Raw genomic sequence first — 72,089 nt, 5'->3', positions numbered from 1 at the left:
GGACGTACCCTCTTCTTTTCCACTTGCAGGTCCTGTCTTAACTCCATCCTTTATGGTACTTATATCCTTTGTCTTATGTCTATTTACCTCCTCTCCTACATCCTCGTCTGTTGTTACCTTTAAACCCTCGTGATACCTATGCCCTTGCCACATGCCTACTTTGAACCTACCCTTTAAAGCCACCTCTTTTTCATCGTTGTTTGAGGATAATGCCTCACCTACTTCATCATTGATTGCTTCCCCTTCTTTGATGACTCGCAAGTTTTGTCTAAAATACATCCTTGGTTGTGTTTGTCTGTTATCACCTTAACCCTTGTCATCCCTTGATCTTTACCATGATGCTTATCTTGCACCTGCATTTTAAAGCCTCCTCTCCCATTTCATTTCAAGAGTGTTGTCTTACCCATCCCGCTCTTGTTCGTTCCCTTTTTCCTCTGTCGCATTGCAAGTCTAGTCCTAACTCTATCTTTTGGTGTGCTTTTGCCTTTCATCTTCATTACCTTAGTAATCTCTAGATCATTCCATGATACTTATCTTATGCCTACCTTTTGAAATATCATCCTTCCCATTTCGATTTGAGAATGGTGTTTTACCTATCCTGACCTTGGTTGCATTCCCTCCTTGTCAGTTTTAATCCTTGCTTTAGCTTCATCCCTTATTATGCTCATGCCCCTATCCTGCATGTCTTGTCTTTCCCCTTGGCTTTCGATGGTCTTAGAGCAGTTTCCCCTTAGTAAGGAAAGACCAACATTTAATTAAAAGTTACGTATAGCAACGAAATGTTTGTTGTTGTATGCTTGTGTTGTTTGTCTTTGTGTGATGACTGATTTGCTTCTTTGTGATGAGTGTTGATGTGTTGTGGCCCTTGGTCCGCAATGACATCAGTTCACTAGCTGAGTGCCATATAGATAAGTGATTGGGTTCTCCCCCCTGCTCTCCCTAATCTGTCTATACTTACCTTTTCTCTCTATTCTTTCCTCTTGCACCTATTGAGTTTGTAACCTCCAACCTCTCTCAATCAGTCAAGATCAGAGTCGGCAACATCTTCACCAAGTGCATATCAACGCTTCTGTTAAGGGGGTTAGCCGCTAACCCCCAATGAAGACAATGCGATCAACATCAACCAACAAGATCAGAGTGGCGCAACGAAAGCGTGTGTGGGTCCTAACCCACAGGTCCAAGAGACCCTCAAGAATTGCATCAGTTGGTCTCAAACATCTGAAGGTCAAAGCAACCAGTCCACAAGTTAAGCTTGTAGAGTCAAAGTCAACTCCAGAAAGTCGTGGACAGCCTATGAACCAACATTGTCGTTCTTGCTAGCCTCTTCTTGAATCTCGGGGGCGAGATTCTGTTAAGGGGGTTAGATTTGTAACACCCTGAATTTGGGGGTATAAAATTTCTTTTATAATATCCACCAAATTCAGGTGTTACCTTCTTTTTCCTCCTTCTTTTCGCTCCTTTATTCATTTCTTCCCAAATAATAGGGTGTTACTTCAAATATAGGTGTCAATAAAACCCTAGAGAAGTTTTGGTTGTTGCATCCATGCCGAAGCATGTATTATTTTGTTTGTGGAGTGATTTCATGGATCATTCATTCAATTAGGAGTTTAAATTTAAGTAGTAGGAAGAAGAGAAAATAGGAAGAAATTAAAAAGGAAAACCTCTCCCTCTCTCCTTTCAGCCCAGCCGCGGCCTGCTTCCCCCCTCCTCTTTCCCCCCTGCGCGGCCCACCCCGTCTTGGGCCGGCTGGCGCGCGGCCTGCCCCACCCCCTCCCCTTCACGCTCCCTCAGGCCGGCTGGATGGCGCGGCCCAGCTCGCCCGCGTGGCCCACCAGATGCGCCCCTCCCCCGGTCCACCCCGTGGCGCTGCCCTAGCGCGCTTGCGCGCTCGCTCGGCCGCCAGCGCAGGCACGCGAACGGTTTGCCGTCGCCGCCGCTGCCTGGTGGGGCCCGCGCGCGCGTCTACCCCGCTCATCCCGGTCGCCCCCTGTTCATCTCCCTTCTCCCTCCCACGTCGCCCAGCACCTTCTCTCTCCTCCCCATCGCTCTCGCCGCTCGAGATCGCCGTCCTCGCGCCTCCACGCCGTTCGTCCGCGCCGCCTCGTCCTCCGCGTTGAGCCTCCCCATCTCCCTCCCCTTCCCCGTCGCCCCCCTTCTTCTTCCCCAGCCCCTGCTCGCCACGTCCGTGGCCCGGTGCGCTCGCCCCCGGTCCCGGCCTCCCCTCCCCGCACGGTAGCCCGCCCTGGCGCGCGCGGCCTAGCCCCTCCCCCCCGGCTCGGCGCGCTCGCCCAACCCTGGCGCGGCTGCCCGCGACGCGACGTTCCCTGCCCGGCGCGCTCCCCCGCCCCTGCCCCTGTCCGGCGCGTGGCCCGCGGCCACGGCGCTCGCCGTCCCGGCGCGCGGCCCCGTCCCCGCCCCGCCCGGCGAGCTCCCCTGCCAGCGACCCTGGCGCCCCGGCCTCGGCGGCCTCCGCGGCACGCCCGCCCCGACCTCGCCCCATTCCGGCCGCGGCGTGCCCGCCCCGCGCGGCGCGGCGCCCTTCGCGCGCCCTCGGCCTCAGCCCGGCCTCGGCGTCTTGCCCCGCCCCTGCGCAGCGCGGCCCCGGCCCGGCGTGACTTCGGCTCGCGCGGCCGTGGTGCCCGTGCGTAGCGCGACGCGTGCGCAGCTCGGCCCCGGCGTGTGCGTGACCCGTTCGCGACGCGTCAGTGCGGTCTTGCGCGCGCGTGCTCGCGTGGTGCGCGCGGTGCTTTGGCACGGCTCGCCGTGCCCTCGGCGCGCTCGTCTACCCCTAGATGTGCCCGTCTACCCCCCCCCCCCCCCCCCCCCCCCGTGTATCTTATGCGCGCTAAGTGAAAGTCGCCTAGAGGGGGGGTGAATAGGGTGAATCTGAAATTTATAAACTTAATCACAACTACAAGCCGGGTTAGCGTTAGAAATATAAACGAGTCCGCGAGAGAGGGTAAAAACAAATCGCAAGCGAATAAAGAGTGAGACGCGATGATTTGTTTTCCCGAGGTTCGGTTCTTGCAAACCTACTCCCCGTTGAGGTGGTCACAAAGACCGGGTCTCTTTCAACCCTTTCCCTCTCTCAAACGGTCACTTAGACCGAGTGAGCTTCTCTTCTCAATCAAACGGGACACAAAGTCCCCGCAAGGACCACCACACAATTGGTGTCTCTTGCCTCGGTTACAATTGAGTTGATCACAAGAAGAATGAGAAAGAAGGAAGCAATCCAAGCGCAAGAGCTCAAATGAACACAACAAATCTCTCTCTCTAATCACTAAAGCTTTGTGTGGAGTTGGGAGAGGATTTGATCTCTTTGGTGTGTCTTGTATTGAATGCTAGAGCTCTTGTAAGGTGTAGAAGTGTAGAAACTTGGATGACTTGAATGTGGGGGTGGTTGGGGTATTTATAGCCCCAACCACCAAACTTGACCGTTGGTGGAGGCTGCTGTCGAATGGCGCACCGGACAGTCCGGTGCGCCACAAGACATTGTCCGGTGCGCCAGCCACGTCAGCCGACCGTTGGGTTCTGACCGTTGGAGCTCTGATATGTGGGCCCGCCTGGCTGTCCGGTGGTGCACCGGACAAGTCCTGTAGACTGTCCGGTGCGCCACCCGCGCGTGCTCTGTCCTCTGCGCGCGCAGACGCGCATTTAATGCGTTGCAGTCGACCGTTGCGCGCGAAGTAGCTGTTGCTCCGCTGGCACACCGGACAGTCCGGTGAATTATAGCGGAGCGGATTCCCGAAGCTGGCGAGTTCAGAGTCGCTTCTCCCTAGGGCACCGGACACTGTCCGGTGGTACACCGGACAGTCCGGTGAATTATAGTGGAGCGCCTCTGAGAATTCCCGAAGACAGCGAGTTCAACTTGGAGTTTCCTGGTGCACCGGACACTGTCCGGTGGCACACCGGACAGTCCGGTGCGCCAAACCAGGGCTGCCTTTGATTGTCTTTTGCTCTCTTTGTTTGAACCCTTTCTTGGTCTTTTTATTGGTTTATTGTGAACCTTTGGCACCTGTAAAACTTATAGACTAGAGCAAACTAGTTAGTCCAATTATTTGTGTTGGGCAATTCAACCACCAAAATCTATTTAGGAAAAGGTGTAAGCCTATTTCCCTTTCAATCTCCCCCTTTTTGGTGATTGATGCCAACACAAACCAAAGCAAATAGAGAAGTGCATAATTGAACTAGTTTGCATAATTGCAAGTGCAAAGGTTACTTAGAATTGAACCAATATATATTCTCATAAGATATGCATGGATTGTTCTCTTCATATTAAAATTTTGGACCACGCTTGCACCACATGTTTTGTTTTTGCAAATCTTTTGTAAATCCTTTTCAAAGTCCTTTTGCAAATAGTCAAAGGTAAATGAATAAAATTTTGAGAAGCATTTTCAAGATTTGAAATTTTCTCCCCCTGTTTCAAATGCTTTTCCTTTGACTAAACAAAACTCCCCCTCAATAAAATCCTCCTCTTAGTGTTCAAGAGGGTTTTAGATATTAATTTTGAAGAGGGTATACCAAATTGAAATTATATCACAAATAAGATACCAATTTGAAAATCTCTTTTAAAAAACTTCTTTAAATACAAATTGAAATTTTTTGAATTGGTGGTGGTGTGGTCCTTTTGCTTTGGGCTAATCCTTTCTCCCCCTTTGGCATGAATCGCCAAAAACGGAGTCATTAGAGCCCTTTTCAAACTACTTTCTCCTCCTTTGATCAAAATATAGAAGTGAAGATTATACCAAAGTGGAGAGCGGTGCGGAGCGACGGCGAAGGATGAATAAACGATGGAGTGGAGTGGAAGCCTTGTCTTCGCCGAAGACTCCATTTCCCCTTTCAATCTATGACTTAGCATGAAATACACTTGAAACTCACATTAGTCATAGCAAAGAAAGAGAGATGATCAAAGGTATATGAATGAGCTATGTATGCAAAATATCAATAAAAATTCCTAGAATCGAGAATATTTAGCTCATGCCTAAGTTTGGTAAAGGTTTCTTCACTTAATGGTTTGGTAAAGATATCGGCTAACTGTTCTTTGGTGCTAACATATGCAATCTCGATATCCCCCTTTTGTTGGTGATCCCTTAGAAAATGATATCGAATGGCTATGTGTTTAGTGCGGCTATGCTCAAAGGGATTATCCGCCATGAGGATTGCACTCTCATTATCACATAGAAGAGGAACTTTGGTTAATTTGTAACCATAGTCCCTGAGGGTTTGCCTCATCCAAAGTAGTTGCGTGCAACAATGGCCTGCGGCAATATACTCGGCTTCAGCGGTAGAAAGAGCGACCGAATTTTGCTTCTTTGAAGCCCAAGACACCAAGGATCTTCCCAAGAACTGACAAGTCCCCGATGCGCTCTTTCTATTAATCTTACACCCTGCCCAATCGGCATCCGAATAACCAATTAAATCAAATGTGGATCCCCTAGGGTACCAAAGGCCAAACTTAGGAGTATAAACTAAATATCTCAAGATTCGTTTCACGGCCCTAAGGTGAGCTTCCTTAGGATCGGCTTGGAATCTTGCACACATGCATACGGAAAGCATAATATCCGGTCGTGAAGCACATAAATAGAGTAAAGAACCTATCATCGACCGGTATACCTTTTGATCTACGGATTTACCTCCCATGTCAAGGTCGAGATGCCCATTTGTTCCCATGGGTGTCTTGATGGGCTTGGCATCCTTCATCTCAAACTTGGTTAGAATGTCTTGAATATACTTCGTTTGACTAATGAAGGTGCCCTCTTGGAGTTGCTTCACTTGAAATCCTAAGAAGTACTTCAACTCCCCCATCATTGACATCTCGAATTTTTGTGTCATGATCCTACTAAACTCTTCACATGTAGATTCGTTAGTAGACCCAAATATGATATCATCAACATAAATTTGGCATACAAACAAATCATTTGCAAGTGTTTTAGTAAAGAGTGTAGGATCGGCCTTTCCGACTTTGAAGCCATTAGCAATAAGGAAATCTCTTAGGCATTCATACCATGCTCTTGGGGCTTGCTTGAGCCCATAAAGCGCATTAGAGAGCCTATAGACATGGTTAGGATACTCACTATCTTCAAAGCCGGGAGGTTGCTCAACATAGACCTCTTCCTTGATTGGTCCATTGAGGAAGGCACTTTTCACGTCCATTTGATAAAGCTTGAAGCCATGGTAAGTAGCATAGGCTAATAATATACGAATTGACTCAAGCCTAGCTACGGGTGCATAGGTTTCACCGAAATCCAAACCTTCGACTTGTGAATACCCCTTGGCCACAAGTCGGGCTTTGTTCCTTGTCACCACACCATGCTCATCTTGCTTGTTGCGGAAGACCCATTTGGTTCCTACAACATTTTGGTTAGGACGTGGAACTAAATGCCATACCTCATTCCTCGTGAAGTTGTTGAGCTCCTCTTGCATCGCCATCACCCAATCCGAATCTTGAAGTGCTTCCTCTACCCTATGTGGCTCAATAGAGGAAACAAAAGAGTAATGCTCACAAAAATGTGCAACACGAGATCTAGTGGTTACCCCCTTATGAATGTCGCCGAGGATGGTGTTGACGGGGTGATCTCGTTGTATTGCTTGGTGGACTCTTGGGTGTGGCGGCCTTGAGTCTTCATCCTCCTTGTCTTGATCATTTGTATTTCCCCCTTGATCATTGTCGTCGTCTTGTGGTGGCTCATTTTCTTGATCTTCTCCTTCATCATCTTGAGCCTCATCCTCATTTTGAGTTGGTGGAGATACTTGCATTGAGGAGGATGGTTGACCTTGTGCATGTGGAGGCTCTTCGGATTCCTTAGGACACACATCCCCAATGGACATGTTCCTTAGCGCGACGCACGGAGCCTCTTCATCATCTAATTCATCAAGATCAACTTGCTCTACTTGAGAGCCGTTAGTCTCATCAAATACAATGTCACAAGAAACTTCAACTAGTCCAGAGGACTTGTTAAAGACTCTATATGCCCTTGTGTTTGAATCATAACCAAGTAAAAAGCCTTCTACAGCTTTAGGAGCAAATTTAGATTTTCTACCTCTTTTAACAAGAATAAAGCATTTTCTACCAAAGACTCTAAAATATGAAACATTGGGCTTTTTACCGGTGAGGAGTTCATATGATGTCTTCTTGAGGATTCGGTGTAGATATAACCGGTTGATGGCGTAGCAAGCGGTGTTGACCGCCTCGGCCCAAAACTGATCCAAAGTCTTGTACTCATCAAGCATGGTTCTTGCCATGTCCAATAGAGTTCTATTCTTCCTCTCCACTACGCCATTTTGTTGTGGTGTGTAGGGAGAAGAGAACTCATGCTTGATGCCCTCATCCTCAAGGAAGCCTTCGATTTGAGAGTTCTTGAACTCCGTCCCGTTGTCGCTTCTAATTTTCTTGATCCTCAAGCCGAACTCATTTTGAGCCCGTCTCAAGAATCCTTTTAAGGTCTCTTGGGTATGTGATTTTTCCTGCAAAAAGAACATCCAAGTGAAGCGAGAATAATCATCCACAATAACTAGACAGTACTTACTCCCGCTGATGCTTATGTAAGCTATCGGGCCGAATAAATCCATGTGGAGTAACTCCAGTGGCCTGTCAGTTGTCATGATGTTCTTATGTGGATGATGAACACCAACTTGCTTCCCTGCTTGGCATGCGCTACAAATCCTGTCTTTCTCAAAATGAACATTTGTTAGTCCTAAAATGTGTTCTCCCTTTAGAAGCTTGTGAAGATTCTTCATCCCAACATGTGCTAGTCGGCGATGCCAGAGCCAGCCCATGTTAGTCTTAGCAATTAAGCAAGTGTCGAGTTCAGCTCTATTGAAATCAACTAAGTATAGCTGACCCTCTAACACTCCCTTAAATGCTACTGAATCATCACTTTTTCTAAAGACAGTGACACCTACATCAGTAAATAGACAGTTGTAGCCCATTTTGCATAATTGAGATACGAAAAGCAAATTGTAATCTAATGAATCAACAAGAAAAACATTGGAAATGGAATGGTCAGGAGATATAGCAATTTTACCCAAACCTTTGACCAAACCTTGATTTCCATCCCCGAATGTGATAGCTCATTGGGGATCTTGGTTTTTCTCATAGGAGGAGAACATTTTCTTCTCCCCTGTCATATGGTTTGTGCACCCGCTGTCGATGATCCAGCTTGAGCCCCCGGATGCATAAACCTACAAAACAATTTTAGTTCTTGACTTTAGGTACCCAAATGGTCTTGGGTCCTTTGACATTAGATACCAGAACTTTGGGTACCCAAACACAAGTCTTGGAGCCCTTGTGTTTTCCGCCAACATACTTGGCAACTATTTTGCCGGATTTGCTAGTTAAAACATAAGATGCATCAAGGGTCTTAAATGAAATGTTATGTTCATTTGATGCACTAGGAGTTTTTTTAGGCAATTTTGCACGGGTTGATTGCTTAGAACTAGATGTCTCACCCTTATACATAAAAGCATGGTTAGGGCCAGAGTGAGACTTCCTAGAGTGAATTCTCCTAATTTTTCTCTCGGGATAACCGGCAGGGTACAAAATGTAACCCTCGTTATCCTGAGGCATGGGAGCCTTGCCCTTAACAAAATTCGACAATCTTTTAGGAGGGGCATTAAGTTTGACATTGTCCTTTTTTTAGAAGCCAATGCCATCCTTGATGCCAGGGCGTCTCCCACTATAGAGCATGCTAAGAGCAAATTTAAATTTTTCATTTTCTAACTCATGCTCGGCAATTTTAGCATCTAATTTTGCTATGTGATCATTTTGTTGCTTAATTATAGTTATGTGATCATGAATAGCATCAATGTTAATATCTCTACATCTAGTGCAAATAGTGACATGCTCAACGGTAGATGTAGAGGGTTTGCAAGAATTGAGTTCAACAATCTTAGCATGCAAAATATCATTTTCATCTCTAAGATTGGTCATGGAAGCATTGCAAACATCTAATTCCTTAGCCTTAGCAATCAATTTTTCATTTTCAACTCTAAGGCTAGCAAGAGAGGCATTTAATTTTTCAATCTTAGCAAGAGAAATAGCATGATCATTTCTAAGATTGTCAATTGAATCATCACAAATATTTGAATCAACCTTAGCAATTAATTTAGCATTCTCATTTCTAAGGTTGGAAATCAATTCATGGCAAATGCTTAGCTCACTAGATAGTTTTTCACATTTTTCTACTTCTAGAGCATAAGCATTTTTAACCTTTACATGCTTCTTATTTTCCTTAATAAGGAAGTCTTCTTGGGAGTCCAAGAGTTCATCCTTCTCATGAATAGCACTAATAAGTTCATTTAATCTTTCCTTTTGTTGCATGTTAAGGTTGGCAAAAAGGGTAAGCAAGTTATCCTCATTATCACTAGAATTATCATCATCACTAGAAGTTGCGTATTTAGTGGAGGATTTAGATTTAACCTTCTTCCTTTTGCCGTCCTTTGCCATAAGGCACTTGTGGCCGACGTTGGGGAAGAGGAGTCCTTTGTTGACGGCGATGTTAGCGATGTCCTCGTCGGAGGAGGAGTCGGTGGAGCTCTCGTCGGAGTCCCATTCCGGCAAACATGGGCATCGCCGCCCTTCTTCTTGTAGTATCTCTTCTTCTCCTTTCTTCTCCCCTTCTTGTCGTTGTCCCTATCACTATCACTAGATAATGGACATTTAGCTATAAAGTGACCAGGCTTACCACATTTGTAGCAAACCTTCTTGGAACGGGATTTGTAATCCTTCCCCTTCCGTTGTTTGAGGATTTGGTGAAAGCTTTTGATGATTAAAGCCATCTCCTCATTGTCGAGCTTGGAGGCGTCGATGGGGATTCTACTTGGAGTAGAATCTTCTTTCTTCTCCTCCGTTGCCTTGAATGCGACGGGTTGTGCTTCGGGCGTGGAGGAGTCGCCTTGCTCGATGATCTTCTTTGAGCCTTTGATCATTAGCTCACAGCTCACAAACTTCCCTATAACCTCCTCGGGAGACATTAGCTTGTATCTAGGATCACCTCAAATTAATTGAACTTGCGTAGGGTTAAGAAAAACGAGGGATCTTAGAATAACCTTGACCATTTCATGGTCATCCCATTTGGCGCTCCCGAGGCTGCGCACTTGGTTCACCAAGGTCTTCAAGCGATTGTACATGGCTTGTGGATCCTCCCCTTGGTGAAGCCGGAATCGACCGAGCTCCCCCTCGATCATCTCCCGCTTGGTGATCTTGGTCACCTCATCTCCTTCGTGCACGGTCTTGAGCACGTCCCAAACCTCTTTGGCGCTCTTTAATCCTTGCACTTTGTTATACTCCTCCCGACTAAGAGAGGCGAGGAGTATGGTAGTGGCTTGTGAGTTGAAGTGTTGTATTTGGGCCACTTCGTCCGAGTCATAGTCCTCATCCCCTACGGATGGCACCTGTACACCAAACTCAACAACGTTCCAAATACTAGTGTGGAGTTAGGTTAGGTGATGCCTCATTTTGTCACTCCACATGTTATAATCTTCACCGTCAAAAACCGGTGGTTTGCCTAATGGAACGGAAAGTAATGTAGTACGTTTGGAAATGCGAGGATAATGTAGGGGAATCTTACTAAACTTCTTGCGCTCGTGGCGCTTAGAAGTTATGGACGGCGTGTCGGAGCCGGAGGTGGATGGCGATGAAGTGTCGGTCTCGTAGTAGACTATCTTCCTCATCTTCTTCTTCTTTTTACCACTCTGATGCGTCTTGTGTGAAGAGGATTCTACCTTCCCCTTCCCTTTCCCCTTGTTGCAGGACTCTTCCGATGAAGTCTTCCCATGGCTTGTAACGGGCTTGTCGCCAGTCACCATCTCCTCCTTGGCGTGATCTCCCGACATCACTTCGAGCGGTTAAGCTCTAATGAAGCACCGTGCTCCGATACCAATTGAAAGTCGCCTAGAGGGGGGTGAATAGGGCGAATCTGAAATTTATAAACTTAATCACAACTACAAGCCGGGTTAGCGTTAGAAATATAAATGAGTCCGCGAGAGAGGGTAAAAACAAATCACAAGCGAATAAAGAGTGAGATGCGATGATTTGTTTTCCCGAGGTTCGGTTCTTGCAAACCTACTCCCCGTTGAGGTGGTCACAAAGACCGGGTCTCTTTCAACCCTTTCCCTCTCTCAAACGGTCATTTAGACCGAGTGAGCTTCTCTTCTCAATCAAACGGGACACAAAGTCCCCGCAAGGACCACCACACAATTGGTGTCTCTTGCCTCGGTTACAATTGAGTTGATCACAAGAAGAATGAGATAGAAGGAAGCAATCCAAGCGCAAGAGCTCAAATGAACACAACAAATCTCTCTCTCTAATCACTAAAGCTTTGTGTGGAGTTGGGAGAGGATTTGATCTCTTTGGTGTGTCTTGTATTGAATGCTAGAGCTCTTGTAAGGTGTAGAAGTGTAGAAACTTGGATGACTTGAATGTGGGAGTGGTTGGGGTATTTATAGCCCCAACCACCAAACTTGACCGTTGGTGGAGGCTGCTGTCGAATGGCGCACCGGACAGCCCGGTGCGCCATCGGACACTGTCCGGTGCGCCAGCCACGTCAGCCGGCCGTTGGGTTCTGACCGTTGGAGCTCTGACATGTGGGCCTTCCTGGCTGTCCGGTGGTGCACCGGACAAGTCCTGTAGACTGTCCGGTGCGCCACCCGCGCGTGCTCTGTCCTCTGCGCGCGCAGACGCGCATTTCATGCGTTGCAGTCGACCGTTGCGCGCGAAGTAGCCGTTGCTCCGCTGGCACACCGGACAGTCCGGTGTTACACCGGACAGTCCGGTGAATTATAGCGGAGCGGATTCCCGAAGCTGGCGAGTTCAGAGTCGCTTCTCCCTGGGGCACCGGACACTGTCCGGTGGTACACCGGACAGTCCGGTGAATTATAGTGGAGCGCCTCTGAGAATTCCCGAAGGCAGCGAGTTCAGCTTGGAGTTTCCTGGTGCACCGGACACTGTTCGGTGGCACACCGGACAGTCCGGTGCGCCAAACCAGGGCTGCCTTCGAGTGTCTTTTGCTCTCTTTGTTTGAACCCTTTCTTGGTCTTTTTATTGGTTTATTGTGAACCTTTGGCACCTGTAAAACTTATAGACTAGAGCAAACTAGTTAGTCCAATTATTTGTGTTGGGCAATTCAACCACCAAAATCTATTTAGGAAAAGGTGTAAGCCTATTTCCCTTTCACTAAGCACGTTATTCATATCAATAAATGGAAACTCAATTTAGAAATTGGTTACGTTAGTTATTTCATGTAGTTAATCATTGACCTTGTTTAATGTGGATCAATTGAAATTGGTTATAATTCTATTAGTGCATGTGACTAATACTCGTTAGTGTAACTAGGTGGAACTAGATCACGTAATGATTAGTTATGCATCTATCCGTAATACGCTTCGACTATAGCTTTAACCATTGCGAGACCCTCCCGCTTCTCTTTCTAGCCATGGCTAATGCAATATCGTATGTCATATCTTATGCATATTTGACTTATCTGCTCTCTTGTATGGTGTACTATTTAGTTCCTAATTCGAATGGATGGATGTATGTATGTTTGCGCTCGCATAGAGAACGATCTGGTTGAAGAGCCCGAAGAACTCACAGGAGAAGCCCCTGAGCAGCAGTCGGTTGGTGGAGGCAAGTGTCCCTTGACCCATCTTTGTCCTATACATTCTTTAATTCACCTCCCGCATTTCACATTTATGCTTAAGGATTGACTAGCTTTTGTTATCCATGTCCTTGTTTACCTATTTAGGTTGGATTATTATGGTTTAGCTTTATGCTATTGCTCAACTCTAATCAATGAACATGATGAGAATTATCAATGATATGCTGTTTCTCTCCTTTATTATGATGTGGTGCTTGTGGTATTCAAGGGGGCTCGGGCGGTTTCTCGAGTGCCTCTTCGTAAGGACCTGTTCGTTGGATGACCGCCCGGGAAAACAGTGCAACCATGAGGGTGGAATGGGATGCCCTTAGCTGAATAATTAGAGGAACCGGGGTGTAGTTTGCTTAGTCGTCGTGCCGTCAATGGGGCTCTGTGTATGCGGCTCGCTCTGCCAAGTTTGGTTCGCCCCTTGTGGAGGAGTGCGGTACATTTAGGAAACCTAACGGGCGGCTACAGCCCCGGTGAATCTTTGTAAAGGCTACGTAGTGAAACCCTGCTGGGTCACCTTTATAGTGATCAATGGAGAGTCATGATCTCCGGGCGGAAAGGGAATCACGGCTTGTGGGTAAAGTGCGCAACCTCTGCAGAGTGTTATGAAACTGATATATCAGTCGTGCTCGCGGTTATGAGCGGCCAAGGGAGCTCTATTGATTAGAGACACATTGATCAGAGATGCTTTGGTTACAGATGATGATGAGGATAATGATGGTTTTTATGATGATGATTATGCTTATGGTAAGTGGTATTCTTTCCATTTGGAAAGTTTACTTTGGGTTAATAACTTGGGTTAATGCTAAAACCTGGCTTTCTACTAGTAATAATAACCTGATCAACTAAAAGCAACTGCTTGACTTAACCCCACATAAAGCTAGTCCACTTCAGCCAAACGGGACATTTGTTGAGTACGTTGATGTGTACTCACCCTTGCTTTCACAAAACACCAGGTTGCCTTTGGTGCAATCTATGATCAGGTAAAGAAGAAGGTGTCGAGGCGGATCTCCAGGAGTTCGAGGATTAGGCTAGCGACCTCCCCCAGTCAGCTGCCTGTGGTGGGTTGTTTACGTTGGCTACGTTTCGATTCTGTGTACTTTGATTTATATTATGTAAATGGCTCTAGTCTGTAATATTATTACTTACTCTTTATTGTAATTCGAAGCATTGTGCTATGATGAGTCATTTATGTAATCGCTGTGTACGTGAATTTCTGATCCTGGCACGTACATGGTTCGCATTCGGTTTGCCTTCTAAAACCGGGTGTGACAGAAATGGCCCAAGGGCACATTTCCCTTTCAATAGGTACGAGAAGTGGCACCTGAAGGGTGGGCTCCCATGTGCAACGTCGTGGGATCCGCCGCATCGGTATCCCCCTTGCCTTAGACACCGCAAGGAGACGACACGTTTATCAGGACTCGCACCGCTCCGGGCAGCGCGCTGGGGAACGAGAAAAGGTGCCAGCAACGGTTAGAGCGGTTATCACACAGTCACGCCGCCCGCATGCGATAAGGTGAGCAGGGCATTCCACGTCCCATCGAGCCGCCCACGCTGGACGAAGCCATGATGGTTCTATTTTTACCGCATCGCCATGACTGCCTCGTACCAGGTAAGAACCGAAATTCACTTCACCTCAAATTCAATCCACCTCCCCACGCAGAGCAAGGGGTGGGCCGAGCAAGCTCCCAGCTAGTCGCAAGTCAAATGACCAGCCCATAAGCCATTTGCTCAGTCCCACATCTGAAGCGCCCCAATCCTCTAGGACTCAAATGTGATACAATTACTAGTCCCAGGAGGCTAGTAAACACGTTTATACAACAGATGATTCCAGATCTGCTTAAATGAGACAAACCTATAAAGGTGGCAAATAACTTTAAGAGTCGGTCCACAACTTGGGATATAACATCAGAGTGGGGCTGAAGCAGCCCGATATACGCAGTGAAGCAAATCAGTGGTCCAACAGCCACAGGCAAGGTTGGGAACAGTCGTAACTCTTACCCGATCTCCTTTTTCTGAAAAACAACAAATAAGCAAGGGTGAGTACAAACGTACTCAACAACCCACCTTCACCCGCGGAATGGGGAAATCAGATATAATGCATGGAATATGTGGAGCTCAAGATATTTTGCAGAAACAGCAATATTTTATGCAGGGTTGTTTTGTAAAACATTTTGTATTTTGCAAAGCGCATCCTCTCCCAAAGGAGCAGGAAGTTTTTCAATATTAGAACAAAATCCCCTAGACTAAACCATCCAGGTATCTCAACAGTTTCCCACTGGTTTCATTTTCAAAAACAGCTACTGGACTTCCCGTCCACCATAGCTCACGGCTCAACCGCCGGACCTTTCAAAAACCATTTTTCTCAAACGCACCTTTTTTTAAAAACAAAACAGTAATTGCCATACCATACCAGACTCATCCATACCAGTGGACACGGACTATTCGAATAGGTTTGAAACTCTGCGCAAAGGGGTACACTTTACCCACTAGTCCGGTTTCTGCGATCTCACCGTCATGAGACCCGAATGTCGAATCTCTTTCTTTCCTCGCACGTCCTAACCTTAACGGTTATACCGAAAGGAGTCAGGCCAACACCATGCCCAAACCGGACAAAACATTCCCCCTCCTTATCCTCCCGGTGCTCCCCAGCCTTCATAACCCTGGGGTTGGACCGTACGAGTTCAGATTGAGTGACTGCCCACACAGTCTCGAGTGGTTGTACTTATCATGAGTACAGGTAGTGAAAGATGACAAACCGGTCATTATATGAGGGGACAATCCTTCTGCTCACGCCTAAACCAGCTGAGCCATCACCTTAGGCCCTCCCCTAAACCAGGGAGTCCCTGATCATCCCTACTCAAAGGTGATAAGGGTGAAAACCCTTCATCAAACACATTTTGAAAAGCATTTTCTTTTGAAAACTCACACCTTTTCTTAAATCATTTGTAACAAATATATCAAGTATTGATTGCGGCAAGCGGCTGGGTGGCCATAATAACTTGTCTCAAAATCATATCATGCATAAGATAACAGGCTGAGGGTTGTGGTTATAAAAGCATAGGTAATTTATGCATCAAAGGGATCCAGTGAGCTTGCCACGCTTATCCGGTGAAGGGGGGAGGGGAGCTCGCGGAACTGGCTTCTAGCTCCACTGCCTGGCGTAGACTTGCAGATCTGGCCTCCACAAGACGGCACGAACGTTTCGATAACTATGCAACATGAACAAGCAAACAACAAACCAGCAAGTATACCAACAAATATTTAGTATAGTGGTCAGAATAGCGATATATGGATGGGCAGAGTCTTGAGTAGAATCTGTGTCATGGGGTGTTGAGGTACTACTAGTGGTGGAGCGGTGGTGCTTACCAGGAGGGTGGACTGGAGGCGAAGCGACACTGTGCGTGTAGCCGGCAGAGCGGAGTAACTAAGTGGGTGGGGTATTTGCCTTGGCTGAGGGTGTTGAGTGTGTGGAGTGGGAGAGGGTAGCTGGGTGTATTTATAGCTGGGTGTATGTGGTGTAGCTCAGTGAAGTTCACTATTGGTGAGAATAGTGACGAAAGAATCGTCTGACTTAGTATGGACAGGAGAGTTATAGGCAGAATATGGGACAAGAGTATTTTGGGAGTTTTCTGGAATATGAACCATGCTTAAGGGATGACATGGTTGGATAGGTAATAGTTTGATAAGAATTTAGAAACAAGAATGACTGGAATCTGAGTTTGGATGGAGGAGTTTTGGATTTTATAATCATAGGAAGAAAAAGAAAAGGAATATTCTTGGAATATTCTAGAATTTGAATATTTAGAGATATTTGGTAAATCAAAAATACAAATGTATTTTTGAGCGGGGTGCGAGGAATTATTTTTGGGCTTTTCTTGGGCAGAGGTTTATGTTGGTGGAAACTGTTCCTACCTAGTGTGTCACATCAGACAACAGTAAGGCGGGACCCAAATAGCTGGAATGATGTGGTATTCTGGTCTGAGTGGGCTGTGGTATCTTGGGCCAGGTTTTATAGGATTGAAGACATATTCATACAAACATGGTTCGCCTTTCTTTTTGGAAGTCTGGCTTGAAAGAATCCCAAAGTTAAGCGTGCTCAACTTGGAGAAATCTGGGATGGGTGACCAGATGGGAAGTTCCCTACTGGAAGGAAAATCACAGTCACCGGAGTTCGTATGACTGGAATATGGGTATGGCTGGTCTTAGGTGGACTGGACAGCATGACGGATGAGTAGTTGAAATTTGGGGTGATCAGATGATCGATGAATAGTAACGATGAATAGTAATGGTGAAGAGTAACGATGAATAGTAATGGTGAATAGTGATGGTGAATAGTCGTATGAACGAACAATGAACGATGAATAGGGACGATGAACGAACGATGAACCATGAATAGGAACTATGAACGAACGATGAACGATCGAATGATCGAACGAACGAACGATCGGAATTTCGGTAGCATAACGGCAGGAAAAAGATTATTTGGACGAACGAACGGACGAACCATCGAACGATCGGACAAACGGACGAACGAACCATGAACGATCGGACGAACGATCGAACGATCGGACGAACGAACGAACAAACTAAGAACAGGTGGACGAACGATCGAAGAACGACCGAACGATCCTTGTGCTAGTGTGTGCTTGTGTGGGAGGTGGAGTGGGTGTGTGGTGGGAAGTGGAGAGAGTTGCCATGAAATGGCTTGGGGTGGGATGAGAGGAGGCCCTTGCCCCTCTATTTATAGCCATGGTGGGGGATTAGGGGGAGGGATGAGGGGATTAGTGGGAGGATGAGAGGATTAGTGGGAGATTAGCATGGATTTGTCTTATATGAGTGTAATTAGCTTGTAGAGCTCACCGTATGACACCGGAGGCATACGTATACGTATGAGCATGAGAAAAGTTTTGAAGAAAATGTTTGTAGGGACTTGAAAATTGATTCTGAAGGTATTTCTGAGGAGGAAAATATCTGGAGAATTATCGGTGGAATATTTGGGCAGTATTTCTGGAAAGAACTTGAGGGGGATCATTGGAGAAACATTTGTGGGATATTTTGAGGAGGATTTTGGAGAGAATATAGACCACTATAATTTTATTTGTTGATATCAACTCGCAAACAAACATTTTGAAATGAAATTTGAAATTCATTTTGAATTTAGAGCGAGTTTGAGAAAATTCCAAGATTCGAATTTTTGGGATGCTACAAATCTACCCCACTTAAAATGAATCTCGTCCTCGAGATTCGGCTTAGAAGGGTTATGGGTATATCTTTACTTCAGCTACATATCTTCACTTTGCAACTCTTCGAGGAGATGGAACTTCAACAAGATCTGGCCTTGAGGAGCATCTGGTTGCCGATTGCAAACGCTGATTCTGGCTACTCAAGATCATCTTCAGGCTTCTAGCTTTCGCTTGGCAGCTAGCTTATTGAAGAAGCAACGATGCCAACACGCAAACCTTCCTATTGCAAACTCCCACATGGATTCCTTCTTTGATTGGTCTTCTAGTGCTTCATCAACGGAACTTGGGTGACCACTTCTCATCCAGAAACTCATATGCTTGGATGATCGGGTCCTCCACAAGCTTGCTACAGGCCTCTTCTTCTCCATAGCAGGAACCTTGCTGGAACACTACCCCACTTAAAAAGAATGAGGGTAGATCTCTTGAAACTTGGGGATTTGAACTTTTTGAAGTACCTCATAACAAGGGTGTTACGGGGCCTTCTTCTGCCGTTGCTGCTTGAGCAGGCTGCGGAGAGATGGCTGGCACAGGGTTGATTTTGGGAGAACCTTCTTCTTATCTTCTCTTCACTATCTTCTTTTCACTGACCTTTCTTTCTCTTTGCTCTTCCCACTGGAGGATTCTATCGATGAGTATTACCATCATACAGAGGAGGAAACCAAAGACTATGAACCATGTACAACAGTCTTCAACCCAAGAATCACCAAGCATTGTGATCTTAGGGGCGAAGGAGTGGAAAATGGAGTTGCTTGCTATTTGGCAGAGGGGATTTTTATCTGGTGTGTGCTTTGCTTTGAGCGAGATGGGGATTGAGGGAGCTGGTGGGGTGGGGGCGTTTATAGGCGAGCAACATGTGAGGTGGTGCTCGGGTGCAGAGTGGTGGTGATGGTGCAGGTGACATGTGGCAGCAGGTGCGACAAGGGGGAAGGGGGCATGTTGCCGGCGACGATGGCGGTAGTGGGTACGCTGCAAAGGGGGTGGCGTCGGTAGTGCTAGTGCGCATGGGCACGCGTGCGGGGGCACGGGTGAGTGGTGGGGTCAATGACCCTAATGTTTGTGGTCTCTAGTTCCAAGAATCTTTGCCTCTCTGTATGGTAATAACTCCTTCTGTCCTCTTTTTCTGTTTACTTTGACTCAGGGGTAGTGCTTTGATTCTCACGGTCGGTCCTTTTGACTGAGCGGCTGGACTGGTTCCTCTGTAGCTTATTCCATGCTTCAAGGGTAAGCTTCCTGGTATCTTCTTGGGTAAGGTGCTTTTCTCTTGAGATGGGTTAAGATGAGAATGGAAGCATAAGGTGAGGATTAGCTCTAATTTGTGATCTATGTTTTAGAGAAAACCTTTCTTAAAAAGAAAGAAAACACACAAGCTCAACAATGATAAGCACAAACAAATCAAATGTTTTGAATAAGGGAAGGATAGAGTTTTTCCAAAGCACGGACTACTTCAGATTCGGGGGCTAAGCATAACTACTATTGCTTGGCTCCTGAATTGAGAACTATGCAACTTATGAGCACTAACGTTAAGGCATCACATATGCACTCAAAAGGGAAGAAAACATCAAATGAAATTCATTTTGAAATGCCCTAGGGGGCCACACAATTAGAGTTTTGCAAAACACGAGTCTACGCGATTACCTCTCATACATGCAGGGCTCTAGCCAAAGTGAAGAAAAACTTCACTACCCAATGCATGCAGAGGACTGGGCATAACTAACTTCAGACCAGACAGCTTCTCTTCTGGCAAGGCTGGCACACAACTTCAATCTGAGACATCTCCTGGATGGGTCAAGAGGGAGCTGATGTTGATGACTTCTTCTAGCGGCGACTGAGGTGGCAAGACTGGGACAAACTCTTCTTCAAGCGGGACTGGCTCTTCTAGCTCCTCAGAGGGTGGCGGTGCTGGCGAGGTGCTTGCAGCTTCTTCTTTGATCTCATGGGATGGTGCTGGGATCTTCTTCATGGTGAGGGGCTCAAACAACTCTAGCGGGGGATCTTGGGAGGATTCAGGGTGCTCTTGCTTATTCATAGCCAGAGGGAAGACTGGAATTCCTTCCAAGACTATGGCTCCTTCTGGGAGTTCCCAAGCCTTCTTCTCTCCTCTGATAGAGACCGGGTGACCTTCAAGAATCTAGGGGTCTTCAGCTCTGATGGGTTGAACATGGTTGGATGAAGCGGGCTCTTGGATCCGCAGGGCTCTACGTTGGTTATGGGTTACCAAGTAGGTCTCCATCAACTTCTGGACGTGCTCATCCTTGGCTTGCTTCAGGGCTTCAACAGCAATGGCTTCACGACTTTCCAAGGCAGTTACACGGGCTTGAGCTGAGGTGAGATCCACATGGAGCTTACGGTTGAGCTTCTCTGCATCTTCTGCTCGGGCAATCATCTGACGGTGGTGCTAAGCCAAGAAATCATACTGCGCATACAGGGTGAGCAGGTATGCAGTGAGGTACACGACTGAGGGGTCGTCCTCAAGCAGCTGCTGACCTTCCAATGCACGCATCCTGGCCATCCAAACGGGACGGTCTCTCTAAAAGGGTGGAAAGAATCTAAGCGGTGTGTCGGCCACTTCTTCTTCATACAGTTGACACATGGTCCTTAATGCCTTGCAAGCGACGACTTGGCAGGTGTCTTTGAATCTGTGCCCAGCAGTAGTGACACTCCATTCCACATGGTGCGGACTGGATCCAATGTATACAGTCACGACACACTTCTCTGTGCCATGCTCGACGAATTCACGACCATCATATTCTGGCTGGCTCCTGATTCCAAGGCGAACGGTGCATGCTCTCAGCAACTTGGCGAAACCATCTTCATTCTGGCAAAAGCTGGTTTGGCAATGAACCTCCATCTGACTTCTGAGAGAAGGAAAGGGGGAAAACATTTTTGAAATGAAGGGATAAGAGCAAGAATTTTTTTTAAGAAAATAGTTTTGACTCAAAAACTTTTGATCAGGCTAAGGGTTACGTCCTGCGGCCAACCTAATAGCTCTGATACCACCTGAAGCGCCCCAATCCTCTGGGACTCAAATGTGATACAATTACTAGTCCCAGGAGGCTAGTAAACACATTTATACAACAAATGATTCCAGATCTGCTTAAACGAGACAAACCTATAAAGGTGGCAAACAACTTTAAGAGTTGGTCCACAACTCGGGATATAACATCAGAGTGGGGCTGAAGCAGCCCGATATACGCAGTGAAGCAAATCAGCGGTCCAACAGCCACAGGCAAGGTTGGGAACAGTCGTAACTCTTACCCCATCTCCTTTTTCTGAAAAACAACAAATAAGCAAGGGTGAGTACAAACGTACTCAGCAGCCCACCTTCACCCGCGGAATGGGGAAATCAGATATAATGCATGGAATATGTGGAGCTCAAGATATTTTGCAGAAACCGCAATATTTTATGCAGGGTTGTTTTGTAAAACATTTTGTATTTTGCAAAGCGCATCCTCTCCCAAAGGAGCAGGAAGTTTTTCAATATTAGAACAAAATCCCCTGGACTAAACCATCCAAGTATCTCAACAGTTTCCCACTGGTTTTCATTTTCAAAAACAGCTACTGGACTTCCCGTCCACCATAGCTCACGGCTCAACCGCCGGACCTTTCAAAAACAATTTTTCTCAAACGCACCTTTTTTTGAAAACAAAACAGTAATTGCCATACCATACCAGACTCGTTCATACCAGTGGACACGGACTATTCGAATAGGTTTGAAACTCTGCGCAGAGGGGTACACTTTACCCACTAGTCTGGTTTCTGCGATCTCACCGTCATGAGACCCGAATGCCGAATCTCTTTCTTTCCTCGCATGTCCTAACCTTAACGGTTATACCGGAAGGAGTCAGGCCACCACCATGCCCAAACCGGACAAAACATTCCCCCTCCTTATCCTCCCGGTGCTCCCCAGCCTTCATAACCCTGGGGTTGGACCGTACGAGTTCAGATTGAGTGACTGCCCACACAGTCTCGAGTGGTTGTACTTATCATGAGTACAGGTAGTGAAAGATGACAAATCGGTCCTTATATGAGGGGACAATCCTTCTGCTTATGCCTAAACCAGCTGAGCCATCACCTTAGGCCCTCCCCTAAACCAGGGAGTCCCTGATCATCCCTACTCAAAGGTGATAAGGGTGAAAACCCTTCATCAAACACATTTTGAAAAGCATTTTCTTTTGAAAACTCACACCTTTTCTTAAATCATTTGTAACAAATATATCAAGTATTGATTGCGGCAAGCGGCTGGGTGGCCATAATAACCTGTCTAAAATCATATCATGCATAAGATAACAGGCTGAGGGTTGTGGTTATAAAAGCATAGGTAATTTATGCATCAAAGGGATCCAGTGAGCTTGTCGTGCTTATCCGGCGAAGGGGGGAGGGGAGCTCGTGGAACTGGCTTCTAGCTCCACTGCCTGGCGTAGACTTGCAGATCTGGTCTCCACGAGACGGCACGAACGCTTCGATAACTATGCAACATGAACAAGCAAACAACAAACCAGCAAGTATACCAACAAATATTTAGTATAGTGGTCAGAATAGCGATATATGGATGGGCAGAGTCTTGAGTAGAATCTGTGTCATGGGGTGTTGAGGTACTACTAGTGGTGGAGCGGTGGTGCTTACCAGGAGGGTGGACTGGAGGCGAAGCGACACTGTGCGTGTAGCCGGCAGAGCGGAGTAACTAAGTGGGTGGGGTATTTTCCTTGGCTGAGGGTGTTGAGTGTGTGGAGTGGGAGAGGGTAGCTGGGTGTATTTATAGCTGGGTGTATGTGGTGTAGCTCAGTGAAGTTCACTATTGGTGAGAATAGTGACGAAAGAATCGTCTGACTTAGTATGGACAGGAGAGTTATAGGCAGAATATGGGACAAGAGTATTTTGGGAGTTTTCTGGAATATGAACCATGCTTAAGGGATGACATGGTTGGATAGGTAATAGTTTGATAAGAATTTAGAAACAAGAATGACTGGAATCTGAGTTTGGATGGAGGAGTTTTGGATTTTATAATCATAGGAAGAAAAAGAAAAGGAATATTCTTGGAATATTCTAGAATTTGAATATTTAGAGATATTTGGTAAATCAAAAATACAAATGTATTTTTGAGCGGGGTGCGAGGAATTATTTTTGGGCTTTTCTTGGGTAGAGGTTTATGTTGGTGAAAACTGTTCCTACCTAGTGTGTCACATCAGACAACAGTAAGGCGGGACCCAAATAGCTGGAATGCTGTGGTATTCTGGTCTGAGTGGGCTATGGTATCTTGGGCCAGGTTTTATAGGATTGAAGACATATTCATACAAACATGGTTCGCCTTTCTTTTTGGAAGTCTGGCTTGAAAGAATCCCAAAGTTAAGCGTGCTCAACTTGGAGAAATCTGGGATGGGTGACCAGATGGGAAGTTCCCTACTGGAAGGAAAATCACAGTCACCGGAGTTCGTATGACTGGAATATGGGTATGGCTGGTCTTAGGTGGACTGGACAGCATGACGGATGAGTAGTTGAAATTTGGGGTGATCAGATGATCGATGAATAGTAACGATGAATAGTAACAATGAATAGTAATGGTGAATAGTGATGGTGAACGAACGATGAACGATGAATAGTGACGATGAACGAACGATGAACGATGAATAGGAACGATGAACGATCGAATGATCGAACGAACGAACGAACGATCGGAATTTCGGCAGCATAACGGCAGGAAAAAGATTATTTGGACGAACGAATGGACGAACGATCGAACGATCAGACAAATGGACGAACGAACCATGAACGATCGGACGAACGATCGAACGATCGGACGAACGAACGAACAAACTAAGAACAGGTGGACGAACGATCGAAGAACAACCGAACGATCCTTGTGCTAGTGTGTGCTTGTGTGGGAGGTGGAGTGGGCGTGTGGGCGGAAGTGGAGAGAGTTGCCATGAAATGGCTTGGGGTGGGATGAGAGGAGGCCCTTGCCCCTCTATTTATAGCCATGGTGGGGGATTAGGGGGAGGGATGAGGGGATTAGTGGGAGGATGAGAGGATTAGTGGGAGATTAGCATGGATTTGTCTTATATGAGTGTAATTAGCTCGTAGAGCTCACCGTATGACACCGGAGGCATACGTATACATATGAGCATGAGAAAAGTTTTGAAGAAAATGTTTGTAGGGACTTGAAAATTGATTCTGAAGGTATTTCTGAGGAGGAAAATATCTGGAGAATTATCGGTGGAATATTTGGGCAGTATTTCTGGAAAGAACTTGAGGGGGATCATTGGAGAAACATTTGTGGGATATTTTGAGGAGGATTTTGGAGAGAATATAGACCACTATAATTTTATTTGTTGATATCAACTCGCAAACAAACATTTTGAAATGAAATTTGAAATTCATTTTGAATTTAGAGCGAGTTTGAGAAAATTCCAAGATTTGAATTTTTTGGATGCTACAACATCCAAGGTCATGCCTCACATTCTCCTACGGCAACCCGGCTGACGGGTTGGCCTTGGGGCCCCTTCGGTCGGTTAGACGGATCGGAGGGCCGATATGGGATAGAATAAGGAAGCACTAAATGAGATGCCCCGAGCGGGTCGAGCCCCCCAGTGGAATCGCTCGCCGAAACTAGACCCTATAAAAGGGCAATTGGATCTCACTTGGATAATCCGTTCGTAGCTCGACGACCATTCCCTCGTGCCACTTAGGTCGAGGAAGACGGCCCTCTCCTCAAAAGGGCCCAAAAGCCCTTCTAGGGGAGATGCGTGCACGACAAAGAATCGACAGGTGTCAACGAACAACTCGGAAGGCTGGATCAGGTAAGGTCAACAGAAGGCAAGTCCTAATCTTCACCTAGGGAAAAGTAACCCCCAAGCTATCCTCGCAGATCACACGGGGGCTACATCATACTGTTGCACTTACGCGCATTCAAGCCACACTTTGGTAGGCACCGCCTCCAGGCAACTCCATACGAGTCTGTCCCTTGAGACTACACCCGACGAAAGCTGCACCCGAGCATTTCTGTACAGGTCTATCCCTAGAGACTATACCCACTCCGGCGAACGCTACCACTAGGCAACTCCGTGCGGGACCAAAGCGATGCTCCACTCTAGGACCAAACCAAAGGGTCAGAACAAGAGCCACAACACATAATGAAAGTATCCGACATGGCTAGAAGGACAGAAGAGGTTGGCAAAAAGCAGTCCAATGGCTTCACCAGGAACTAAGTAACCCCCAAGCAACCCTCACGTATGACTTGGGGGCTCGGGGGCTACATCATACTGATGCGCTTGTGTGCACTCAGGGCTTCTGACCCCTAGCAAGAAAGCCTTCGACCGACTCCAAGGAGTCACGCGAAGGCTCGGGGATGCTATTGTGTACCCAGGAAAGGGGTACCCAAGGCGAGGCCCATAAACCTCTCTCTGGCCTATATACCGACCATGTCGTTGTTGAACAAGTCTGCGAGGCGGGACAAACGACCAAGCTCCCGCCAAGCAAGTCTGCGAGGAAGGGCAAACAACCAAACAGATTGGTAAGGAGGGAACTTGGATCAACGTTATGGGTCCACGACGACCGTAACAGGACACACCACCACCAAACCATGTCCACGTCGTGTGTACTGCACCAAGGGGGTCACGGCATCGAAGCCTCCACCCACATACCAGAAAGGACATGACGACACACATAGTGCATGCTCGCACATGCTGACGCAAGGGAGTTCAAGGAAGATGAAGCCGTACTGAACACGAACCTCAACCTTACCGAGAGCACGTTCTGTGGGACCCATCTGGTATTGCGGCATGGGCATAGAGCAAGGTACAGGGTCTTGCACGACAGATGGATGCGAGGAATACGGAAGCACACGACCTGTTAGAAGGAGCCATACCGTGCGCAGGCATGACCCAAGATTGACCCTAGAGGGGTCCACTGCGCATTGTAGCTGAAGAACTCTCTCTCACACACACTTGTAAGGACCGTCCCTTGAAGTATAAAAGAGAATCCCTCTCTCCTCGTACGCACACAAGCACACCAGTTGTAACACACGCCTCAAAGTAATACTACAGTGAGCACTACATTGGACTAGGGCGAAAACTTGAACCAGTATAAACCTAGTGTCCGGTTCCCTGCTCGATTCTACGTGATTAACCATTCGGAATGAGTCTGCGCTTGCATCCACAGCGAACACTAATCTATAATCCTGGGATTTCAAAACCATGACATAACTCTTAAATGCTTGGAGGTGGTACATATGAGTCCATACAAGATTGCTAGGTGGTACTTCTAGGACTTGAGCTTCTCTCGCAGCATCGTTTGATTGTTTCTTTACTCGGATGCACGCTTGTTGTGCTCCACTGTTGCATGGTCATCCATGGTGGACCGCTGGCAAAATTTATTTGAGGCCCATGTGGCGCCCTGCGCCGTGTGGGGTTAATCAATGCAGTTTGGACTGCAGTGGAGGATAGTTTGTTGTTTAACGATTGTTGATGTTGACATGGGGGGGGGGGGGGGGGGGGGGGGGGGGCCTTCGTGATGCGCTGTGCGTAGTACTTTCACCAACCAACCTGTGATAGTTGGTATCTTGGGAACATGTGCAGTTGAGAACGTACACATGTGTTGTCAAGAAAAAGAAGGGAAGGCACGTGGTGGTTGCTCTTGTGCGTGCGTTGGCGCATTTGCACGGGTTCGAAAAAGGCGGCGCATGCTGACTAGACACGCAAGACGAGATTCGAAATCTCAATAATTGCATTGCATCATTATGTAAAAGAATGAATCAAATGAACAGGAGACCGACGTGTGTGTTGAGATCTGAATGAATGACAAAGAAGCTATCTACAGTAACGAGACTATACGGATCGGAAGATGAAAATGGGTGGCAACTCCAACTCGTGCTGCTGCCGCTATGCATGGATCATCAGTTGGTGCAGTTCCATCTGGCGGTGGGCACGCAGCTGAGGTAGTGACACCAGTGGCAGCTGTCGTTGGCGTTGGCGCCGCGGAAGAGCATCGCCATGCCGGCCGCGAATCTGCAGAGAGAGGAAACCATACACGCAAGGAATAATGAGTTGTTGAGACTTTTGAATTATATATGAGCGCACACAAAACGGCATAGAGTATCGTGCACAGCGTGGTTGTCAATGTCAACACGCTGGCTAGCCATGAGAGAGGAAGAGGAGAATCCAGTCACGTTACTCCTGTTATATGTACATGCTGGACGAAGGAAATGGCCTGGCCAGCTACGAAGGGCATATATATAATAAATAAATAAATAAATCAATCAGGATGTCCTGTCCTGCTTACCCGACTAGGAGGATGATGATGGCGACGGCGAGGAGGGTCCACTGGTACGCGAGGTACTTCCTGGCGGTGCAGGGCGCGCCGGCGGGGAGTCCGTAGCGCTCCATCCAGCCCAAGTGGGGGCGCATGAGCACGACGAAGCCGAGTAGGAAGCCCGCGAGGAAGCCGCCGAGGTGCGCCAGGTTGTCGACGTGGGGCAGGACGCCGAGCACCAGGTTGACGGCGGCCACGGACAGGAGCGTGGCCACGGCCGCCGCCTTGTTGGTGTAGATGGTCCAGTTGGTGAGCAGCTCCGAGAGCATGGCGCCCAGCAGGCCCAAGAGCGCCCCGGAGGCCCCCACGGTGACGCGGTTCCGGACGACCAGCGACGACAGCACGGCGCCGCCCACGCCGGAGAGCACGTAGATCGCGCCGATCCTCACTGATGAACGCGGTTATATATTGTGGTTATTATTGGCAGCCAGGGGCAGGGTAGAGTAGAGTAGAGTAGGTAGGTAGCCGCTACCGACCGTATCCGAACTGCTGTTCGAGGCGCATGCCGATGAAGAGGAGGCAGAGCATGTTGGCGACCAGGTGGATGACGCCGGCGTGGAGCCACATGCTGGAGAGGAGGCGCCAGCCCTGGTGGCGGTGCACCACCTTCTCCCACACCAGGGCCCCCATCTTGGTGAGCCTGCAGAGACAGACACGATCAATCAAAAGTACAGGGCGCGTCAGATCTGATCTGATCTGATCTAATCACATACATAGACAGCACATTATACTCACGTGGCGGAGGAGGGCCCGAAGAGCGGGTTCTGTCGCAGCGGCTGGAAGGAGAAGCGGCCGAGGAAGCGGGCGACGCACTTGTTGGTGTCGCGCGCGGGGCAGTTGTTGGCGTACATGGTGACGACGAAGACGGTGATGCTGGCGACGAAGATGACGGGGACGAGCCAGGGCACCCACTCCCGCTCCCCCTCGTGCTGCGGGTACAGCGGCGACGGCACCTTGCCGGGCTCCTTCCTCGCCGGCCCGCCCTTCTCCACGTCCGCCCGCGTCGCCATGCCCGGCCCCTAGTGTTTGTGCCTTGCCTTGCGGCTTGCGCGTGCTGCTGCCTGCGTGGGGTTCGTTGGTGGAGTGAAGGGGCCGGGGAGGAGAGGAGAGGACGGCGGGCGATACGTGAGCAGCGGCGGGGTGGGAATTAATAAACGCGCGAGCGAGCAAGGGGGACGCGCGGCGCGGCGGGGCGGTGTTTCTTTGAATTCCCAGGGCAGGCAGGCAGGCAGGCCCACAGGGGTGGCGGGCGCATGTGCATGGCTGGGGCTGGCTGATGTGATGCGGTGCAACCGTGTTGCCGAGGGCCAGCCAGATCCTGGCGACCCTAGTCGCACTGGCACATACAGAGATACAGGGTTACACGCAACGCAACTCATCAATCCTGACATGCCTTGTGGAAGCTTCAAGTTGACGCACACATCACACATGGGCCTCGTCGGCGTCGAAGCTTCGCCCTTGGAGGGTCAATGATGAGGTGGGTTTTGTTTACTACTAGTAGCAGTATCGGAGGGTGAATCATGACGAGGTGCAGTAGTGCAGTGCAGCGCGGATGGCCATGTGTGTGATTAGATCTAATGATGATGGAGACAGGCAATTATGATAGTGCGCGCAGCTACCAGACTAGTAGTACTCCCTCTGTCCGTTTGAATTGGACGTTTTAGGTCATCTAACTTGTCCACAAATTTTGTCATGCTCGGAACCCAAGACCACTGTCCACTCTATCATCATGTCAGGCATCCTAGCATTTCGTAGATGTAATTCGTTTCCGGTCTTTTGGTTGGAGCGGCAAGCGGCGCTGGTTGGGTGACGCTTAGGGCAAGGCGCCAGCTTGCTTGTACTGGCTTTTATTTGCATTGTAACTAACGCTTAATTAAGAGAAACGAGGGTTACATATGTCATTTCAGCTCTCTCATAATCTGTCTCAAAAAAACTAGAACGTCAAATTCAAACGGACGGAGGGAGTACTACTTTTGATTTGCCAATGGTATTATAAAAATAAAAAAAACACGTACGTACAAGTTTATTAGTAGGAGACAAGACGATAGAGAGGCACTCGGTTCTTCCTTCCACTCGCCGTTCCCGAGCGTTCTGTGACACGCCACGCTGTAGCTCGGTTGGCACCGACAGGCCTGGTGTCTGCGTGCATCGGTATATTCTAGCCCGCCCGCCCGCGCGCCGCTTTGTTCGTTTCCGCGTCGCGTTGGGCGTTGGCTGGCTGGCACGCAGCTGGTGTCGGTCTCGGTTCCGGCGGCTGGTGTGGTGGGTGCAGTGGGCTTGCACTCGAATCAATCGGATTCTGCCTCGCGTACACCCCGCCCGCCGCACCGACCGTCGGCCATGTGCCAACGAGAGACGGGGAACACGGATCCAATTCGTCCACGGCTCCATACGCTACCAAAGCCGAGAAAACTTACGAGACGTTAGAGCCGTTACGCTGTCAGGGGGCTCGAGAATAGGCTGGATGCGAAGACGATCCAGCTAAGGCCTCATTTGTTTCAGGTGGCTAAAAGAGGTCACAAAAATTAACTAAAATAATATATTTATCCCACTTGCTCTAAATTATCATTTGCAGAGTCATTTGTATAAAACTCGCTTTCTATGGGCCTGTTTGGTTTGTGGCTAAATGTGTCACACTTTGCCTAAGGTTAGTCGTTCGAATTGAATAACTAACCTTAGGCAGAAAGGTTAGGCAAAGAGTGGTAACTGAGGTAGTGAACCAAACAGGCCAATATATATCTTGTTTGCACTCTAGAGTCATTCAAGTTTTCTATATTTAGCTAGCGAGAAACCCGAAATATAATATGCATATATTTGAATAGTCATTTAGATAAGCCGCTAGAAGGTATTTTTAAAAATAAATAAATAAATTCTATTTATATCAATTAGAAAGAATATAGAGATCCTCTTGGAGTTGCTTTTAGTCACCCTGCAACAGGAGCAAATGACATTAAATATGGGCAATATAGTCATTATGTGAAGTAATTAATGCCCTGCATATATATGTTTAGTTACTAAAGCTAAATAGGACTAAATATGTCTAGTGATACATGACTAAATAAACAAAACAGGCCCTAAGGCTACACGCAGAATTAGGCTAATAATAATGCGTCTATCTTTTGGCCCACTACGAAACTAATACATCCCATAAAAACCAGAGAGGAAACACTATCCGACCGCCTATCCCTAGGCTAAGCCATCAGAAGTCGTCCGATCCCTCCGTGTTTTCCATAAAAAGAACGTGTAGACAATGGTCGGTGACCAGCCAGACTCTCGATGCTTAGGCGCCGTTTGGTATGGTTCCGACTCCTCTAAAAATCACTTCAGCTCTGATTTCTAGGCCTGGGCGTTCGGTCTGAACCGATAATTCGGTTCGGTCTTTTCGGTTTTTTTAAATTTCGGTTTACATAGAATGGGAACCGAATCAGTGACTCAAATAATAAAAACCGACAATTCGGGTATCTAAAATATCGGTTCGGTTTTCGGTCCTGACTAAACAGAACCGATGCAGGTCGGCAACACAGAAAGCAGCAAGTCACAGAACCGATGCTGGGCGGCTGGGCTGCATCCTGTAAAATGTAAAGCCTGCATTTTCACTTCAGCCTTTAACAACTTCAAGTCAGCAAGTAACAAGAATACAAGATGCAGTCAGATTGCAAACCGAGCTGCATGAAGCCTGGGCGCTAGGCAACTAGAAAGCATACAAAAATACAGCATTAATAAGAACATTCCATACTTCATGGCAATAGGCACACAACAGAAGTGTATGCTCGAAATTGTACATAGCGGACAAAGTGACAAGCCACAAGCCCACAATCAAGAAAATAGTCGACCATAGTTTAGAAAGCAGAAGTGTATGCTCGAAATTGTACATATTTCTGAATAACAGAATAAGTCCATAATCACCAAGGACACAAGTCTTCACTGAGACACAAGTAGCATCAGGAAAATAGTCGACCATAGTTTAGAAAGTAGCAACAAGAATATATCACTTGAGCACCACTTGATGCTTCATGGGTGTGCATATAATAGATGTGGCCATAGCAGACTAACAGTAGTCGTTAGTTCCACAATTATTATATGGTTTAGGCCATAGCTGACTAGCAGTAGCAGCTCCACAATCCACCAGAGCACCACGCCATAGCAGCTAGCAAATAGAAACAACATATATGGTTTAGGCCATAGTAGCTCCACAATCCGCATATTTTTATCATTTTATAACAAGGGCAACTCACAAATGTTTAGGAACTAGGATGTGGTTTGGTGTGTCGACTTGCTAGCTTTGCTTGATTGTGACTGTGCAATAGAGCTATCCTGCTCATTAACCCTGCGTTTGCCTTTTCCTTTTTCACCATGTTCTTCAATCAACTCTGAAAATGTGATGGATTAATTTGGATTAGAACCAACATATACGGCTATAAAGTACAATAAATAAGATTGAAACATGGTTACCTTTTTCTAATTCAACCAATTGCTCCATGTCCTCCTGGACATTAATGGGAGTAGTCCTTCGCAGCCAATCCTGAGTACAAACAAGTGCTTCCACCATGAATGGAGTAAGAGAGGTCCTAAAGTCATCAAGGATTCGTCCAGTTGTGCTAAAAACTGATTCTGAAGCAACGGTTGACACCGGGATTGCTAGCACATCACGAGCCAAGCGTGCTAATAATGGGAATCTTGAGGAATTCACCTTCCACCATCCTAGAATGTCAAACTTATTATCTTCTGGTTCAGTATCTTCAGCAAGGTACTTCTCAAGTTCAGATTTGTTGCTGCCACCTCCATAATTGTGTTGTTTTAATTTTTGTGCAATCAAGGACTTCATCCTTCCGCCTTGGGATTGGGACTGTCTTACTACTTGAGAATCATTGGCTGCTGTTGTTGCATCAGGTGGAGCATACAATCTCCTATACTCTTCAAATAATTCTCTAACACATGATTTCACAGCAGCCCAAACCTTCTTTCCATTTTCCTCACTAAACATCTCTTCAATTGCCAGCTTTGTGTATTCAGATAGTTTATATCTTGGATCCAAAGCTGCAGCAACAAAAATCAGCAAGTTCATATTCTCTTTTTCTTTCTCCTTCCCCTTGCCTCTGTCATTCACATTTTTCTGCATGTTGTAGCACTAGCAACAGGAGGTTCATGCCAGTTTCCCCAATACTTATCATACTTGTCTTTCATTTTTTGGCCCATTTCTTGTCGCAAATAATCATCACTGTTCAGCCAATTGTTAATCAAGAAGTGGACTTCACCAATCTCAAAAAAAAGTTGTGTGAAGTGACATGCAAAGAACTAGAAATACGTTTAGGAATGCCTTGGTTTCAATCTTCTCTTCCTCAGCAATCTCCTTGAATTTAGCCAAGCGAGAAGTGCTGTTTTTAATGTATCTAGCAGCAGCACGAACACGCTTCACTGAAATATCTACTAGTCTGAGGCCATCTTGTACAATAAGATTGACAATGTGTGCAGCACATCTCATATGAAGAAACTTGCCATCAGTTATGCTTGTATTTGCAATATTCATCCTCCTCCTCAAGTAACTGACACCACTGTCATTAGAACTAGCATTGTCAACTGTGACACACATAACCTTTTCTAATCCCCATTCAGTCAAGCACCTTTGTAGGTTCTTCCCAATGTCATCTCCTTTATGCCCCTTTACCTTAAAGAAGCTAATGACCTTCTTATGAAGTTGCCAATCCTTGTCAATAAAATGTGAAGTTACTTTCATGTAGCTGTCTTGTTGTTGAGAAGTCCAACAATCCGTGGTTAGGCAAACTCTCTCACAATTTGACTTAAAGAATAGTTTCAGCTTCGCTTTCTCTTCAAAATAAGTCCTAACTATGTCCCTTGTGCATGTCCTTCGAGATGGTGGAGTTGAAAGTCGCCTAGAGGGGGGGTGGATAGGCGAAACCTGAAAATTAAAACTTTATCCCCCAACTAGATCCCTTGATTAGTGGTTAGAACAAGATATATAATTATCGGAGTATAAAAACTAAGTCCTTGCTTGTAAAGAGTATTGCTTTCAAATAATGCGGAATTGATAAATTAATACTATTAATAAGTCTATGAGAATAAAGCAAGAGGCTTAAGTAAGAAGAGTAATAACACAAGTTTTCTCTTGCAATGAGTTGCTTCACTAAATGAGAATATAACTTAAAGCAACACCAAATAGAATTAACAAAGAGTAATGCAAGAGAAACTTAGAAAGGGAAAGAACAAACAAATCACAAGCAATAAGCACACAAGACATGAGTGATTTGTTTTACCGAGGTTCGGCCCTCGAAGGCCTAGTCCCCGTTGAGGAGTCCACTTGAGGACGGGTCTTTTTCAACCCTTTCCCTCTCTCCACCGATCACACAAGGATCGGCGAGCTCTTATTCTTTTCAAGGATCACTCTCGATCCCACAAGAACCACCACACTCTTTGGTGTCTCTTGCTAGCTTTTACAAGCCTCCAAAACTTTGGAGGAAGTTCGATGGGAGTCAAAACTCCACGCGCAAATGAACACAAAGATGAAGCTCACACTATCTCTCAATGGATCTCACAAGGCACTAGGGCTAAACTCAATTGAGTAGCTCTCAATTGCTTGCACTCTCTTTTGTGGCACTTGTGTTGGTTGTAGTGGGCTAGATCTTGTGTATAGGATGTATCAATGAATATATGTGGTTGGGAGGGCTTGAGTATGTCAACTAGATGACTTGGAATGTTGCTTGGGCTCTCTCCCCTTGAAGTGGCCGGTTGGGGTGGTATTTATAGCCACCTTCCAATTTTGTAGCCGTTGGAGAAGCTGCTGGCGATGGGCGCACCGGACAGTCCGGTGCACACCGGACATGTCCGGTGCGCCAGCCATGTCATCCTATCCGTTGAGATTGGAGCTGGTCGACCGTTGGAGGCTTTGTCCTCATGTGGCACCGGACAGTCCGGTGCAGCACCGGACAGTCCGGTGCCCCTCTGACTTCTGCTCTGACACTCTGAATTCAACTGTACACTTTGCAGAGTCGACCGTTGCGCGCAGATGACCGTTGCTCCGCTGGCACACCGGACAGTCCGGTGAATTATAGCGCGAGTGCCTCTGGAAATTCCCGAAGGTAGCGAGTTTGCGTTGGAGTCCTCTGGTGCACCGGACATGTCCGGTGGTGCACCGGACACTGTCCGGTGGCACACCGGACAGTCCGGTGCGCCAGACCAGAGGTGCCTTCGGTTGGCCCTTTGCTCCTTTGTTGAATCCAAAGCGTGATCTTTTTGTTGGCTGAGTGTGAGCCTTTTACACCTGTATAATCTATACACTTGGGCAAACTAGTTAGTCCAATTATTTGTGTTGGGCAATTCAACCACCAAAATTATTTAGGAACTAGGTGTAAGCCTAATTCCCTTTCAATCTCCCCCTTTTTGGTGATTGATGCCAACACAAACCAAAGCAAATATAGAAGTGCATCATTGAACTAGTTTGCATAATGTAAGTGTAAAGGTTGCTTGGAATTGAGCCAATATAACTACTTACAAGATATGCATGGAATGTTTCTTTCTTATTTAATATTTTGGACCACGCTTGCACCACAAGTTTTGTTTTTGCAAACTCTTTTGGAAATCCTTTTCAAAGTTCTTTTGCAAATAGTCAAAGGTAGTGAATAAGAGTTTTGCAAAGCATTTTCAAGATTTGAAATTTTCTGCCCCTGTTTCAAATGCTTTTCCTTTGACTAAACAAAACTCCCCTTAAATGAGATTCTCCTCTTAGAGTTCAAGAGGGTTTTGATATATCATTTTGAAATACTACTTTCTCCCCCTTTTGAACACAATAGGCTACCAATTGAAAATATTCAACACTTAAGTTTTTAAATTTGGTGGTGGTGCGGTCCTTTTGCTTTGGGCTCATTTCTCCCCCTTTTTGGCATGAATCGCCAAAAACGGAATCATTAGAGCCCTCTGACTATAAGTTGTCTCCCCCTTTGGCAAATAATATATGAGTGAAAGATTATACCAATGTGGAGAGCTAGTGTGGAGTGATGGCGAAGGATAAATAGTACCGATAGAGTTGAGTGGAAGCCTTGTCTTCGCCGAAGACTCCATTTCCCTTTCAATCTACGACTTAGTTTAGAAATATACTTGGAAACATATTAGTCGTAGTCATGGTACGAGAATAATAAGATATATGCATTTGTACCAAAATGGAAGAGATATGATCAAAAGATATGTCAATTAAGCATGATCTTAGTTCTATATAATATAGATTTCTCCCCCTAAATATGTGCATAGAGAGGAAAACAAATTTTTGGTCTAAAATGCCAAGTGCACATAATTAGGTTAATGAGACCATGTCTATATCATAAAGAGTGTAAAGTGCATTGTGTCATAGTATAAGTGTGATGTTCATGACATTTTATGCACTTATGAAAGCATGTTATAAATATCTCAAGCATTTACCCTTAAGGATTTCAAGGAGACTTAAGGACCATCCACCTTTTGGAACAAGAGGCAGCTTATCCTCGTTACAAGGTTAAGCTTTAAGCTCCTTGACAATAAAATTACTTCACCCAGTTTAAACAAAGATGTAAAAAAAATGAATGTTTGAGAAGTTAAACTAGGTATGAAGCAGGTATAACGCAAAGGACATGCTTTCTCTTCCTTCTATCTAAGATATGCAAAGAATGCTTATAAGAGGAAGATTTTAGGTACATATGTAAATGATAGAAATGAGTTTTACCCGTTTTGTACCTTTACTTGTAGACGCTCTTTTTATTGTGCTTTTGTCCTTAGTCTTGTTTGCTTAAGACCTATGCTCAATGACAATGTGTGAAAATATTTTGCACAAGAGAGAGTTCTTACAACTAGTGATCCTTTTCTAAGTCATGGTTAACATATATTAAGTGGATCACAAATTGTATAAATGAATCATGAATTCTCCTTTTAACTTAGTGCATATCAAGAGAGGTATCGATTGGAGAGAATATGAGGCACTAAGTGTCATTTGATGTTATTCTATGATCAAACAAACAATGGATGCGATCAAGAGAGTAACATATTGGAATAGGAATTAAACTTAAAATAGGAGAATCCAATAAGCATGCTACTTTAGTAATGAGAGCAATAATCCTTGATAAAAGCAACATTATTTTAACAAGATGGATTGATGTGTAGTAGCATACTTCATGAGAAACACTATTTTCATGCAAGAGACTATATGAAATTACTAAGATAAAGCAATAGTCTCAACATAATCAAAATATAAGAATGAACTCCCCCTAAAGATATGCATCAAGAAATTGAAAGAATTGATTTTGATGCATTCACCTTTAAAGACACAAAGGGAGACCCATTACATACCTTGATCGAGGCTTATAAAATTTGCAATAATCAACTTAAGCCTGGTAATTCCATAATGAAAGGATTTGGAATGCTTACAACCACGCCATCGATTGTTGTGAAGACCTTATTGTCCAAGTGGGTGTTATTGTCCTTGATGTTCTTCCTTTTTCATTTGAGTGTCCTCCCTTTGTAGTTGTTTCTTTTTCCTTCCAAGCTTATTGAAGATACTCAAGAGAGATGTTAATAGCGCAAGGGAGTATATGGTGAAAGATGATTACTTTAGATAATTAACATACATGATTCATCATCCACAAATCACACAGACATGAAGTAAAATCCTTAACATTTGTGCTTATTACTAAAAAGGAATATGCACTATTTAACTATTTGATCAAACATAGGATTTTGCTTCTTCATATTGAATTTTATTAATTGTTACTTAAAAGCAAGTCAATATGAGAACATTTATAGCAAAGGTATGAAATAGATTCTAATGGATAAGTGCATTTATGAGAATGTGATTGAATGCACATCAAGACAAATTTAGTCCTCCAAAGAATCTATTCTTCAAGAATGATAATTTAGAGAGAATAACCATTGAAGGGAACTATATTAAAGAGATGAGTTCCCATACCTTTGCTTTTACCTTTCTTCCTTTTTGGTGAAGAGTACCCTTTGAGGCTTGTGGCTTTAACCTTGCACTTACTCTCTTGTAGATTTTCATAAGTAGACTCAAGAGAAATGTTAAAAGCAGCACAAGCACTAGTTTCCCTCTTTGTAATCATTTTGATAAGGAATGAAAAGTGGATTACTAAAGCATGGAAACTTTATAATATGAACTAGATTATTCCAATAAGTATGCTAAGTTTTAACTCATAAAACAAGCATGGTTAAATTCTTGATACTATGGGAATAAATCTAATCCATAACATGGAGAGCGATAAACGAAGAAGAATCATATCCAATTTAAGCAATAAAACATACAACATAAATTATTGGATTGATTTTTCTTGACATGATAAATTACGCATCCCCAAAGAGAAATTTATTCCTATAAGTGAGACTACTTAAATTACTTAGATAAAAACATTAGTCTCACTTTTCTAGCTATAGAGAGAATTTTCCTTTTATAAGTGTCCTAAGTATTTGAATTCCTTACATGACACTTTATTCTTTTAAGAATATGAAATATCTCTCTATATCTAGAACAAGGCAATAATAGAATAATTAGTGTAAACCTTGCCAAGGGAAATAGCAACAAATTAGAGCATGTAGATTGCCATAGTATGGAAAAGATGAATGTGCAATCTACCATATGAGAGGAAATTCTTCAAAGAATGATAATATCAATTTAAAGAAATTTGAAGTGCTTCAATTTTTCTATGTGACTACTCAAGACACATAAGAAATGATATTCTAAAATACTTGCACTTAAAAGATAAGTGTTACCATCCTTTGGCTCTCCTCCATGTTGTAGGCCTTGATTTTTCCGCATAAGATAATTCTTTATTTCCTACAACATCAATACCTTCCTCGAGAAGATGATATGAGTTTAAGATGTAGTAATTTGAAGAATAACCTTGGGTCAATCACAGATAAAGATCATTGAAGATTTGATAGCTTGAGTTAAATTGAATCAACTTTCTCAAGCACCCCAAGGCTTCATATCATCTCCTTTTCCTGCAAAGCTTGTCAAGCATATTTTGGTACCCATCGCTTGATGGGTCCATCATGGTTAGTCAACAAAGATCTAGGAACCCAAACGTCCTTTGTGTTAGCATTAGGTAAACTCATTACCTTTCTAGCACAAGTTGCAATTTTGGGTTGCCTAGTTACATGAGAATTAATTGACAAGCTAGGAGTGGAATTGTTACCAATGGGACAATCCTTACATTGATGTCCCTTCCTTCGGCATATGTAGCATAGGCGTTTTTCAAGTTTTGAAGCTTCCTTCTTTCCTTGTTTGTTTCTTGCTACATGGTTAGTAAAAACTTTCTTTTCTAACCTTATGCCTTTTTGTTTTAAATGGGGACAAGATCTAAGTAAGTGTCCCTTCTTGGAGCATCTAAAACAAAGTCTATCATCCTTATTAATAATCAAGCCATTTTTAATGTAGGGACATGACCTAATCAAGTGCCTTTCTTCAAAGCATTCACTACACCTCTTAATGTGAAGTATTGCTTGATCATTACCTTGGATGTTACCTTTTGTGGAGGCGTAGTTGAGGCTTTTGTAGGAGGTGTTCAAATTCATCTTTTGTTTCTTCCTCTTGGCAACCCTCAATTCCTTGACATTTTCTTCAAGGGATGTAGTGCATGCCACGGTTGTTCCCGTCTCAAGCTTTTTCACCATGTGATCACGGTTATCTTGAGAAGGTTGAGCAATGCACTTCCCTTTTAGTTGTGTCAAGCTCATTTTTAGCCTCCCATTCTCTTCTTTGAGCTTTTGATATGAATCATCATTTGTTCCTGCAAATTCTAGCTCAAAGGAAGATTTGCTTGTTGACGGACAACAAGCATTAGCACATGGTAATATAGTATCAATTTGAATACATGTGCATGAGTGAGGTTGTTGAGATTTTAAGTTTTCTATCACAACCTCATGAGCAATGTTTAATATGATATGATCATCTCTAAGATTTTCGTGAGAGCATAGGAGCATATCATATTTATCTTGAAAAGCTAGATTTTCAATTTTTAGCTTTTCTATTTGGTCCTTAAGCAAGGTATTCCTATTTACTAATTGAGCGATACAATGTAAAGTGTTATCTTGCTCAATTGAAATAGTTTCATACCTTTGGACCAAATCATCATGAGAGCACTTTAGCTCCTCATGTTCTTTAGTCAACTCGTCAAAGTGTTGCATCTTCATGGAGAGAATACTTTCTAGCCTTTGACAAGCTTCGCCTTGCTCTCTCGCTCTTTCTACAAGTTTGAGCATGACCGCCTTATCTTCTTGGCTTAAGCGAGCGTAGAGTTGCACAAAGCTTCTTTCTTCCTCCTCATCCTCATTTGTGCTTCCGCTATCATTTGTATTAGCCACACAACACATGTGGGAATTGAAATGGGAAGACAAACCTTTTGGAGAGGTGGATTCATCGTTTGGTCTCCATCGTTCATTTTCTTCTTCTTCCTTGCAAGGGTTAGTATCACAAATACCAAAGGAAGTAGAAGCATAAAATGAACTATCATGTTTGGACTCATCAAATTTGCTTTTAATTGTAGTCCAAATATCATGCGCATCATGAATAGGTTCATCATATTTTGATATGAAGGCACGATAATCTTCTTTGCTAAGAGAATTAGTTAAGATGTCAAAAGCTAGATAGTTTAAGCGATAACATCTTTGATCCTCCTCGGAATTAATTTCTCCATTGAAATTAGAGGAAAAAATACTCTTGTCTATAATTTGTTCTAATTGTGGATCTATGGTCCTAAAAGCATTTATCACACTAGCGGACCATGAGTCATAATTAGAACAATCATCAAATAATATTTCAAGAGTTACCTCCTTTTGAGTTACGTTCGATGGAGGAGTCTTCTTGTTCTTTTGGGATCTTCTACGAGCCATCACTTCGAGTTGTTAGACTCAAGATAAAGTGCCTAGCTCCGATACCAATTGAAAGTCGCCTAGAGGGGGGGTGGATAGGCGAAACCTGAAAATTAAAACTTTATCCCCCAACTAGATCCCTTGATTAGTGGTTAGAACAAGATATATAATTATCGGAGTATAAAAACTAAGTCCTTGCTTGTAAAGAGTATTGCTTTCAAATAATGCGGAATTGATAAATTAATACTATTAATAAGTCTATGAGAATAAAGCAAGAGGCTTAAGTAAGAAGAGTAATAACACAAGTTTTCTCTTGCAATGAGTTGCTTCACTAAATGAGAATATAACTTAAAGCAACACCAAATAGAATTAACAAAGAGTAATGCAAGAGAAACTTAGAAAGGGAAAGAACAAACAAATCACAAGCAATAAGCACACAAGACACGAGTGATTTGTTTTACCGAGGTTCGGCCCTCGAAGGCCTAGTCCCCGTTGAGGAGTCCACTTAAGGACGGGTCTTTTTCAACCCTTTCCCTCTCTCCACCGATCACACAAGGATCGGCGAGCTCTTCTTCTTTTCAAGGATCACTCTCGATCCCACAAGGACCACCACACTCTTTGGTGTCTCTTGCTAGCTTTTACAAGCCTCCAAAACTTTGGAGGAAGTTCGATGTGAGTCAAAACTCCACGCGCAAATGAACACAAAGATGAAGCTCACACTATCTCTCAATGGATCTCACAAGGCACTAGGGCTAAACTCAATTGAGTAGCTCTCAATTGCTTGCACTCTCTTTTGTGGCACTTGTGTTGGTTGTAGTGGGCTAGATCTTGTGTATAGGATGTATCAATGAATATATGTGGTTGGGAGGGCTTGAGTATGTCAACTAGATGACTTGGAATGTTGCTTGGGCTCTCTCCCCTTGAAGTGGCCGGTTGGGGTGGTATTTATAGCCACCTTCCAATTTTGTAGCCGTTGGAGAAGCTGCTGGCGATGGGCGCACCGGACAGTCCGGTGCACACCGGACATGTCCGGTGCGCCAGCCATGTCATCCTATCCGTTGAGATTGGAGCTGGTCGACCGTTGGAGGCTTTGTCCTCATGTGGCACCGGACAGTCCGGTGCCCCTCTGACTTCTGCTCTGACACTCTGAATTCAACTGTACACTTTGCAGAGTCGACCGTTGCGCGCAGATGACCGTTGCTCCGCTGGCACACCGGACAGTCCGGTGAATTATAGCGCGAGTGCCTCTGGAAATTCCCGAAGGTAGCGAGTTTGCGTTGGAGTCCTCTGGTGCACCGGACATGTCCGGTGGTGCACCGGACACTGTCCGGTGGCACACCGGACAGTCCGGTGCGCCAGACCAGAGGTGCCTTCGGTTGGCCCTTTGCTCCTTTGTTGAATCCAAAGCGTGATCTTTTTGTTGGCTGAGTGTGAGCCTTTTACACCTGTATAATCTATACACTTGGGCAAACTAGTTAGTCCAATTATTTGTGTTGGGCAATTCAACCACCAAAATTATTTAGGAACTAGGTGTAAGCCTAATTCCCTTTCAGGAGTCCAACGTGGGACAGCTACCTTCAAAAATTTTCTAAATCCCGACTTCTCACCAAACATAAAAGGGAGCTCATCCTCTATGACCATTTCAGCAAACGCTTGCCTTATTGCCTCAGGGTCATACCTCCAAGTGCTAACACCTTCTCCTTGGCTCACTTTCAGATTGGGCTGCTTCAAATCCTTATTGTTCTTATGTGGATTGCGCTTGCAGATATTAAAATGCCTCCGCATTGCAGTAGTGCCATTGACATAAGAATCAGCTCTAATGGCACGGCTACAATACTTGCACTTCCCTTTCTTCACCACACCTTGGTCATCCTTAATCTTGATGAAATGTTCCCACATTTCAGATCTTGGTGCCATTTGTTTTCTGGCATGGTTTTCTTCCTCATCTCCTTCAGTTCTTTTTTGCTCTCCTTCATTACCTTGGGTAATCACATTCTCATCAGCCCTTACCACCACACCCTCCACCTCGATATTCTCAGTTTCAGTTCTTGCACCAAACTCTTCTCCAGGTTCATCAGAGGACATCTACAAAATAGAAATTATAATAAAAATCAGTTTCAGTTTGATATTATCTAGAAGCTTATTAGCCAAAAGCAGCAAGTCTTGAAGCTGTGGTGGAAGCTGCAAGCGAGAAAGAAAATGAACTTATGAAGACATAAACTGAATAAACTGAATAAACTGAATAAAAGAACTCTATTACATAAACTGAATAAACTAAAACCGCATACTGCTAGTTCTACACTTCTACTAACATACTGCTAGTCTACTACTCTGCCAGGTGAGGGTGTGAGCGTGAGGCACTTGCCTTCTCAGATTTGAAGTAAAAACAACTAAGAAACATCTAGTTCTACTAAGTACTAACTCATTGCATTACTGACTTATTGTATAGCAAAAAGAATAAAAATAGGAGGGACATATAAGTGTCATACTTACGTTGCAATTGCAAGACTCAAAAGACTCCGTTGTGGGTTGAGGCCTTTGAGCGTTGGAGAGGGGATCGCACTATCGCAGCAGCACGCAGCCAGGCGGCGGGGCACGTCGGCAATCGGTGAGGCTTGGGTTGGAGACTTGGAGGCTTGGAGAGTTGGAGCGGAGCTGTTGGGGGCGTCAGCAACAGACGAGGCGACCGACACTCCGGCAGTCCAGCTTCGGCAGTCGTCGAAGTTCCACAGGAGGCGTCGCGAGCTGCAACTGTATTGAGCCACCGAGGGACAACTTCGGCGAGCAGCGACGCCTAACTCCCTAGTGGTTAGTGGATTGCAGCTTGCCGGCGGCCGGCGCGACGTGGGAGTGGAGTGGGAGTGCGATGCGCCGCCGCCACTCCTTGGGGGCTGGACGTTGGAGATTGGATAGTGAAGACTAGAGACTGTGGAGTCGGGTTGAGAAGCTAGGGTTACTCTTACTCGGTTGGATAACTAGGCTGTTCGGTTGGATCGGGTACCCGACGTCTATAACCGAAGAACCGAATAAAATATCGGTTTATAGCAACTGTGAACCGAATGTAAGACCGAGAACCGAGATTTCGGTCCAATCGGGTTCGGGTTCGGTCCAATCGGGTTCGGTTTTCGGTCTCGGGTTTTTTTGCCCAGTCCTACTGATTTCTCTTCAAAAACAGTTTTTCTATAGAAATCAGTATTTTTTTAACAAATCGTTTGCCAAAACAACTCCTCTTGACGTGAAAGAAGATAAGTGAAAGGAAGAGCCACTAGAAGCTAATTTTTTCGGTTCCAGCTCCTCTCTATAAAAATGACTCCGACTCCGATGCTCTTTGTTGGGTGCTTTTTTTTTTGAGACCGTTTGGGAAGGCTGGAGCCGGTCTGGGAGTCCTCGCCAGAGCCGTAGTCGCTATCGCTGGTAGCAAAATTCATTTACCATAGATCTGACAGTCCGCTAGCGTCTATGCATGCATGCTTCTATATGGCTTGTTGGCGACCAGTACGCCTGTATAGCACTTAGTAGCACATTTAGATAAAAAATGCAACTCATGCATTCAAACAAACGAGAAGGACTTCTTGAAATGCCTATTTATAAAATAGCACTGTTTCGAACAAAATAAGGCACCCCTGAAATAATCTAGGCCACTTCACGACACAACCTACAACACTCTCAAAAAGCCATTACAGTAATACGAATCTCTTAAAAACGATCGAAGGTCACGCTAGACATAACAGTAATTAATGAGCCAAATGAGCATTTTGCCTTCAATTTTGTATATAAAACTTGTTTTGAATTGTTGGGCTTCTCACAAAAGAGAGAACCCTCCAAAAATATGCGTATGCTGCTAATTGCAGCGGGCACACGGTATTCTTTAGTAAAAGGCGAAAGAATAGTTCGCTTTGTGCCCACTGCGCAGCTGCGTGCCTCTTACACAGAGTTCAGTCAATCCTAAATAGCGTTGTTCCCGGCTGATATTAGCCTCAGCAAGCGGTTTGGGACTACAGAAAAAAGAGCAGGCAGCCAGCCAGAGCCCGACACTGGCCAGGAGGACTCTACGTGCGCGGCCCAGAAAGCCACATGTCCGGCCCAACAAACGGAGCGAACAGCAAGGCGACAAAGGGATGTGTTCCAGTCCCACTCATCAAGGCCGCAAGCCTGCAACATCACCGCGCTAAAAGGTTAACATTATATTTTTCCTTGTTCTTTGTGGGTCCCCCCCTTTTTAGTGCGAGAAAGAAACATTAAGGCATACCAATCTTTACCTACATGCAGTTTTTTTGCAATTTACCAGTTTATTAGGTTTTCTAGCGACACATTTCTTACCGTAGCCAAAAAATATATATATTCTCTGACTATGATATGTGTTGCTCGCTCACAAATAAAAGAAAAGAAATATCCCAACCCTAACAGTATCGGCGTATCGCATGACTGTATGAGCGTAATCATCCACATGGCTATCCTCATCGCTAATAACCATCGGCAACGACGTTAAAGTAATAAATGAATCAGTGCCACAGTATTATTAAGCTTAGCATCATCCATACGACACGATGAATTGTTTCACTGCTTCTGACTAGATAGAAAATGAATTGTTTCACTGCTTCTGACTAGATAGAAAAGGGTCCTGAGGAAGATGTCTCTGAGCACACCGACCACGGACAAGAAGTGTCCATTGCCGGGGAGCTCTTGGTGCTTGACCTAGCCGAGCTTGTCGACGACCACCTCTGCACGACGGGGACGAAGCCTTTATCGCCGCCCTACAGATGCACGGGGCTCGACATCTCCAGCAATGTCATGAAGTTGAACTCCCACTGGACATGTCGCGTTAGGAGTGAAAGACTTACCATTTTAGAATAATCTCAATTTTTTTGATATCTAATTGAATTGTTACCACTCTTAAACACATTTACATTAGATTAACTCTAAACTGTAGAAATAAACAACTTTTATTGTATTGTTGGGCTTCTCACAAATGAGAGGACCCTCCAAAAATAAGCGTATGCTGCTTATTGCAGCGGGCACACGGTATTCTTTAGTAAAAGGCGAAAGAATAGTTCGCTTTGTGCCCACTGCGCAGCTGCGTGCTTCTCTCGCAGCGCCCAGTCCATCCTAAATAGCAGCGCTCCCTGCTGGTATTAGCTACAGCAAGCGGTTTGGAACTAAAGCAAAGCTGAAGCAGCCAGAGCCAGCCAGACGCAGTGCTAGTCAAGAGGACTGCGTGCGCGGCCCAGACAGCCGCTTGATGTCCGGCCCAACAAACGGAGTGAAGAGAAATGAAGCGAACGCCTACAAAGGAACGTGTTCTAGTTTTATAAGGGTCTTATTTTCTTTCTAATGATTTCTATTTATTAAGAGAAATTAGTTTATTTTTCCTTGAAAAAAAATAGAGTTTCTAAACTAGCCCTAAAGTCTAAGTACACAGGCTTGCAACAATGTATATTTTTCTTGTTCTTCGGATCCCTTTAATATAGTGTGAGAAATACTAAGACATAGTAATGTCTACTTACACGCAGTCTTCTTTTCTTTGTAATTTTTACCAATTTATTACTTTTCTTTCTATCGGCACATTTCTTTAGTTTCTTATCGTGGTAAAAAAATTGTTCTTCGTCTACGTTTATGCATGCTCGCTCACAAATCCAAAAAAAGAGATCCCGTCTTAACACTATCACATCACCGTATGAATATTATCATCTACCTCGCCATTCTCATCGCTAATATTCTGCGACAGCCATCGGCGTCGAGGACATCGACGTTACAATAATAATAATGTGATTGGTGAGCTAGAGACCGAACAAATATAGATGGACACGCGTGGGTTGAGATTACTAGTGGTAATAAACTCTAAATTTTATACAATGAAATTTAAGTATCGAATCAGTTTAGGATCAAGCTCTATTTTTATTTATTTTTATCTAAAATTAATTAAGACTTTACTTGCTGTGAAGAAATATTTAGATCTTAATGAGTTTTTGGGCCGCATCCTCCAACGGGCATCTACGCATGTCAGCCTCCATGGTGAGAACAACGTCTGTTGGGATAACAAAATTTTAACACTCTATAGTCTATACTCCCTCCGTTTCTTTTTATTTGTCGCTGGATAGTGCAAAATTACACTATCCAGCGACAAATAAAAAGAAACGGAGGAAGTACATAGGATCTTTCATTGAATTTTGTAAATAAACAAGTTTTTTAGTAAATTGTTGGGCTCCTCCTCACAAAAGAGATATCCCTCCAAAAATAGGTATATGTTGTTTATTACAGCGGGCACACGATATTCTTTAGTAAAAGGCGAAGGAATAGTTCGCTTTGTGCTTAATGCACAGCTACGTGCTTCTCCCACCGCGCTCGATCCCTCCTAAATAGGATCACTCCTCCCTGTATTAGCTTCAACAAAAGGTTTGGGACTAACGGGGCGTTTGGAATCTTTCATTTTAGAGGAATTGGAATTCACTCAATAAAGTAACTTATTTAGTTTGGAATTTGACATTCCACCACTTTCTAAAGTTCAGATATGAGTTTATATCAAATTCATGTGGTGTAGGATGAGAAATAATTTTATGCATTAGTAGAATTTGTTTCTACTCTGTAACTTACATGACACTCTTCGTCTCACTCATCTATAGTAAAAATGTAGCACATAAATATCTTTAACATCTTGTTAATAATAGTATATAATTATATTTTACATAAAATCGAATTAGCTGAATTGATATATGACTAAGTTATTATTATTAGAATATAATTCAATTTCAATGATCCAAACGGAACGTAAAAGAAAAGAGCAAGCATTCGGAGCCAAAATTCCAATCAAGTCCTGCAGGCCAGCCCGCCAGAGCTAGAGCCCAGAGGACTGTGTGTGCGGCCTTGGCAGCCGCTTGATGTCCGACTTCACAAAGGGAGCTAAGAGCAAGTATGCGAAGACCGACAAAGGAATGTGTTCTAGTCGGGCTTATTGCTTTTTTAGGTCTCTCGGCGTGACGTTAAGAAACGGTGTAAGGGTATAAATGTCCATTATAACAAGTAATTAGTGCAGTGGGGTATTTTAGCTAGGAAAGGGGTTTAAGTGGGGTAATTAGACGAACGCTACGAATACCGGGGTACTTTGGCGAGCGGCAACGAATAGAGACCTAAAAAAGCAATAAGTTCTGGGCTTATTGCTTTTTTAGGTCTCTCTTCGTTGCCGCTCGCCAAAATACCCCGGTATTCGTAGCGCTCGTCTAATTACCCCACTTAAACCCCTTTCCTAGCTAAAATACCCCACTGCACTAATTACTTGTTATAATGGACATTTATACCCTTACACCGTTTCTTAACGTCACGTTCTCGTTTCTTCATTTTCTCTGACGTGTGACAGATGCATCATGCTGTTGCAGCTGCGTGCGCTTGTGCTACTGTCCAGCCATTCTTTTAATAGAACAATGCATGCTATTGTCCAGGTTTCGACAAACCAACCGTGATTGGTTCCAAGTTGTTTCTAGATTTATGAATATGGTCATGACAACCATGTAGGAACTAGAAAACTGTTACTACATTGCATTCTCTACTAAAACACCGAAACACTAAATACTGACAGCCATACAGGAACCTGCAGTGTTGTCAACTAATGCATAATTTTGACAGCGTTTTGTCTTAATTTTGATAGGATCCATACATAGTAAAATAGTGCTCAATTTTGATAGCACACAGTTCACAGTCACACAATTTAGCATCCAGTTCATAGTCACACACAATCACACAAAAGGCAAACTAAACGAATTTCATCAACATCTTTTCTTTTTGGGAGTAAGCTTTTTCTTCTTGGTATAATTGTTTCTTGTTGGGGTTGAGATTAGAGCACTTGGAGTTGCTTCATTTTCAACACTTGGAGGTGGTGCAGGTGCACATGTGGCATCTTCGGGATGTGTCAGTCCACCTTGTAGACCTACAATCATCACTTGGCTACAAAAAAAATGTGTAGTCAGTAGAGAAAAAATGATGAATTGACATATAAAAATGACTAGTTAGTACCTTGACTCATTTGGAGACACGTCCGTTGCAACATCATTAAAGGGCTCATTTGCTCCGGCATATCTTCGAGCTCTCGGCTTTCTTTTCCTTTTTTTTGTTCCATTTAAAGAACACTTGTAGCTAGTTTGCCTATGTCCAAGTTCACCACATCTCTTGCATTTTGTAGGCCCTCTTTTTACTGTTTTTGCAGGTTGATCCCCTTCTTTACTAGTTGATTTTGATTTCCTCCCACCCTCAAGGCAACTTTTGATCCTCAATTTTCTTTGTCTACCAACTCCCCTCTTTCCCAAAGGTGCCCTAACCTCATGGTCCAACTCAACCTGAGGCCATTGTGACTTATCTCTTAGAGGGTAAATAATGTTTGAATAAGCCTTTCTAAACATGTCCACAGAGTAATAAGAATGCACATAATTCTCAATTTTCTCATTTCTAAAGCTGGTAATGACAACAAGTGCATGCTGACATGGTCTACCTGTATGCTGCCACTCAAGACAAGAGCACTCCCATGCAGACAGATCTACAATATGCCTTTCTTGCTTTGGGATGTGATCAAATACTTCAGCATATCCTTTCCCAGCACTAATCACCTTTAGGTGTCCCAGTCCTCTAGACTTAGCATTCAACTGTTGAATTATGGCTGGCAAAATCACCCCACTCAACCTCTCACTTATCCGTCTCCTTTTCTCCCACAACACCATAATCTTTTCTCTAATCTTATCAGCTAATTCAACTACTGGAAGGTCTTTATGATCTTTCACCCAGTTATTGAAACACTCGGCCAAGTTGTTATTTATGTAGTCACATTTAATATCACGATCAAAAGTACATCTCATCCATTTAAAAGGATGGTTCCTATGTAACCAAGCATGTACATCAGGATCAGCTTGCAAAATTGGACCAAGATGACTATTAAAAACTTCAGTTCGATATGCTCTTGCAGCAGGGTACATGCCTCTATAGCTGTTGCCATGAAAATTCTTAATAAAATTTTGCATCAGATGTCTAAAGCACTCTCTCTTGTCTGCATTAGGAAAAACAAGTTCTACAGCAGTCTCCAACCCCTTACATGCATCTGTACATATAGCAAGCTTATCTATATTGCCCAATGCTTTTCTCAATTGTGTCACAAACCAAACCCAATTATCTTTTGTTTCACCATCTATAAAACCAAAAGCAATTGGGTACATCCAATTATGCCCATCTAGTGCGGTTGCAGCAGCTAAATGCCCATTCCATCTACCATTTAGACACGTGGAGTCCACGCTGAGGTAAGGTCTACAACTTCCAAGGAACCCTTGTATACATGGGCCAAGTGCACAAAAAAATCTATGGAAGTACACTTTCCCATCTACAACCTGGGTGTCTATCTCCACAACACTATTGGGGGACCTCAACAAAACCTCTGCCTTCCATTGATACAACAACCTAAAACTATCATCCCATGTACCATTCATTTTTTTCAATGCTTTCTGCAGCCCTTTATATGCAGTGTCATAAGTTATTTGTACCTTATATGTTGCTTGAAGTCTCTTTTGTAGGTCCTTAGCACCTATAGTTGGATCAATCCTAAGTATAGGAAGTGCCTTCTGTGCTACCCATCCTTGAGTAGCATTCAACCCATCCAACCGGCTACTTGAGGCACATGAATGCTCATTCACCAACAATGTGACCTATATCACAAACCCAAATTGAATATTAGCAAGTAAATAAAAAATAAACACTAAAGTAAATTAAAAAATAAACACTAAAGTAAATTAAAAAATAAACACTAAAGTACCATGACACTTCCATCTGGTTTTTTTGAACCATTTAGTCTCCAAGGACATTGGCCACCATTCCCTTGACAATACACCCTGTATCTTTCTTTGTCTGACTTTATTGTTCCAAGAAGAAATTCTTCGTTTATAGCATATTGCCTCACAGCTAGCCTGAATTCTACCATTGAGGGGTAGATAATACCCAAATGCATCTCTGGACGATCTACATCATGTAATATATTGAAACTTTCTGGAATATCGTCGTCAACCAGCACGTCAGCATCATAGTCATTCAAATCTGCACCATTACTCTGCGGACCAAAACTTGTTTGTGAAGCAAATTGTGTTGTTGCACCATGCTGCGAATCATCCTCATCTATAAGACCCAATGTGATGTATATCTCATCCTCATCAATACGTCCAATTCCCTCATGAATTTCATGCTCCTCAATTTGTAGCATGGACCAATCAAACAATGTTCCACCAGTAAAACCAATGTCTTCTCTATCACCAGTACCACTGCCACTGGATTCACTTCCCTCGTCGATGCCTGTACTTACAATTTCATCGTCCATGATCGCTTCATAGTAAATAAAAGCCATTGTTTATATTTATATGATCATAGAAATTAAATATACAGACGACAGATGATAGTTTTAGGTACCTGGGATGCTCTACGTAATTATCACTGAGATTAAATCTGACGTCCTACTCAAGTGCAGGTTGTAGAAGTACTTGGCAAACCAAAATTATAACAGGTAAACCTGGCAAACCAAAATTCACATTATAACAGGTAACCGCGATGGCGCACGGGATGAAGTACCTGGCAAGTCTACCAGCCGCACGGGAAAGTATATGCAGCCGCACGGGATGAACCACCAGCGATCGGATGGAGCAGGCAACTGCGATGGCGCTGCCGCCAGCGTGACAGAGAAGATGAAGACCTAGCTGCGATGGCGGCGCGAAAGGACGCATGCGAAAGGACGATGGCGGCGTGACGTTAAGAAACGGTGTAAGGGTATAAATGTCCATTATAACAAGTAATTAGTGCAGTGGGGTATTTTAGCTAGGAAAGGGGTTTAAGTGGGGTAATTAGACGAACGCTACGAATACCGGGGTACTTTGGCGAGCGACAACGAATAGAGACCTAAAAAAGCAATAAGCCTGTTCTAGTCTAGTCTACTCACGAAGACATACTAATATCTGCCTACATGCAGTTTTTTTCTGTAATTTTACCAATTTATTAGTTTTTTCCATCGACACCTTTCTTATCGTGGCAAAAAAGTTCCTTGTCTACGTTTATGCATGCTCGCTCACAAATGGCAAAAAGAAAGGAAAAAATTCGACCTAACACTATCACATCACCCGTATGACTATTATCGTCCATACCATCGTTCTCATTGCTAATAAATCTGCAACAAACATTGACATCGGCATCAACATTACAATAACTAACATATAGTTCGTGCTAACGCTACATCAGCCCTTATCCTTAGCATCTAAATTACAAAATATAGAAACTAAAACTATATTATATTTTAGTTTTCGTATTTGACAATTTAAAAACTAAAATAAAATAAAATAGAGAAATTAAAAATTAGTCTTTAGAACCCAAACATCCTCTAAAAATCTGGATGATGTGTATGATCTAACTAAAGGAATATATATATATATATATATATATATATATATATATATATATATATATATATATATATATATATATATATATATATATATATATATATATATATATATATATATATATATATATATATATATATGACCTGGCATATCTAAAAGGAAAAATGTTAGAACTAGACTTGTGGCATACAAGACAATCAGGCTATATGTCTGATTCCGTTCTAGTTACCAATTTACCATAAAACACTGTAACAATGCATAGCGTCTGATCAGGTCATAGGTAATCTAATTTGGAACCATACTGATGTATTCCCCACTCTTGCTGCCGCTGTGATGTGCCAATGGTTCCGTATCAAGGTTTTAATAGCATCCATCTATTTTGTTTATGGGTGAAGCGAATGACCCTTTTCTCAGCCCAAGTTGTGTGGTATTCATATATAAGTTTATAGTTATTTGATTGTTTTTTTTTGCAACAACCAAGGAAGGCTTTGGAATCTCAACAACGATATTAACTGATATTCAGATCAACAAGAAACACATTTGTGATACATTTATAATCATTCAATGTAAAATGGAATAAGATAGTGCACATATTGTCGCGTTGATAACATAGATATTTTAGGCCTAGCTTGGAAACTTATGTTGTTTTGGTGGTGGGACGTCTCCTCTTGTCCGTCCAATTCTGACGGACAGCTGAGGATGAAACTAGGAAGATCCTGTCCTAACTCTATTTTCCCTTCAGGCTAGATTGGGAACTCTATTTTCCAATGTGATTTTTATTTTTCTAAAGAAAAATGAACTAATTTCCTTTAAAAAAATGGAAATCCATTGGAAAAATATAGTTCCCAAACTAGCCTTTAAAGATAATGAAGCATACTATACCACTCCGGGAGGATCACCACTTCACCAGACCAATACCAAAAGTCACATTACAACTTCAGCTCTCGAAAATTGACAACATCGCAAATGTACAGAAACAGTTATCACTCATTTGAGCTTTCAGCATGAAGCAAATATTAGACAAACATGTCGTGTGCCGCTCAATAGCAACAATATGCTTAATCCAAGGAACATCATGGCTAATGTTAGCTAGTAGTACAAGGTTATATCATACCGTGCAACGATTTTACAAGCCAATATACTACACCAATTTATTCACGGAAACATGGTGGGCCGTTATATTTCGAAAAACCGCGGACTCTTCAAAATTATACCTCGCTACTGGGTATCCTTTGCTCCCAACAAAAAAAAAAGTACCAGAAACCCCCAAAGGAGATGTGCTTGCTTACTTCCATGTGGACAAATCACGAATTTACTCTCGAGATTCACCCGTTGCTTTAGCCCTGATCTCAAGATCTCTGATACGGTCACATAACACAGAACTCGACTGCTCACTTTCCTTGTCCACCATAGGAGAATTGACTTCAGGACTCACCGCAGGACTCGACTGCTCACATTCCTTGTCTGCTATAGGAGAATCGACTCCAGGACTTAGCACAGAACTCGACTGCTCAGTTTCCTTATCTGTGATAGGAGAATCGACTCCAGGACTTGGCTCTGGTCCGCCCGATAGGTTTAAGGGCTGGACTTCTGCAGTTGTGGGCTGAGATTCCAAGCGAGGAAGATTTAAGAAGAGTCTTACAGCCGGATTCCGGAGAACTGAGAAAGATGATTTTTTTAATCAATTAAGGAACATAGATCATAAGATAGACAGAGACCATGAACCGAAGATAAAGTCTGGAAAGTGACATACCAGCACCGTAAACAAGTGAGAAAAAGTTTGATGTGACCCAGTAAAAGAAAATTGCCTGCCAAAGAAATGAAAGATTAATGGCAGCGCAAATGCATGAGTTGTGGTGTTATAGTTCCACAAGACATCAAAGCTGAGCATATTTGACATGAGATGAATAGTAGATTTTGGATTGCCCTCAGCATAAGCATAAATTTATTTGGAAGTGAGAACAACAGGCACACTCGGCACTACAAAGTATGAACTGCCCTTAAGGTTACCACCAGCATTTCATTCAGCGCAGCATATTTTGACACCATTTTGGAGTAAAACAATTGGCCATAGTTCCTAGAGCAGTAGCAAAACAAAAATACATGCGCCAAATCTAAAATACAAAAGAGACTTGTTCGAGGAAAAAAACAAAAAAGACTACCTCTCTAACTCTCAGATGATTTTAAGGATTCAATACACCTCACCTTAAGTTCAGGTGTCGTGCATCTTAATTTTGAATGTATTAACAAAAGTAGGCAGCCACAACTTCCTGTCATGGTGTCTGATAGTAGATAACTATAGACAACCCTAATTCAGATTAGTACTGAGTACATTTTCCCAGGCAAGGTATAACCTAGTCAGTTTCCGAAACCAAACTGTCTGCACAAGAATAGGTTATGGAAGTACATAATCAAAGAAGCCCATAGAATGTTCATTTATTTAGTTTGAGAAGGCCACATCTAGCGTTTAGGAGGGGGTAGCCAGAATGAGAACTTGATGTTATTCAAAAAAAAATGAACCCTTAAATGTAATTTCTTATAAGGGCCTGTTTGGATCCTTTCATTTTGGAACAAATGGAATCTACTTCATAGACTAGGCTATTTGGCTTGGAATTTGACATTTCACAACTTTTCATAGTTTAGATAATAAGCTTGTCTTAAATTCATGGGATGAGTATGTTTCTATTCTGTAACTTATAGCATGCTCTTTGGCTTGCTCCTCTACAACAGAACTGCAGGACATAAGTATCTCCCCCATGTGGCTAATGACAGTACACAAGTATATTCCGCATGTGGCCATATTAACTTAATTGGTCTGTGTCTAAATTGTGTTTATTAGAATGGATGTCAATTCCAAGGATCCAAATGGGGCCAAGTGTTTTCAGAGTTTTGTACCTCTGGAAAGTTCATTGTAAATAAAGGGAAACATAACAGTGAATTGATGCTTACTTAAAAACCTGAGTAGTTTCACGGTTACGTACCTTTGGAAAGCCTATTGTAAATGGAACAAACAAAACTCCAAAAAACCGGGAGAACTTTTTCATTGGTTTTAACATATGATTCCCTTCCATGCCATCTTGCATATTAAGCTGAAACATATATTTTTAGGAAAAAAACACTAATATCTTGACAACAAAATAACAGATAAACACAGTGAATAAAATGCAAACCTCTACTGTAGCCAAAAAGGTCAGTGATGTTAACACTGGGAGGATTAATAAATTATCAGGAGTTGTCAAATCAGTAAACCAATACACACCACCTCCTTTCATAGAAGGGACTTTCTCAACCATATTTGATATCTAAAATTGAAATAGAAAACATATAGATTAGAAATAAGAAATAAGGTTAATTCTACTGCTACATGAAATAATAAGTCGGTGACAATGCAATTGCTGATTAGTATTTTAGATGCAACAATGATGTGGTGTAAACTATAAACTTACAGCAAAGAAAAAGCTCATAAATATAGGTCCCTGTATGAATAGACCCTTCAATGGTGTCAATGGAGTCACTCCATGTCTGAAGCAAGAAGTAATGAAACAATTATTTTAGTAATATATCTTATACAGCTTGTATGACAAGAGGAATGAAAATACTAACAGAAAAAGATAACCTAAGGGGCAGTCAAGCTAGTTAGGATGTTCAATGATTTAGAGTGAGGGAGGTTGTTTTCATATTGCATGCACAGACAATAGCATGAGCAAACATAATAACATTCAAAAAGATTCTGTGGAGCTAATCAATTAAAGGAGTGAGTTAAGTGCTAGGCATTCCAGCTCGTAAAATTATGATCGTGTAACATGATATAAAAAATATTTGGAACCACACAGAAATGGAAAATAGTAAACTATCTTGCAGTTTCAGATTGACTAAAAAGTTAGACATAGAAAGTTGCACACCTAAGGAATAGCTCCCCCAGTTTCTGTTTCCCCACTTCCATTGACCTTGGATCAGTTGACTGCAAAACATAAATAATAAAATAGAATGTGATTATCAGCATACCAAATAAATGCTAAGCGGATTCCATATAAACTAAAATGTGAACTAAACAAACTAGCAAACTTACATTTCGCATCTCTTCATTGATGGCTTCAATTTCTGGTCTCATCTCCTGTATCATATAACAACGATATAAAAGTTGTAGAAATTGACTTAGATGTGAATAGTGTTGGAGGCAAGAACACTAAGACACTTTGCAGTGTATAGATGTTGAAGGGAAAATTTCAAAATTAGAAATCACATGTCCAAAGCAACAAGCCTTAAAGGTCTGTCCATATCAAGGGTTTGATATGAGTTTTTCTATGTGACTATACTAAAGCTTTGAACCATACAGAAACATAGGCATCTTACTTCAAACCAAAATTTCTGATTTCTGCATTCAAATTACACAAAAATAGCATGCATCCATACAACCTGCAAGGTGTTGTAAGGGCCTGTTATCAGCTCCCGGTACTGCTGAATCACTGGGGGGGGTGCGCTGATTCTGTGGCTGAAAGTGGTTCTCTAGAGAATAAACTCTATGGAGAACATGGTTCTATGTTGCAGAGTTCATTCAGATAATCAATTGACATAATCATCATAATCAATTGACATAATCATCTGAGAGTCATTTTCTGTAAAGTACAGGTTGGCAGATTTCCCTGGAGTGGAACCAGCCTGGGAACTGCTCTAAGAACTCTGCCAAGCAGGCCATAAATTTTTAGCATCCAGATCACTAGAAGTTGCACATAAAGATTGTAATCTTTCGCTTAACCAAACTCAGTGTATTAGTAGGGGAAGCAGTGAGTAGCGACTCCCAAGCAGAGCCAGATGATGGGAGACCTATGTCCAGTTAGAATGGCGGGGAAATCCTGACCATAGCATCTTTATGCTTTAGCAGTGTCACAAGTTTCGAGTTTGAAAATTTTAAAAAGCTTAGGTTCAAATTTGACAACTCCTATGCGTTTGGGCACCCCCATAGTCTCATGCAGTAATGCCTGGACCAGTAACAAACACGCTTAAAGACAAAGGATTAGGCAGCAAAAGAAGGTGGTAAAGTAGACGCATTACATTTAACTTCATCATGGACTTCATCTGGTTGATCAGCAGCGGGACAGTCGCCAGCCGGATCATCAACGTCGTCAGCGCAATAGTCGCCCACCTGTTGATGACCGGAGCAGGAATACAAGAATTTACATCACACAGGAAACGAAACCGAAACAGAAACCTCGCGAAGGCCCGAAGGCATACCATACCATACCAGTTGAGGCCGGTGAAGGATTGAACGGCGTCCAGCAGGTGCTGCAGCGCCGCGACGGGTGGAAATGATTCGGCCGCGGCGGCAGCGACCTCCCCGGGGTACGGCAACGGCGGCGTGGAGACGGACGCGGCAGCTGACGCCACCCCATCGGAGAGCAGCTCCGACACAGGGGCCGCGGCGGCGGAGTCCGACAAGACCTCCGAGTCGGGGGCCGGGGCGGAGGAGTAGCGGTGGGCCGCGAGGTGGAGAGCGAAAGGGAGGGGGAAGGGGGCCAGGGCCCGGGATCTCGACGGCCGAGGAAGCGCGGAGGGGAACGGTGGTGCGGGTTGCTGCGACGATTGGGGCCGAGGCTGCGGCACGGGGGAGGGGGAGGGAGCGGGGTCGGAGTGCTCGTGGTGGGAAGGAACGCGTTGCGAGATAGAGGGGTAGAGGCGGCCGGAGAAGTGGTGTGACAGGCTGGTGGCGAGGCTCCTCCGCGCGGAGAAAGCCATGGCGGCGGCGGGGAGATCGCGAGGCGGTGGTGAGATCGGGAGGCACGGAGTGGTGTGGTGGTGAGGGGAGAAGAGAGGGTTCAACGAACCTGAGTTGAGACGGAGAGAATGTCCGGCCCAATATGCTGCTGGCATCTCGGCTCTACACCAATTGAGGGACGACTCGAGCAAGATGGGCCTCCAGAAAAAAAAACAAGGCCTCCGGATATCCCTCCCAAAAAAGGAACAATTGGATCTATACCATTAAAAGATCCAAACTTTAGATATATACCATGGACCTCACATGTCATTGACTCATGTGGACCCACATGTAAGTGAGATAGTAATGGTATGGATCCAAAGTGGTGATCTTTTAATGGTATGGATCCAAATTTCCCATAAAAAAACATTCAAGGCCTCTGGGCCCGTCGTCTCTCCATTGAAGAACGGCGTCCTCATCCTCAACCCCGTGGCGAAGGCAGCATGAATTGATCGTCGTCGTCGCTCACAGTCACAGTTCACAGGGCCATGCCCATGCAGCAGTGCACTGCTTCGGGGAACCCTGCAGCACTGTTCGATCTCGCGCGTGCTGGTCGATCACTGCAGCTAGCAGCAGAGGCGACGCCATCCCTTCCTGTCGCCCCTCTCGATCTCTCTCTCTGCATTCCATAATCCATTCGCTCCATGTCCTGTCTCTCGGAGAGTCGGAGCAGCCAACTGATCAAAAAGGAACTCCGACGCTTGTCGTAACGAGACAAAGCCGAGGAAGGAGAAGGATCCCCTCCTCGACCTGTCACACACATCATCGCATCACTGACTCCTGTACCTTGAGCTCTACTACAGCTAGCCGCGCGCGCCCGTGGCGTGGTGCAATCACTGAATGCTTTATACACACACGCCTTGCACTGTGCAGCTGCAGGCATGCAAAGGCAACAATGCAATGCATGCGCTCCCATACACAGTTACACTGCTGCACAGTGCGAGCTGAGACCTCCCAGGCATTTGCCTGCCACAGACAAGCAATCCCAACCTCAGGCGACCAAATTTGAACGCCTGGGATCCCTCCAAACCAAACAGTTCCTGCATGCATGGGCCGGAACCGAACGAGCGAGAAGCTGAAGCTCTGCAATGCATGCATGCCGTCTGCTGGGTCGCTCGAGGCTATTAGCTGTACATATACATATAGTGCGTCTTGTCTCATCTCAAGATCAGTCAGACTCATGTACAGGAAGGGTCGAAGGGAGCTCATGCTCACGTACAGAAGTTCATGCTCTCTGTCTGTGTTTCCTTGCCCGTCTGCAGAGTGCAGGTGCATGCATTGCTGATGGACTTGGCTCATTCCCCTTGTGCTTGTGCATGCTTATCCTTGTTCCCTGCACAGGCTACCGAAACATCTTCGATGACTTCAAAATGGTACCACATGTCGACCGGCTTTTTGGGCGATGGACCACCACGTACTATACTATACAGTCAAATCGGCCGAACAGATTATTATCTACTGTTTGTTTACCTCTAGATTATATAATCTAGCTTAAATAAGTTGAGGGTTAAACGAACAACACAGATTATTATGTGTATTATGTAATCTACGTACCTACATTATAATAATCCATAAGTTAGATTATATAATCATGAAATGAAACAAACAGGACCATATCATATCGAGATATTTCAAACACGATGCAATTACGGAATACAGGACCTGTAAGCTCCCAGGCAAACATGACAGGGGTTAGAGGGTGTTTGTTTAGAATTATGATCTGTCCTGATTATAATTCCAAACAAACATCTCCTTAGTCTGGGCACTATTTTCTTTTATCTATTCCTTACGGTGACGACTCGAGGTATTAATTTGGTGACTCTTGATGGAGTTCAACTACTACTATTGCTATTCAAAGTTTCAAACATAGCATAGACGACCTAGATATATAGAGTAAGAAGCTAGGGTGTAGATGCTCCATGGGAATCAGGAGGCGCTTAGAACAAGATTGACCATTCTTCCCTCAGATTGTTTTCACCATGCATGGCTAGCTAGCTAGGCACCATGGATGCGTCGTCGACCAAAGCAAGAGAGGACAAACTAGGTAGTACAGAGAGAGACGTTAGTTGTCCAGTAGTTTACGTATATGTTGACGAAATGGCGCCTTTTGCTGCTGGAAACTGGTACGTACGCGCGCGAATCTTGCAGTTTTGTTTTGTTTTGTTTTGTGCAATGCCATGGGCCTTTTGCCAATTATTAGCGGACCACTGCCTCTGACTCAGCCTTTTTTAAATAGCTGTGCAGGTTGCAACAACCAGACAGCAGTCGCAGCACGGCTGTTTTTGTCAGTTACGGGTTAAATTTATGATGGTCCAGCTGTACCAAGTCTTTGATTCCCGCCTTCTAAACTTTAGAGCTTGTTTGAGAGCCAGAGAGCTAGAGTAATAAAGGGCATTAAGAGGTCAAAATATCTTACTATTCAATTTGAAACAGTAAGGGATTTTGGTCTCCTAGATCCCCTCGGATACCCTTGGCACTAAACGAGCCCTTAGTGACTAAAGTTTAGTCATTTTTAGTTCTTTATATTAGTTTAGTGACTAAAGGTTAGTTTGGAGACTAAAAGTATCCAGAACGTATGTAAGAAGCGTTTGGTTCGAGGATGGAGCAACTCCGTTCAACAGATTTTGATGGTTCAACATCTGAGCACAATATTTCTTCTTGAGAGCCACTCTAGCCTATAAAAAACAATCCAAACAATAACAAATTAGAAGTTAGACGACTTTGTCCTATCGTACCCTGAAACCAAACAGTACCTTAAAATGTCCTTACCATTTTCTCGCCATCAGTGCAAAATTAAATAAATGAGGGAGACTGAAGGTATGAATCCAACCCGAGAGAGTAGTGCAAAATCAAAACAGTGCCTTTAAACGGTTGCTGCTGACTTCTTTAGAAAGCTAGTAGTGCTGGTATACCAACCTGAGAGAGAGCATATATATGCAGAGACTGGCATAAAACAAGCAAGCAGCAGGCGAGCCGCCACATGGTAGAACATCGATGGTGGCTGCAAGGCCAATTCATCATCAGTTTGCAGCAGCACGAGTAAACTGGCTAGTAACATGCACGCATGTGGCCGTGTTAGTTGAACTGCACGTACTACTGTTATGCAGATGATTAAGCAGCAAATTGATGGAAGGACCAATGATTAATTAGATACGTTTCTCCCCTGGCCTATCTCAGATCGATCTGGACAATGACAAGAAGCTGGTCATGCATGATGCGTGCTTCATTTCCGAAGCACCAAGCCAAGACGGAGACAAGATTTGTATTCGTTCAGAGCGCACGCCTGTGCATGCATGCATCATGACAAGCTGACCGCTGACGACGCATGCAGAATCAAAGGAAAAGCTTACCTGACGATCAGGTGTGCTAAGTACACTACGTACTGGCCAAATAGACTTCCCAGCTGATTATTCTCTCATCTCACTCCATCTGTCTCTATCCGCTAGCTGTGAGGACTGAGGTACACGGAATTAATCAAAGTAGTACGTCCAACGATCAATCTAACAGTATTCATTACGCGCACATAACAAAAGCCTAAACATATTTATATTTATATATTTTTATCAAACTGACGAAGAAGCGTGACTCAAGAAAACAAGGGACGACAGCACTTGAATCTTGAACAGTTAGACAGAGAAGGGTAAGAGTAGCATCCGTGCATGGCCGGCCGGTCGACCTAGCACTAGCTAGTCTGCTAGTACGTAGTAGTAGTAGTAGCCAGCAGTAGCAAGGAGAGATCACGCGGATCAGATGGCATCTATCGTGCGCATCGCATGTGATCCCATCTCTGATCGATGCCGCGGTTCGGTGATCAATTCAACGTCTAGCTAGCTAGCTACTAGAGATCATGCATGCAGTGGCCTACGCGGGTGTGTACAGTAATGTGCTTGTTGTATGCATGTGATGATGACATAGTTTCTTTTAATTTGCTGAAATGTCAAATGACTCAAGTCATTCCGGATGGGTGACCACATATAGGATTTTGAGACAAACTTTGAATGATAGACTGTTCGTTTCGGATTAAATCTAGCTGTTCAGACTGCTGCACTTACAATTCATAAAAACAAAACATCGTCGAAACTGTAGAAACCGTCTGGGACAATAAGGCTAGTGTTCTTGTAGGCCGAGGATAAGAGAGGCCACCTGTTCACGTAGCCTACATGTAGGGTGGTCTGGTCACACACATAGACATACACACACATTAGTGATCATGTAGCTAACACTAAGGGCTAGTTTGGAAGTCCAAAACCCGGAGGGAATTGGAGGGGCTAAAATCCCTTTCTTATTCAAAATTGAATAAGGAGAGGATTTTAGCCCCTCTAATCCCCTCCGGGTTTGAGGCTCCCAAACTAGCACTAAGTAATAATACTCCTACTACTGTGTTTATATATACTTACTATTACTGGTCTACCACCGTAGTAGTACGTACTACCTCATTATCTAATGCTAGCTTATTAGCTGGGTTGTTGTCGTAGCTTAATTAATCAGAAAAGCTTTGTTAATTGTTGTTAGCTCAGTTGGTGCCTTGTTGACCCATCTTTGACAAAACGCGTACTAGTAGAGCACACGTGGAGCCGGATTAACTGCATAATAATTTATATCTACTACTTGTAATATGCGTGCATGCAATAGGGTCGTAGCTAGTGATCACAATCGAGAATCAACAACTAAAAAAAAATACCGTGTTGCGCCTACCGCGTACGCGTATTTCGATTGATCCACGACGCGTGTTCATCAGTGCTCTCTCTTATGCAAAATGTTGTACCAGCTCCGAAGTGTATAGGACTGTCTGCTACGTACTGCTAGCACGAGGAGTCTACGACGAATGCTCTGCCCGAGCAAGCTAGCCCCTACACCTACACACTGTGGGTGTGGGTTGGTTCTCTCGACAGTCAGTACAGGGTGGCGGCAGTACGTACGTAGCAGGACGTGGCTAACTAAAAATGTCGTTTGAAATGTGTGGCCGTCGTCCCCAACGAATCTACCATAAACATAAAAAAATAGCAAGTTTGTAGGTTTGATATTCCAGTAAAAAAATACAGTGAGGCATTTACCATAATAGATCGAGAAGACGTACTATAAGGGCTAGTTTAGAAGTGATTAAGGAAAGCCAAACTCACACAGGGAAGTCATTCCGTAAATATCTAAATGTCGTATTCAAATGACGTCTCTGGAATTGCTCACCGTAGAAAAAGCTAGCAACCCCCCCCCCCCAGAAAATTGATTCTATACATTTACATGTTACTTTTCTAATGTACAATTTATAATATACTTTTCTACTTGCTTCTCTATAACATAAGTGTATTGCATAACTATTTCTCTTTAAAATAATATACAAATATATTAACTTAGTTAGTTTGTATCTAAAATATGATTATTATAACTGAATTCAATTCTAACAAAAACAAACTGGGCCTAAGAGAATTTTAAGTTTTTTCAAAATAGCCATAAGAGTAACACCAAAACACTACACCCAAATGAAACTCTCAAATTCTATGAGAATGAATCACAAGTCCGTCTTGAAATCCTTAATAGGGTGTTTGGTTTGGGGATTAAGTTAGTCCATCGTCTTTTCGCTTCTCATTTTTTTTGTTTGGTTTATGAAATGTAACAAGTTGATCCATTAGCATCTCATTCCTTATAGTTAGTAATATGAGAATTGAGGTTATCCCACCAAATTTGAGGAATTCAATTATGATATACCATCTCATATTGGATAGATTTTGATTCCTCGAATCAAACACCCGTTATTGGATACCTATGGACGCAAGTATAAGTGTACAATACTATTTCAGCGTTATAAATACATTGTCGAAAAGATAAAGTTTAAAACACTCTCACCGGTGGGGTAGCTTCATATATACTCTACCTGGCTAATGCCTGCTACGACGACCAGGCCGTCAAACACGATCAGCAGGCGCAATCATGCTGATCGTCAACATGGCCAGTCAAAAAGGCACCGACAATGTATAGTAGGAGTAACAATGACAGCCTATATAGGCAAAGATAAGCTAGCTAATTAATTTGTCGTCTTCGTGTGGTGTACTGTATGCAAGTGCAGCTTTAGATTGGTTTTAAGAGATATTTTAGTCTCTTATATTAGTGTATGTAGAAGAGTCTAAAGGTATGTTTGGTTCGTTACCTCAATTGTCATACTTTGCCTGATTTTTCTGCCTAAGGTTAGTTATTCAATTTGGATGACTAACCTTAAGTAAAGTGTGACATATTTAACCACAAACCAAACATGCCCTAAGACTATAAGGGTATGTCTGGAAGCTACGTAATTTCTTGTACCAAGTACAATATTGGAGGATGTCGTAGTTTATAGGGAGTAAAATGTAACAGTGGTCCTTCAACTTAACATGTTGTATCACTTAGTTTCTCAATCTTTCAAAATTAAAAAAATGGGTCCTCGAACTTGGTCAGACATTTTAAACCGAATACTGACGTCGCTCGACAACACTAATAAAAAATTCGAGGACCTAAATGACACAGTATGTCAATTTCGGGGGATCCAAGTGACACAACACACAAAGTTTGGATACCCAAGTGACTATGACGTGGAATGTCATGTTGCTATATGGTTTGAGCAAAATTGGTTTTGGATGGCCAGCCAAGTTTGAAGACCCGTTTTTACTAGTTTTGAGAGTTTAGAAACCTAAGTGACACAATATGTCAATTTCGAGGACTCCTCGTGTACTTTACCTTTTTTTAGGGTAAAAGATGTTTAGTTGGCCCTTTGTGAACTCTGTTTTTAATACTTCGTTACAATTAACCGATTTGTCTTATTATAATATGATATCATTTATCATATAATATAGTTTAAGTATATATGTCTTTGAACGTTTTTATTTTTTTTTTGGAAAAATGAGTATTTTTTGGGTAAAATTTTGAATAAGAGGAGACACGGCCAAACTTGTTAAAAAAATTAAATGAATAATAAATTGGGATCGATGGAGTATCATGGTTTGTCAATATCATCCACTCTTGACCCAAGTTTTCTATGCGCAAGAGCAGGTCGCTTCATACAAACACCACATATATAATAATAGAATTAAACAAAATTTAGTTTTTAAAAAGTACCATGGTCAAAATAGGGAAAACTACATTTTTCTTGGCACAACAAAAAGAACATTAGAACCATATTATTACAAAATAACGCTGTCAAATATGGTCTAAAACTTCAAATATAGTATTGTAGACGGAGATAATAGAGACGACCAACAGAGGGCAAGTGGTGAATGAGAGGAGATCCAAGGGTGAGGTGACAAACGACGTATGCACGGATACGATGCCATTCAAACAGTCAGCAACACGCAAGTAGGCGCGCACGATCCACGTCGACCGTCGAGCTCAGGCCAACTCGTGTGATGGGTGAGCGTTTTTTAAGTTACGCCAATCCATAAGTGGATTGGAGGGAATTTAATCCTTCATGTTAAAAATGACTAGGAGGTGATTAAAGGCATGTTTGGTTCACTACCTAAGTTGCCACATTTTGCATAACTTTTCTGCTTAAGGTTAGTTATTCAATTCGAACGACTAACCTTATGCAAAGTGTGGCATATTTAGCCACAAACCAAACATGCCCTAAATCTCTTCTGGATTAACGTAACCGAACAAGGGTAACCCTTCATGCTACGCATGGTGATCGGTCAGTGCTCCCTCCATCGTAAATACAAAAGATATCAAATTTTTGTCATACAACATGTAAACATTTAGAAACATGATAACTCTAACGCTACCTCTTTTTTGTTCATCCCGAGCTGGTTCCTTCTAGTTACATCTATATAGTGTCAAACTCTAGAAATCCATATTAATTTTTAAGGGACTGAAGAAGTACTAGTGAGACATTCTTTATATCTGTTCTCTACATCCATCCTTATCTTTAGCCGTTTACACATTCTTATACTCATATTCAAACTCAACTCTACGAACAAAACAGTCTACAATGTAGAACAATAAAAAATAGTATTTTAGATAAACAATAGGTAAATTGTTGAAAGGCGCCTAAAGGGGAGTGAATAGGCAAATCTGAAATTTATGAAGTTTAAGCACAAATACAAGTCGGGGTTAGCGTTAGAAATGTAAACGAGTCCGAAAGAGAGGGCGAAAACAAATTACAAGCGAATAAGAGCGGATGACACGGTGATTTGTTTTACCGAGGTTCGGTTCTTGCAAACCTACTCCCCGTTGAGGTGGTCACAAAGACCGGGTCTCTTTCAACCCTTTCCCTCTCTCAAACGGTCACTTAGACCGAGTGAGCTTCTCTTCTCAATCAAACGGGACACTAAGTCCCCACAAGGACCACCACACAATTGGTATCTCTTGCCTTGATTACAATTGAGTTGGAAACAAGAAAGAAGGAAGAAGAAAAGCAATCCAAGCGCAAGAGCTCAAATGAACACAAATGTCTCTCTCTCTCTAGTCACTAATTTGTTTGGAGTGATTCCGGACTTGGGAGAGGATTTGATCTCTTTGATTGTGTCTTTGAATGAAGTCTAAAGCTCTTGTATGAGGTCTGATGGCTGAAAACTTGGATGCATTGAAGTGTGCTGGTTGGAGGGTATTTATAGCCCCAACCACCCAAAATGATCGTTGGTGGAGGCTGCTGTCGTATGGCGCACCGGACAGTCCGGTGTGCCACCGGACACTGTGCGGTGCGCCAGCCACGTCACCAGGCCGATGGGTTCAGACCGTTGGAGCTTCTGACAGGTGGGCCACCGGACAGTCCGGTGGTGCATTGGATAGTCACTGTTCATTGTCCGGTGCGCCTTCTGACGCCTGCTCTGACTCTGCACGCGTAGTCTGCACTGTTCATGTTCACTGTAGCCATTGCATACGATCGTTGGCGCGGACGACCGTTGCTCCGCTTGGCACACCGGACAGTCCGGTGCTACACCGGACAGTCCGGTGAATTATAGCGGAGCGGCCTCCCTGAATTCCCGAAGGTGGCAAGTTCGGAATTGGGTTCCCTGGTGCACCAGACACTGTCCGGTGACACACCGGACAGTCCGGTGCGCCAGACCAAGGCTGCCTTTGGGTTGTCTTTTGCTCTTTTTATTTGAACCCTTTCTTGGACTTTTATTGGTTTGTGTTGAACCTTTGGCACATGTAGAACTCATAATCTAGAGCAAACTAGTTAGTCCAATTAATTTGTGTTGGGCAATTCAACCACCAAAATTCATATAGAAATAGGTGTAAGCCTATTTCACTTTCAATTGCTGAACATGATCTTACAACCTCATCTAAAGAATTATCTCCTATGCATCTCCTTTGTCTCTGCATCGTCCTATAAAACTCATCCTCTATACGTAAGTACATATATTAGAGACATGCTTTTCTTTTTCTTTTTTACATACATATTTTTCTTCTCTTAGATAAATTGTACATATTTAAGTTTTACTAATTCTATGGTTTAAAATATTAAAATGAATAAAGAAGATGAAAGAGAAACCCTGTATATAAAGGATTCAATAACTTCCTCTAAATTTAGAAGATCGTTTAAATAATACGGCTAGGTGCGTAGAGGATGTTTAGTTTGTGTTTGGTTCCCCTCACTAAAGTTTAATTTGTGTCACATCAAATATCTAAATATCAATTATAAAGATTTAATTAGGCTTAATAAATTTGTCTCGTCTTTCCTTATCTGTGTAGTTCGTTTTACAATTAAACTATATTTAATAAATGTAATTATCATTAAATAAGATGTGACATTGACTAAATTTTAATTGGGATGGAACTAAACACCATATTAGGCCGTTTCCAGCACTTTAGACATACTGTTTCTAATCTCCTCTCTTATTTCAAACTATGTGAACAATACATTTTACGATGCAAAATAGTATGTCCTTCATTTTTTTATTTGTCATGCTTTAGTTTTAAAATGAACCGACAGATGATAAAAATTTGACAATCCAGGTAGTATTTTGCACCACCATATGAGCGTGAATAAACCTAAAAGTTTGGGCTGGGTCGTTTAGGACCAACACGGCACGAAAATAAGTGACCAAAGCGTAGCTCGGCACGAAAAAATGGACTAGGCTGTGTCTTAAACTTAGGCACGATGGACGACACGACATAATTAGATGGGCCGGCACGACATGAAGTGAGTCATGAATTAGAAAACTAGTGTTTAAATGGTTATTTCATGCTCCAATATTTTTTTATCTCTTCACGAAAGTTATAGAAAACATTAATTTCTCTTTCTCATATAACTTTTAAATCTATAGCAAAGCTATGAATATTTGAAGATGCATTTTTAGATACATACTCCCTCCGGTTTCCTATTAGTTGTCGTTTTGGTTAAGGTTCGAGTCAAACTTATAAAATTTTGACTATAAATAACTATTTGTTATTTAGTTTTGGAACCTAATATTTATATGCACCAATTTATTATAAAAAGTACTTTTATAAAAGTATAAATGTATTGAGAGTTAATTTGTATTTTAACAAAAAACATTGGTCAAAGTTATATTTTGGAGACCGTGTATTAAGAGTTCATTTGTTTTTTCCGTGTCGTGCTTGGGCCACCACAACGGATCATCGGCCCGCCGTGCATTAGACCAGGCCAGACCTAACTTTTATTATCTAGTCACGATATGTCGGGATCAAAATTATTTCATGTTGTGCTTGCATGAAATAGTCCGAATGATGATGGGCCAGAGCCGTGCCTGACCGGCACGGCCAACTTTGAGCTCTAAGACTATCTCCGACAGACTCTCTATTTCAACCAAATACATAGTAACCAAACCGACTATGGTATATAAAATTATAGTATTCGTGTCATGACAATATAAACTATGATATTTGAAAACTGTGGTTCCCAAATACTTTGGTTTTAAATGAAGCCTACAATATAAAACATTACTAGTATCTTGTACGACCATTTATACGGTATGTTAAGATAGGCTAAAAAGTGTGGAGACAGTGTGAGCATACAAGCCTCGTGAAGCGTGCCATATCATGTGGAGGACGATGAGGACGGGAGGAGAGAGAGAAGACGAGAGCAGTGGCACGGAACATGAAGAGACGGGATGGCTTCTCTCTCGTCCTCGTCCTCGTGCGTCGACTGGCGTGCTCGTGGCGCCCACTGCCCACAGCGTGCGAGATGGAATTCAGTCAATTCACCCACCGGGCTGCAGCTTGGGCGGACCAAAGGGAAGGGAATACTAGCCAGATGGAACTCGTCGCTGCTGGCTGGTGCTGCAAGTGCATTCGGCGGCGGGACCCAGGAGCTTTATTTCTCGGTCCGCATCCCCACGCGGTGGCACGGCTACCGGAGAAGGAAGCGCGGCGAGGATGAGATGGACGAGTCAGTCCCCGCACGGGCACGGTGATTTTAGCAGCTTGATCGCGGGCGTTCTGATGAGCTCAGCACAACATCACGCTCTCTAACCACCGGCAGTACGCCTGCCTGGACAGCATTTTACAAAGCTTTTCCGTCATCGAGCACCGGGCGGCCGGGTTCGGATGAAGCGGGCGGCGGATGCAAGTAAAAAAAAGAGAGTAAAATGCATGGCGGCCGGCGCGGCAGGGGCATCAATGGAGCTGCAGGTTGATGATAGTAGCTAGGGTCTCTGCTAGGTAGACACAGAGTCTAGGTACTCCAGCTACGTACTACCTGCTAGCCTCTAGCCCATGGCAGCAGCATCAGCTGCATCCGCCGACCTCTATGGCCTCGGGTCCTCCCTCCGATCCCTCTGCTGTATCGGTTGTCGTCGTCCTCCTCCGCCCCTCCCTAGTCGGCTACGGCTACTCGTCCCCCATCCCAAGGAGCGCAGCAGTAATCCAATTCAATGCCCGTGTCCGCGCCGGCAGCTAGCCAGCATTGACCACACACACCCAGTAGTAGTCCTGCGTGATTATGTCACAGGCAGCAGCAGACCACCACACACCATCAGACACGCACCAGGGCGTACGTGCCACTTATATAGTCATTGCTCAGCAGCAGCTGGGTGGTACCTGCAACTGCAATGCAAACCCGACCAACCACCAGTGGCTGTTCCCAGCACCATCATCTATCTCATCGATCTCAGTGTTAAGAAGAAAAAGGCCAGAGGCCGCAGGCTTAATTCACTCGTGGCCTTCGAACTCGACGACGACGATGGTGCATGGTGTTCGCTCGATGTGCTGCTGTGTGTTAAGTTACAGTGCCGTACAAGGAAACAACCTGCCGTACGTACGTGGCTGTGGGCTGTGCCTGTGTGTGTCGTCGCAAGATAATGCATGCGGCGGTACGGAGGAGGGATCGCATGCAGTGCAGTGCAGGGACAAGAGACAAGGGTGCAGACAGAGTACGTAGTACTCCACCGTCTCCATCCCGTGTCGTCGTCGTCGTCGTCTTGTCTGCGTGTCTCGTCCCATCCACCACCAGAGTTCGAAGCCGGATGCAGCTAGCTGGAGCGCGCGGGCATGCGGCAGCCAGTGTTCTAGGATAGCTTGCTTAATTTCCATTCCATGTCGCCGCCGCTGGCCGGGCAGCGGCGCCCACGTGGGTGCATGAAAAGTCAAAAAAGCGTCTGTGCTGTGCACCCTGGCCCTGGAGTGGAGCCTTACTTCTCCAGCAAGCTGCATGTCGTCGTCGTCGTCTCCGTCCTGCACCACTCTACCTTACCTGCACTGCATGGCTACAACGTACGCCACTGGACACAGTACCCTAGACAGACTCTGTGTCCAGGCAGCAGCTGGAGGCTACAAGCAGGCTACCTACTAGCTACTACTACCATGCATGCAGCAGCCTCGCATCGCACACAGTTGCAGCAGCAGGGAATCGCAGCCACGCACGTACAGTACGGTGGATTTCAATGCCGCCCGCCCGGGCCGACGAAAGCATGCATGCGCCACAGCAGGCACGGCGAGACGTCGACGCCGCGACGTGGCGATCCAGATGCTCGATCAAGGTCACCTTCCGCTACAATGGTTCTGTTCTGCTCACCACCTTCAAGGTCACTCTGCTTCCCGCTGCTATTGGATGACTGAAAGCAAGGTCACAGGATATTTCGTTTATCTCACTGTAGTTTAGTCTTAGAACACTAATTATGAGCATTAAATATAGTCTAATTACATATAAAACTAAACAACAGTACGGATTTATTAAGACTAAATAATTTATAATTAGTAAATATATCATCACATGAGCGAATCATAGATTTATTAGGCTCAATAGACTCGTCTTACCGTTTGATCCTTATCTGTGTAATAATTTTATAATTATACTATATTTAATATTTCTAACTAGTATTCAAACATCCGATATGATTAGGCTAAAAATTACTCTTCGAGATCCCTGAATAATATAGTCCACGACAGACTTTATGATGTTGGGCATGTTTGGTTCAGCTTTTTTCTAACCAGCTTTTCTGAGAATCTGGCTGTAGGGAGAATCTGGCTGTGTAGAGAATCTGAGTATTATTAGGATTACGTGCGGAGGAAGATAAAGGTGTCCATATATAGGACTCAGGATTTAGAAAGTGACGGATTCCTACTATTGCAACGAATCAACCGATTATGTGTTTATGTTGATTTTGAATGATTTTTACTCAAACGAATTTTATAAAAGCTGACTAAAAAGCTGAGCGTTTGGCAGTCCGCAGCAGCTTTTGGTGGCCAGAAGCTCCAAAAAGCTGAAACAAACAAAGGCGTTGTCCTATCACATATAGTCAATAGTCATATAATAATATAAGCAGTTGTTGTGAAAAAGATCCCCCGGCCCATAGGGCCCACGAGCCAGCAGGAGGATGAGGGAAAAGCCCACCCAGAAAGGACCAGCCTCCGGATAGTCCCGAGGCACCGAGCCCGGGATCGCGCAAGGCAGAGCCAGAAGGTTCGGGCGAACCGAGAGGAAGCCACTCGAGTGGATTTCACGTCTGATCTAGGATCGACCCGTCATAAGTAACTGACCGTATTAACCGCGCCTGGCACCGAGTCACAACATGAGAGTTGGTCTTCCTTCCACTCTTGACCTACGGGTCCCTAGGACTGCGGCCCACTCATGATCAATTAAACCTAGATCTGAGTGCACTTGTCATCAGTGGCGAACGCAGGACAAAATTTCAGGTGGGACGATAACGTAGGAGACAAATCAATATACTAGACCATTTGATAAAAATAGTTCCATGATAATAACACGGAGATTAAGTGATAATATGAGTAGTGTTCTAAAATAACATGAACACCGAAACTTTATTTTGGCCACCCTAAAGGAGAGTTGGAGAGAACAAAGGGGTGGACTGGCGGAGACTCGACGTTAGAGCGAAACGGACGCATCAACACGTCGGTATGGAGAGTCAGCTACTCCACCGCAAAATGACGACGGTGAGGCGACAATAGGCGTGGGATAGCGAGGGCAGGCGATGACGCTACGGTAGATGGCGACGAGGAGGCAAAAGGCGGTGGCAGCAAGCGTCAGCCATTGTCGCGTTGCGACGGCATGATGAGACCCTTGTGAGATAGCGAGGGCGGGTGGTGCTGTGATGCCAAGGTAGAATCCCACTAATAGCCTACCCATCCGTCGGTGCGGATTAGAAGGCAAAGTAGTTGTGCTGCGTGCAGGATACCGACGTGGCGACGAGCACCACGATTCGGGTGGGGAGTGGGCTGAGTGGTGAAGCACCGAGAAAAAGTTAGATCAAAGTCTAGTTTTCATTAAATTTAGTGCAACCTACTATATAAAAGTTTATTTATCTTATTATATATCTAAGTCTATATAAAAGTTTGTTTATTTTATTATATATTTAAGTATATGTATAAGAGTTTATAAAAATCAAGGTGGGTCCGTGGCCCCCATTGCCCACCCCTTGCGTCCGCCACTGCTTGTCATATACAGGACCGTAACGCGACAAGCCACGCTGAAACCCATGCGCATGCCGACAAACACGACTTTACC

The 72,089-nt window shown here is 44.0% G+C and overlaps 2 protein-coding genes and 3 non-coding genes across 5 annotated transcripts; all 5 read right to left on the bottom strand.

The window, feature by feature from the left end:
• Window positions 1–26,387: 26,387 nt before the first annotated feature.
• On the bottom strand, window positions 26,388–28,349 carry LOC100283507 (membrane protein). Its single transcript, NM_001156407.2, has 4 exons — window positions 27,926–28,349; window positions 27,667–27,830; window positions 27,161–27,578; window positions 26,388–26,886 (listed from the first exon to the last, which is right to left on the bottom strand). The coding sequence occupies exons 1-4, from the start codon at window positions 28,198–28,200 to the stop codon at window positions 26,775–26,777; spliced, it is 969 nt and encodes a 322-aa protein (NP_001149879.1). The 5' UTR covers window positions 28,201–28,349; the 3' UTR covers window positions 26,388–26,774.
• A 15,496-nt stretch (window positions 28,350–43,845) lies between these two features.
• On the bottom strand, window positions 43,846–43,963 carry LOC111590670 (U5 spliceosomal RNA). The gene has a single exon (XR_004855714.1). It is a non-coding gene; the product is annotated as a U5 spliceosomal RNA (small nuclear RNA).
• Window positions 43,964–45,006: 1,043 nt separating this feature from the next.
• Window positions 45,007–45,124, bottom strand: LOC111590669 (U5 spliceosomal RNA). Its single transcript, XR_004855713.1, has one exon. It is a non-coding gene; the product is annotated as a U5 spliceosomal RNA (small nuclear RNA).
• Window positions 45,125–46,252: 1,128 nt separating this feature from the next.
• On the bottom strand, window positions 46,253–46,370 carry LOC111590675 (U5 spliceosomal RNA). The gene has a single exon (XR_004855717.1). It is a non-coding gene; the product is annotated as a U5 spliceosomal RNA (small nuclear RNA).
• Window positions 46,371–52,382: 6,012 nt separating this feature from the next.
• On the bottom strand, window positions 52,383–57,340 carry LOC103630827 (mitochondrial inner membrane protein OXA1-like). The gene is made up of 9 exons (XM_020544918.3): window positions 56,696–57,340; window positions 56,506–56,596; window positions 55,523–55,567; window positions 55,356–55,414; window positions 54,900–54,975; window positions 54,624–54,755; window positions 54,435–54,542; window positions 53,207–53,261; window positions 52,383–53,112 (listed from the first exon to the last, which is right to left on the bottom strand). Exons 1-9 carry the CDS (start codon window positions 57,319–57,321, stop codon window positions 52,766–52,768), a joined length of 1,539 nt encoding a protein of 512 aa, XP_020400507.2. The 5' UTR covers window positions 57,322–57,340; the 3' UTR covers window positions 52,383–52,765.
• Window positions 57,341–72,089: the final 14,749 nt, after the last annotated feature.

This window comes from Zea mays, chromosome 1 (genome assembly GCF_902167145.1).
Source record: "Zea mays cultivar B73 chromosome 1, Zm-B73-REFERENCE-NAM-5.0, whole genome shotgun sequence".
Taxonomy (NCBI): Eukaryota; Viridiplantae; Streptophyta; class Magnoliopsida; order Poales; family Poaceae; genus Zea; species Zea mays.
The sequence above is the reverse complement of the archived record's forward strand: the minus strand, read 5'-3'. Positions and strand labels throughout refer to the sequence as shown.

Excerpts from the sequence above, each read along its gene's own strand:
- LOC103630827 (XM_020544918.3), bottom strand. The coding sequence starts at position 57,321 with ATGCCAGCAGCATATTGGGCCGGACATTCTCTCCGTCTCAACTCAGGT. Across the intron at positions 54,976-55,355 it reads CTGGGGGAGCTATTCCTTAG|ACATGGAGTGACTCCATTGA; the intron begins GTGTGCAACTTT and ends TTCTTGCTTCAG. Across the intron at positions 54,756-54,899 it reads TTATGAGCTTTTTCTTTGCT|ATATCAAATATGGTTGAGAA; the intron begins GTAAGTTTATAG and ends TTTCAATTTTAG.
- LOC100283507 (NM_001156407.2), bottom strand. The coding sequence starts at position 28,200 with ATGGCGACGCGGGCGGACGTGGAGAAGGGCGGGCCGGCGAGGAAGGAG. Across the intron at positions 27,579-27,666 it reads CGAACAGCAGTTCGGATACG|TGAGGATCGGCGCGATCTAC; the intron begins GTCGGTAGCGGC and ends CGCGTTCATCAG. Across the intron at positions 26,887-27,160 it reads ATCATCATCCTCCTAGTCGG|ATTCGCGGCCGGCATGGCGA; the intron begins GTAAGCAGGACA and ends CTCTCTCTGCAG.